Raw genomic sequence first — 72089 nt, 5'->3', positions numbered from 1 at the left:
TTTGGCAAACACAAAGCAGCACACGGACACTTATTTTTGTCTTGGACACGAAATTTGAATTGGAGAAAGGCCTGGTGCAGACTTAGTTTAGTTCAGATTTAGTCCTGGTTTAGTCCCAATTTAGTCCTGGCTTAGACCTGGTTTATCTCTGGTTTAGTCCTCCTTTAGACATGCTTTAATACTGCTTTAGTCCTGGTTTAGATCTGGTGCAGGTCTGGTTTAGTCCTGGTTTAGTCCTGGTTTAGACCTGGTTTAGTCCTGGTTTAGAGTCCTGGTTTAGTCCTGGTTTAGTCCTGGTTTAGTCCTAGTTTAGTCCTGGTTTAGACCTGGTTTAGTCCTGTTTTAGTCCTGGTTCAGGTCTGGTTTAGTCCTGGTTTAGACCTGGTTTTGTCCTGGTCTAGTCCTGGTTTAGTCCTGGTTTAGTTTAGTCCTGGTTTAGTCCTGGTTTAGTCCTGGTTTAGTTTAGTCCTGGTTTAGTCCTGGTTTAGTCTGGTTTAGTTTAGTCCTGGTTTAGTCCTGGTTTAGTCCTGGTTTAGTTAGTCCTGGTTTAGTCCTGGTTTAGTCCTACTTTAGTCCTGGTTTAGTTTACTGGTTTAGTCCTGGTTTAGTTTAGTCCTGGTTTAGTCCTGGTTTACTGGTTTAGTCCTGGTTTAGTCCTGGTTTAGTCCTGGTTTAGTCCTGGTTTAGTCCTGGTTTAGTCCTGGTTTACCTGGTTTAGTCCTCCTGGTTTAGTCCTGGTTTAGTCCTGGTTTAGGTTTAGTCCTGGTTTAGTTTCCTGGTTTAGTCCTGGTTTAGTCCTGGTTTACCTGGTTTAGTCCTGGTTTAGTCCTGGTTTAGTCCTGGTTTAGACCTGGTTTAGTCCTGGTTTAGTCCTGGTTTACCTGGTTTAGTCCTGGTTTAGTCCTGGTTTAGTCCTGGTTTTAGTCCTGGTTTAGTCCTAGACCTGGTTTAGTCCTGGTTTAGTCCTGGTTTAGTCCTGGTTTAGTTAGTCCTGGTTTAGTCCTGGTTTAGTCCTGGTTTAGTCCTTTAGTCCTGGTTTAGTCCTGGTTTAGTCCTGGTTTAGTCCTGGTTTAGTCCTGGTTTAGTCCTGGTTTAGTCCTGGTTTAGTCTAGTTTTAGTCCTGGTTTAGTCCTGCAGTTTAGTCCTGGTTTAGTCCTGGTCTTTAGTCCTGGTTTAGTCCTGGTTTCTGGTTTAGTCCTCCTGGTTTAGTCCTGGTTTAGTCCTGGTTTAGTCCTGGTTTAGTCCTGGTTTAGTCCTGGTTTAGTCCTGGTTTAGTCCTGGTTTAGTCCTGGTTTAGTCCTGGTTTAGTCCTGGTTTAGTCCTGGTTTAGTCCTGGTTTAGGTTTAGTCCTGGTTTAGTCCTGGTTTACCTGGTTTAGTCCTGGTTTAGTCCTGGTTTAGTCCTGGTTTAGTCCTGGTTTAGTCCTGGTTTAGTCCTGGTTTAGTCCTGGTTTAGTCCTGTTTAGTTAGTCCTGTTTAGTTTCCTGGTTTAGTCCTGGTTTAGTCCTGGTTTAGTCCTGGTTTAGTCCTGGTTTAGTCCTGGTTTAGTCCTGGTTTTAGTCCTGGTTTACTTTAGTCCTGGTTTAGTCCTGGTTTAGTCCTGGTTTACCTGGTTAGTCCTGGTTAGTCCTGGTTTAGTCCTGGTTTAGTTTAGTCCTGGTTTAGTCCTGGTTTAGTCCTTTTAGTCCTGGTTTAGACCTGGTTTACCTGGTTTAGTCCTGGTTTAGTCCTGGTTTAGTCCTGGTTTAGACCTGGTTTAGTCCTGGTTTAGTCCTGGTTTAGTCCTGGTTTAGTCCTGGTTTAGTCCTGGTTTAGTCCTGGTTTAGTCCTGGTTTAGTCCTGGTTTAGTCCATTCCTGGAGACTCTTTGCTGCTGATGCTGTGGGTTGAAGTCGAGGCCAAATGTAAAAAGTCCCAGTTTCCCAGAATGCCCCACTGCCCCTGCTCCGTCTGTCTCTTCTGCCTGAGCACCCATCCCGGATCTGACAGGCCCGGCACCTTAAGGCGACGCCAGAGGGGGGGTGCGGGGCGCAGAATCTCACAGGACGTCCCGCTGTACAACTACAAAACCTGTCACTTCTCACCATCTTCACACCCGATACCATTGGCCCGCCTGATTCCATGGAAACAGAAAGTTAAAGCCACATTTCAGAACATCCTCCATGGAGGTAGAGACGTTTTATGTCGTACTGTGAAAGATTATAGCCAAAGGAGCAGTATTTCCATGGAAACAAGCAGTGTAGTTTTCATTAAAAAAGTTACACAGTGGCTTTAAGTGCACATGACACTACTACAAGACTCACAGTTAAAACAATTAGAAAATCTTTCCTCTTTTTCCTAGTTTCAATTAAATTTTTAACCAGTTCTAAACCAGGACTGAACCAGGAACTGAAACCAGGTCTAAACCAGGTCTCAACCAGGATTAAACTTGAACAGGCCAAACCGGGACTAAATCAAGTCTAATCCAGGACTAAACTCGGACTAAACCAGGACTAAACTGGGTCTAACCCAGGACAAAACCAGGACTAAACCAGGTCTAAATCAGGACTAAACTAGGACTAAACCAGATCCAAACCAGGACTAAACTGGGTCTCAACCAGGATTAAACTTGAACAGGCCAAACTGGGACTAAATCAGGTCTAATCCAGGACTAAACTCGGACTAAACCAGGACTAAACTCGGACTAAACCAGGACTAAACTCGGACTAAACCAGGACTAAACCAGGTCTAAATCAGGACTAAACCAGGTCTAAATCAGGACTAAACCAGGTCTAAATCAGGACTAAACTAAAACCAGGTCTAAATCAGGACTAAACTGGGTCTCAACCAGGACTAAACCATGATTAAACTTGAAAAGGACCAAACCAGGACTAAATCAGGTCTAAGACAGGAGTAAATTATGTCTAAACCAGGTTTAAACTGCCTTCTCATTGATAACGTGTAGGTGGGATGAATGTGACCTGACCGTTCACACTGAGGTCACATGTCCAAAGATCAGATATGTATCAGTTTCAGGAGCACATATCCAAGTGTCCTGGGTCACATTTGAAAAAAATCTGATCTGTGACATTAAAAGATCAGATACAGGTCACATGGGGTGAAAAACAACAGATTTGGGCCACTTCAGTTTGAGTTTTGGAATTTTAGGTGAGTATTTTTGTAGTTTAATTCTCTACTTTTTTGCCACTTCACTGATATAAGTTGATGATCACTATTGACTCCAGGTGCTATCTTAACAAAAAAAAGAAAAAACTAAAAAGGAATCGTTATAAAAACATGAAAACGTACACACTCGGGCTGTATGTGCGCATGGGCCGAGTGCGTTTGTCGTGGACTCGTGGCCCGGGCTCATTTACCAGATCAGTAGCCACACAAAATGGCCCCTAAAGCTGTCCGTGTGTGTCCCTCTGACCGATGCAATATCTAAATAGCAGTTATTTCTGAATGAGGCTGGGAGTGTGAGAGCAGAGAGAGTGAGAGAGCGTGAGAGAGACGCTGATGGGGGAGACTTTCAATTTTCAGCCGCTCGTAAAATGAAGCGCGGACAGATCAGATCTAAGCCGGGGCTGCGTCAGCGCTGCACAGGGACGGTTCCACGCACTCGCACGGCCCCATCTCCATCCATGTTTACAGATGACAGACGCGAGTCGCAGTCGCCCCGGGGCGGACGGAGAGAAACGTGGCTGCAGTTCTGGGCCCTGACCACCGCCACTCAGAAAACTAAACCGGGACTAAACCAGGTCTAAAACAGGACTAAACTAGGACTAATCTAGGTCTAAATCAGGACTGAACCGAGTTTAAATGAAGACCAAACTAAGTCTATAAGCGGTCTAAACCAGGTCTAAACCAGGACTAAACCAGGACTAAAACAGGACTAAACCAGGACTAAACCAGGTCTAAACCAGGACTAAACCAGGTCTAAACCAGGTCTAAACCAGGACTAAACCAGGACTAAACCAGGACTAAACCAGGACTAAACCAGGTCTAAACCAGGTCTAAGCCAGGACTAAACTAGGTCTAATCCAGGACTAAACAAGATCTAAGCCAGGACTAAACCAGGACAAAACTATGTCTAAACCAGGACTAATCCAGGTTTAAACGAGGACTAAACCAGGTCTAAACCAGGTCTAAACCAGGACTAAACCAGGACTAAACCAGGTCTAAACCAGGACTAAACCAGGACTAAACCAGGACTAAACCAGGTCTAAACCAGGACTAAACCAGGGTCTAAACCAGGTCTAAACCAGGACTAAACCAGGTCTAAACCAGGACTAAACCAGGACTAAACCAGTCTAAACCAGGACTAAACCAGACTAAACCAGGTCTAAACCAGGTCTAAACCAGGACTAAACCAGGACTAAACCAGGACTAAACCAGGACTAAACCAGGACTAAACCAGGACTAAACCAGGTCTAAACCAGGTCTAACCAGACTAAAACCAGGACTAAACCAGGTCTAAACCAGGTTCTAAACCAGGACTAAACCAAGGTCTAAACCGGTCTAAACCAGGACTAAACCACCAGGTCTAAACCAGGTCTAAACCAGGACTAAACCACCAGGACTAAACAGGACTAAACCAGGACTAAACCAGGACTAAACCAGGTCTAAACCAGGACTAAACCAGGACTAAACCAGGTCTAAACCAGGTCTAAACCAGGACTAAACCAGGTCTAAACCAGGTCTAAACCAGGTCTAAACCAGGTCTAGCAGGAGCAGAGTGTCAGAGCAGTGGGAGGAGGCGGTGCAGAGTCTGAATGAGCCTGAGGACCTGATCTGAGATTAGTCACAGTTACAGAATGTGAATGTGTGTGGAGCCGTGACGTCAACACTCCATTCAACACAACACACACGAAGAAGAAGAAGAAGAAGAAGAAGACGAGGAGGAGAGGAGAGGAGGAAGAGGAGGAGGAGAGGAGGCACTGACGAGAGGAGGAGAGAGGAGAGGAGAAGAGGACACAACTTTTAAGAGAAGGAGGAGGAGGAGGAGGAGAGTGAAGTAGAGACGAGCATTCAACAGAGGGCAGAGGGAAGAGGAGGAGGAGAGGAAGAGAGAGGAGAGAGAGACAACACCGAAGTGAAGAGGAGGAGGAGGAGAGAGGGGGAAGGAGGGAAGGAGAGAGAGGACACAACGAAGTGAAGGAGAGGAAGAAGAGAGAAAGACGAGAGAAGAGTGAGAGGGAGACACGGCAGCATTGAGGAGGAGGAAGATGAGGGGAGAGAGAGAGAGAGAAGAAAAGAGATGGAGAGAGAAAGAGAGAGGGCTAGAGAAGGAGGGAGAGAGGAGGGGGGAGTGAAAAAAGGGAGAAAGAGAGAGGACTGCATCAGCTTCAAGGACTCAGGAGAAATGAGGAAGAGGAGAGAGAGAAGAAGAAGGGATAGAGAGAGAGAAGGTGAAGAAGAGAGGGAGGGATAAAGAGGAGGGACAGTGAAGAGAGAGAGAGAGAGAGAGAGAGAGAGAGAGGCTTCCTGTTCTAAACAAACAGCTCAAAACGGAACATTGAAAAGTCATTCACCCAGACCTCCTGTGGCCCCACTCTCCTCCTCCTCCTCCTCCCTCCATCCTCCTCCATCCTCCCTCCATCCTCCCTCCATCCTCCCTCCATCCTCACTCTCTCCTTCAAACTTTCACACCAAATACATCAGGCTCCAGTGTTAAACCAGGACTAAACCAGGACTAAAGTAGAACAAGACTAAACCAGGACTAAACCAGGACTTAAGTAGAACAGGACTAGACCCGAAAAGTTTTAAACCAGGACTAAACTAGAACAAAACTAAACCAGGACTAAACCAGGACTAAACCAGGTCTAAACCAGGTCTAAACCCGGTCTAAAGAGGGAGGTAACCAGGTCAACACCAGATTTAGACCAGGTCTGAAAAGGTTTAAAGCAAGACTAAACCAGGACTAAACTTTGTCCCTTCTGTGGCTCTGTGGTTTGTTTGTGGCTCTGTGGCTCTTCTGTCTGGGCTCTGTGGGTCTGTGGCGTCTGTGGCTGTCTGCTGTTGTGTCTGTGGGTCTGTGGCTCTGTGGCTCATCTGTGGCTCTGCGGCTCGTCTGTGGCTCTGTCTCTGTGGCTCTGTGGCTGTGTGCTGTGGCTGTGGCTCTCTGTGGCTCTGTGGCTGTGTGGCTCTGTGGCTGTGTGGCTCGTCTGTGGCTCTGTCTGTGTGGCTCTGTGTGTGTGCTCTCTGTGGCTCTGTGGCTTGTCTGGGTCTGTGGCTCTGTGGCTATCTGTGGCTCTGTGCTTGTCTGGGTCTGTTGCTCTGTGGCTGTGTGGTTCGTCTGTGGCTCTGTGGCTCGTCTGGCTCTGTGGCTTGTCTGGGTCTGTGGCTCTGTGGCTGTGTGGCTGTGTGTGGCTCTCTGGCTCTGTGCTGTCTGGTCTGTGGCTCTGTGGCTGTGTGGCTGTGTCTGTGGCTCTGTGGCTTGTGCTCTGTGGCTCTGTGGCGTCTGTGGCTCTGTGGCTGGTCTGTGGCTCGTGTGCGGCTCTGTGCTGTAGAGCGCAGACATAATCACATTAGCAGAGTCTGATTGTGGAGATGGGGATGGGGATAGAGAGTCTCCCTCTGACTCACTGGAGCCCAGTTATTAGACCTGCTCCCACAGAACAGAAGGAAACACAGCTCTAAATTAAAGACACATCATGTCACTTTTCAGGCTTGTGTTCGTGTAGATGTGTTTTGCTTCAGGTCCAGTTGTGTAATCATCAGCAAAATGACACTAAAGTTAAAGCTTTTTGTGTGTGTTCCTTTCTGGATGTTTTTATTGCACTGAAAACTGTATTCATCCTGTGAGCTCGCATCTCCACAAACCTGACTCTTATCTGCTTGTTTCCATTCTCTGTCTCCATGGGGAATGTTCCGAAGTATAGTTTTAACTTTCTACTTCCACAGAATCATGCATAAAGAACCTCCACCTTCTTCCACCTAAAGAAAGTTACACGGTGACGCTTTATTGTATGCTTATTGGTCGCTATGGAGACAAACAGATGACAACACCGTGCCAAGTCACAGGTCAGATCTGTGGAGAGGCAAGTGAACAATAACATACTCTAATTCTAACACATATTCCACCTCTAGAAAGTTACAGGATGCTGCTTTAACTTGTCTATCACCATGGAGACAGGACTAAACCAGGACTAAACTAGAATGGGCCCAAACCAGGTCTAAAGAGGGATTTAAATCAGGTCTAAACCAGATCTAAACCAGGCCTAAACCAGGACTCAATCGTGTCTAAACCAGGACTACAGGACTAAACCAGGTCTAAACCAGGAATGAACCAGGTCTAAAGAGGGATTTAACCAGGTCTAACCCAGATCTAAAATGGTCTAAACCAGATCTAAACCAGGACTAAACCAAGAGTAAACTAGGTCTAAACTAGGTCAAACCCAGCACAAAACCAGGTCAAGCTAGGACTGAACCGGGTCTAAACCAGGACTAAACCAGAACAGGACTAAACTGGGACTAAACCAGGTCTAAATCAGGACTGAACCAAGTCTAAAGAGGGATTTAACCAGGTCTAACCCAGACCTAAACCAGATCTAAACTAGAACAGGACTAAACCAGGACTAAACTGGGTCTAAACCAGGTCTAAACCAGGAATGAACCAGGTCTAAAGAGGGATTTAACCAGGTCTAACCTAGATTTAAAATGGCCTAAACCAGGACTAAACTAGAACAGGACTAAACCACAACTAAACTGGGACTAAACCAGGTCTAAATCAGGATTGAACCAAGTTTAAAGAGGGATTTAACCAGGTTTAAATCAGATCTAAACCAGGACTAAACTAAAACAGGATTAAACCAGGACCAAACCGAGACTAAACCAGGTTTAAATCAAGACTGAACCAAGTTTAAAGAGGGATTTAACCATGTCTAACCCAGATGTAAAATGGTCTAAACTAGGTCTAAACCAGATCTAACCCTGGATTAAACTAGAACAGGACTAAACCGGGACTAAACCAGGTCTAAATCAGGCCTGAATTGGGTCTAAAGAGGGATTTAACCAGGTCGACACCAGATTTATACCAGGTCCAGATCTAAACCGGGTCTAAAACGGTTTAAAGTGGATGATGCCACTGTGCCAAGTCAAGACAACCCCACCGTTTCGAAGTTTTTTTCTTCCACATATTTTTAAAAAGCTAAATTTAAGATCAATTTAAGACGATACTGTGGAACATTCTCCAAGGATCAGCCCTGCAGTTCTTCCCCTCTCGTTTTTCTCATTACTCCGTCCCGTCTCCACCTCCAGCGCCGCACCTGTCAGACCTATTGAAATGTTATGAGATGTTCCATGTTTGTGCAGGTAAATCGATGGAGCGGGTCAATAAAGCTCCACTGTGGGATTTTTAAGGACAGGTGTACGAGGCAAAGTTCACGTTCTCCCATTGTTCCCGGTATCGATCCTGTCTCCGCCGAGTCCCTGCAGCCTGTTTCCCCTCCGACATATTTGTACATACTGAGTGCGATTGAATCATCATTTCACTGTCAGGCTGGAAATGCATGAAAATAGAGGTGAAATAAAGGAGCCGTGCAGGAGTTTTTTCTGTCTTATCTGTTTATTTTAAAGGTGCATGGTGTAACTTTTTCGTTAGAGGTCTGTCATATTCAGCTGGTTGGTTTGGTCCCTGTTTAGTCCCAGTTTCATCCTGATTTAGTTTAGACATAGTTTTAGCTCTGGTATAGTCCCTGTTAAGTCCCAGTTTAGTTCTGGTTTAGTCCTGATTTGGACAAGGTTTAGTCCCGGGTGTTGAATCCTGGTGTAGTCCTAGTTAAGTCGCGATTCAGTCTTGGTTTAGACCCTATTCTAGACCTGTTTTAGTCCTGTTTTACTCCTGGATTAGTCCTAGTTGTTAAGTCCTGATGTAGTTCCTGTTTAGACTAGTTTTAGTCCTGGTTTGGACCTGTTTTGGTCCTGCTTCAGACCTGGTTTAGACTTAGTTTAGACTTGGTTTAGTCCAGTTTTAGTCCTAGTTTAGAGCTGTATTAGTCCTGGTTTAGTTCTGGTTTAAACCTGTTTTAGTCCTGGTTTAGACCTGTTTTAGACGTGGTTTAGTCCTGTTTCCGCCCTGTGTCATTCATTCAAAGTACCTGTAGTACTCTGTGTAGTTCTGTGTAGTACTCTGTGCAGTAGTCTGTGTAGTCCTGTGTAGTAGTCTGTGTAGTAGTCTGTGTAGTAGTCTGTGTAGTACTGTGTAGTAGTCTGTGTAGTAGTCTGTGTAGTAGTCTCTGTGTAGTACTCTGTGTAGTAGTCTGTGTAGTAGTCTGTGTAGTAGTCTGTGTAGTAGTCTGTGTAGTACTCTGTGTAGTAGTCTGTGTAGTAGTCTGTGTAGTGTGTAGTAGTCTGTGTAGTATGTAGTACTCTGTGTAGTAGTCTGTAGTAGTCTGTGTAGTAGTCTGTGTAGTAGTAGTAGTCTGTGTAGTAGTCTGTGTAGTAGTCTGTGTAGTAGTCTGTGTAGTACTCGTAGTGTGTAGTAGTCTGTGTAGTACTCTGTGTAGTAGTCTGTGTAGTAGTGTAGTGTGTAGTCTGTGTAGTCTGTGTAGTAGTCTGTGTAGTAGTCTGTGTAGTAGTCTGTGTAGTACTCTGTGTAGTAGTCTGTGTAGTAGTCTGTAGTAGTCTGTGTAGTAGTCTCTGTGTAGTAGTAGTCTGTGTAGTAGTAGTCTGTGTAGTAGTCTGTGTAGTAGTCTGTGTAGTAGTCTGTGTAGTACTCTGTGTAGTAGTAGTCTGTGTAGTAGTCTGTGTGTGTAGTAGTCTGTAGTAGTGTGTAGTAGTCTGTGTAGTAGTGTAGTAGTCTCTGTGTAGTAGTCTGTGTAGTAGTCTGTGTAGTAGTCTGTGTAGTCTGTGTAGTAGTCTGTGTAGTAGTCTGTGTAGTAGTCTGTGTAGTAGTCTGTGTAGTAGTCTGTGTCGTAGTCTGTGTAGTAGTCAGTAGTCTGTGTAGTAGTCTGTGTAGTAGTCTGTGTAGTAGTCTGTGTAGTAGTCTGTGTAGTACTCTGTGTAGTAGTCTGTGTAGTAGTCTGTGTAGTAGTCTGTGTAGTAGTCTCTGTGTAGTAGTCTGTGTAGTAGTCTGTGTAGTAGTCTGTGTAGTCTGTGTAGTAGTCTGTGTAGTAGTCTGTGTAGTAGTCTGTGTAGTAGTCTGTGTAGTAGTCTGTGTAGTACTCTGTGTAGTAGTCTGTGTAGTAGTCTGTGTAGTAGTCTGTGTAGTAGTCTGTGTAGTAGTCTGTGTAGTACTCTGTGTAGTAGTCTGTGTAGTAGTAGTCTGTAGTAGTCTGTGTGTAGTGTGTGTAGTCTGTGTGTAGTAGTAGTAGTCTGTAGTAGTCTGTGTAGTAGTCTGTGTAGTAGTAGTCTGTGTAGTAGTAGTCTGTGTAGTAGTCTGTGTAGTAGTCTGTGTAGTCTGTGTAGTAGTCTGTGTAGTAGTCTGTGTAGTAGTCTGTGTAGTAGTCTGTGTAGTAGTCTGTGTAGTAGTGTCTGTGTAGTAGTCTGTGTAGTAGTCGTAGTCTGTGTGTAGTCTGTGTAGTAGTCTGTGTAGTAGTCTGTGTAGTAGTCTGTGTAGTCTGTGTAGTAGTCTGTGTAGTAGTCTGTGTAGTAGTCTGTGTAGTCTGTGTAGTAGTCTGTGTAGTAGTGTGTAGTGTGTATAGTCTGTGTGTATAGTCTGTGTAGTCTGTAGTAGTCTGTGTAGTAGTCTGTGTAGTAGTCTGTGTAGTAGTCTGTGTATGTAGTAGTCTGTGTAGTAGTCTGTGTAGTACTCTGTGTGTAGTAGTCTGTGTAGTAGTCTGTAGTAGTCTGTGTAGTAGTCTGTGTAGTACTGTGTAGTAGTAGTCTGTGTAGTAGTCTGTGTAGTAGTCTGTGTAGTAGTCTGTGTAGTACTCTGTGTAGTCTGTGTAGTAGTCTGTAGTGTAGTAGTCTGTAGTCTGTGTAGTAGTCTGTGTGTAGTAGTCTGTGTAGTCTGTGTAGTACTCTGTGTAGTAGTCTGTAGTAGTGTAGTCTGTCTGTGTAGTAGTCTGTGTAGTAGTCTGTGTAGTAGTCTGTGTAGTAGTCTGTGTAGTAGTCTGTGTAGTAGTCTGTGTAGTAGTCTGTGTAGTAGTCTGTGTAGTAGTCTGTGTAGTAGTCTGTGTAGTAGTCTGTGTAGTAGTCTGTGTAGTACTCTGTAGTACTCTTGCTGTGTATTTTCCATAGTAACAGAGCGGTGAGTCAGGCGTGTGTTATTACGGCCTGTGATCTATGGGACAGATTGTGTGGAGGGAGTGAAGTGGAGGTGTGGAGCCTAAATATGAACACATGAACGCAGAGGATGAGTAAACGCAGTCTGCAGTCTGCACTGACTCACCGCAGTGTAAATGTCAAACAATATGGGACAGGATGAGAAATGTACACAAATATACGGAAGTGTACAGAAGTGACAGTGTACGGGACAGAAGGGCTCTCAAAAGTATCGAAAATCACACACGAATCGATACTAAAACTGGTATCAAAACTAGATCCTCGTTTAAGCAGGAATTGATACGAAAAAAGTCACATTCACAGAACAAATATAAGAGCAGACGGACGAGTATCTTACTGGAAGACACTTGGAAACATGCGGATGACGACTTACGATGTAGTTACTGGGGATGCAACGATATTCGATATAATAATGAATAAGGATGTAACAATAACCGAAATATGGTGATATATCGTCAAAGTTCTCGCAATAATAACATGGACCATCACAAAATATCGAATTACAAGTCTCCTTATTTACATTAAGAGTTATGGTGCAGCAAAAGGCGAGTTTCATTGTTGACAAAAGCGCGCGTTGCATGCTGGGAATTCTTTTGGTCAGCGGCAAGAAACACTAATTCAACATGACGGACGGAGCGAGAAAGCACGTAAAGGGTATTGATCCTGGTTATTTATCCACTCTAACGGCAGAGGACCCAAGACCATTTGACCAGAAATTGGTCATAAGCATCGACGGACGACAAATCAAACTTTTCAACCCCGACAAAAGGTGAAACCAAACCAAATTTCTGGTCAGAATCACCAACTACCTGGACAAATATTCACTTTGGTGATATCCACAATGACTTGGTGGAAACTCCTGGGCCATTCACAGCAGAAAAGATGAAAACCTCCAAGAGTCTCGATGTGTTGTTGAACTTGTTGGAGTCCACGGTTTGTTAGGATCTTCTACGTTTGCTCTGCGGATGTTTGAAAGCCGTTTAATTCACCGTTAGCGGTTCTTTTCACTCAGAATACGAAAAAGACATTTTTCCTTCTTCCGTGCTTCTATTTGTGCATCTGATAATGCAGCAGGAATTTACCATTATCGGGGATAAACGCGAGGTTACACACTGTGTTTGACGCTACCGTGTTTCTTGCCTTCGACCAAAATATTTCCCAGCATGCAACGCGGGCTTTTAATAACAATGACGTCAGCTGAAACTCGCCTATAGCTACAAAAAGACAGAGGGAACTACATAGACCATGATCCTTTGCTCCATTTCAGTGTAGACTACATGAAGAAATAACAGTTCTAACACTTTTAAGTCTTAGTTCTTTGGATTAAGTCTTGTCAAAACATTTTAAAAGGAAAAAGTAGAATATTAAGTTTTTTTAGCCTCCACAAAATATCGCAATAAATATCGTACGATGAGATGTATATCATGAAAATACTGTACAGAGAGATTTGGGCTACGTTCAGACTGCAGGGCTTAATGCTCCATTCAGATTTTTTTGTGAAATCCAATGTTGTTGCGAGGTCGTTCACATTTCCAATTAAATGTGACTTGTATGCGACTCCAGTGTGAATGTTAAATGGTCCGAAAGTGTCCCGCATGTGCACTGGAGACACGATGACGTCAACCACAGCGAGCGTCTCTGTGTTTACGGAAGTTATTCAAACATGGACGCAGCATCGAGCACCTGGAGATTTTAAAGTTCCTCTCGTACCGGAGCCAGAACATGAACAACTTACTTGTTTTAAAGAGGAGATTGAGAAGGAGAAGGACGAGGTTTTTGGCCGTGGTGTTTTGTGGGGCAGCGGCAGCGACGTTCGTTGAAAAGAACGTGTGGATGCGGAGACGGAGCCAAGAGTGGTGAGTGTTGATGTGCTTCACTTCAGTGACACGGAGTTCATTAACAATTTTCGCCTACTTCAGCGCAGAATAGTGACGTTTGTGGCTTGTTGATGACGTGTAGGTGGATGAACGCACTTTGACCGTCCATGTCAAAAGATCGGATATGTATCGGTTTTAGGATCTGTGTGTTTCAGACTGTCATTAAAAGATCAGATACAGGTCACATAGAAGCCAAAAAATCGGATTTGGGTCACTTCAGGCTGCAGTCTGAACGCAGCCTTGGATATCGTTACATTCCTAATCGTGAGTCTCCCCAACATATCGTCAGCTTTCCCACGATATCACAATAAATATCGTACCGTGAGTTTCATACCGTGGATACTTGGATATCGTTTCACCCCTAATAGCATTAATAATAATAATCATTCGATACAGGTGTTTGGTCCCTTCACGCTCTCCCTGTTGTCATTTATTTTGGTCCTAAAGTTAAACAGTTATCACGCGTCCTCCTCAGATGCAGCAGAAAACAGCTCCACAGGGACTTACAGATGAAATATTCTTACAAAGGTGGATTTTATGTTTCAGTCACTTTTTATTTTACGTTGAGAGACACAGGAATGACAAAGATATGAACTTTTAAATACGTTAGAATTCGCTTTTGGCTTTTTGGCTACACACACATGCAACACAACTCGAGATACGTGATCTATTCTCGGACTCTGTCTCTTAAGTTTGAGTCAGAAAACGGTCTGTTGAGACGTTTCTGTATCATGTAACATGGTTTGAGTGTCCAGAAAGAGGATGGGAGACTCACACTGTCACAGACTGTAGGAGGCAGTGTGGGAGGAGCTACGTACTGTCTCTGCTGGAGGAGGCAGAGCAGCGCCCAGTGAGACGACTCAGAAAGAAAAGAAATCATCAAATCAGCAGCAAATAAGAATTAAGTTCAGAATTAATTGATTTGTATTCGTAATTAAAGCTCTCATGTAAACGTGCAGTTGTTCTCATGTTGTTTCCTCATCACAAACAGAACTGGACTTGTGTTTTTTTTGTTTTTTTTGTTTGTTTCATTTGGTTCTCAAGTCTGCATTGCCCCAAAAATAAAAAAATAGTCTCTCAAAATAAATCAATCAATCCATAAATGCACTCTTTAAACCCTTCTTTTACCCAAGAAACTGTAAAAATGCAAAGAATTTCATCACAGTTTCAGATAAAATGTTAATTCAGGTAATCTTTAGACCTCCATATTACAGACGCAGGTCCAGACGCCTGCTGCTCCCTCCTCCTCTCCTCCTCCTCTCCTCCTCTCTCCTCCTCCTCTTCTCCTCTTCTCCTCCACGCTGGGATAAAAGTGTCTCTCATGTTCCCTTCTTCAGACCTCCCTCTCTCCTCCCTCTCCCTCTCCTGCCTCTCTCTGATTCCTCATTCCCTCTCTACTATCCTTCTCTCTCTCTGCTCATTTCTGCTCTCTCTCTCTCTCTCTCTCAGTCGCTCCCTCTTTCCTTCTCCGTTCCACACTGGGATAAAAGAGGCTCTCATGTTCCCTTCTTCAGACCACCTGACCTCTCTCCTCCTCTCCCCTGTGCGCTCTCTGTCTCTCTCTCTCCTCCTCTCTCTTGCGCACTCTCTCCTTCCTTTCTCTGCTCCTCTCTCTTGCACTCTCTCTCTCTCTCTCTCTCTTCTCTCTCTCTCTCTCTCTCTCTCTCTCTCTCTCTTCTCTCTCTCTCTCTCTCTTGCTCTTTCTCTCTCTCTTCTCTGCTCTCTCTCTCTCTTGCTCTTTCTCTCCTCTTCTCTCTCTCTCTCTTCTCTCTTGCTCTCTCTCTCTCTCTCTCTCTCTCTTCTCTCGCTCTCTCTCTCTCTCCTCTTCTCTCCTCTCTCTCGCTCCTCTCTCTTGCTCTTTCTCTCGCTCTCTCTCTCTGCTCCTCTCTTTTGCTCTTTCTCTCGCTCTCTCTCTCTCTCTCTCTCGCTCTCTCTCTCTCTCTTCTCTTTTGCTCTCTCTCTCTCTCTCTCTCTTTCTCTGCTCCTCTCTCTTGCTCTTTTCTCTCGCTCTCTCGCTCTCTCTCTTGCTCTTTCTATCCTCCCTCTCTCTGGTCCTCTCTCTTTCTCTCTATCTCCACTCCTCTTTCTTGCTCTCTCTCCACCCTCTCTCTGCTTCTCTCTTGCTCTCTCCTCCCTCTCTCTGCTGCCTCTCTATGCTCCTCTCTCCTCCCTCTCGGCTCTTCTCTTGCTCTTTCTCTCTCTCTTTCTCTCTGCTCCTCTCTCTCTCTCTGCTACACGCTCTACTCCTCTCTCTGTTCCTCTCTTGCTTTCTCTCTCTCTGCTCTCTTGCTCTCTTCTCTCTCTGCTCCTCTCTTGCTCTTTCTCTCTCCTCCCTCTCTCCACTCCTCTCTCTTGCTCCTCTCTCTGTGCTCTCTCTGCTCTCTCTCTCTTCTCTCTCCTCTCTCCACTCCTCTCTCTTGCTCCTCTCTCTCCTCTGTCTCTCTCTCCTCCTTCTCTAGGCTCCCTCTCTCTCTCTCTCTCTCTCTCTCCTGCCCCTCTCTCCAATCTCTCCACTCCTTCTTCTCTCTCCTGCCTCCCTCTCCCTCTCTTTCTTCTCCCTCTCCACTCTTCCTCCACTCCACGCTGGGATAAAAGCGTCTCTCATGTTCCCTTCCCCAGACCTCCCTCCCTCTCTGCTGCCCCTCCCTCTCTCTATTCCCTCTCTTCCTTCCCTCCCTCCCTTCCCTCCCCTCCCTCCGCTCTTCCTCTCCTCCACGCTGGGATAAAAGTGTCTCTCGTGCTCCCTTCTTCAGACCTCCCTCCCTCTCTCCCACTCAGCCCAATTAATAAAGTGAGTGTAGCCTGCAGATTCCATGTGGGGCGGCCATATTGTGAACATTTAATCTGCATTTAACCAAACGGATTTCCAGCTAAACGCCTTTCACCGCCGCGTTCCACGCTTTCAGGACTCGGGCTTCAAACGCGGAGCCAGAACTCAAAACGTAACAGTTCTTCCCGCAAAGAGGATGGTCCTGTTATCGTCCGACCCTCTCCTCTTCATCCTCTGCTCCAGTTGTGTTTGGTTTCTCTCTGTTCGCGTGTTTGTTTGCGATGAATAAAACGCTGCAGATGAAAAGGCGGAGTAGTACGGGCCCTTTAATGTCGCGACGTCGAGCGAACGGGCTGAAATGTCTTATACTAATAGGCCGGGCGAACGCTGGAGCGAAAGAACGCAGCCCAGAGCCGTTTGTGTGAGGTGAAGAGCTTTCAGTACGTTCATAACGTAGAGAGAGAGAGAGAGAGAGGAGAGAGGGAGAGGAGAGAGAGAGGAGAGAGGGTGAGAGAGAGGAGAGAGGGTGAGAGAGGGTGAGAGGAGAGAGGGTGAGAGAGAGAGAGAGAGAGAGAGAGGAGAGGGTGAGAGAGAGAGAGAGAGAGGAGAGAGGGTGAGAGAGAGAGAGAGGGTGAGAGGAGAGAGGGTGAGAGGAGAGAGAGAGGGTGAGAGGGAGAGAGAGAGAGAGAGGTGAGAGAGAGGAGGAGAGGGAGAGAGGTGAGAGAGAGAGGTGAGAGAGGGTGAGAGGAGAGAGAGTGAGAGAGGGTGAGAGAGAGAGAGAGGGTAGAGAGGAGTGAGAGAGAGGTGAGAGAGAGAGAGAAGAGAGGGTGAGAGGAGAGAGGTGAGAGAGGTGAGAGAGAGGGTGAGAGAGAGAGGTGGAGAGGAGAGAGGTGAGAGAGAGAGGAGAGGAGAGAGAGAGGAGAGAGGGTGAGAGGAGAGAGAGAGAGAGGTGAGAGGAGAGAGAGAGGTGAGAGAGAGAGGGTGAGAGAGAGAGAGAGGGAGAGAGGTGAGGAGAGAGGGTGAGAGGAGAGAGGGCGAGAGAGAGGTGAGAGGAGAGAGGGTGAGAGGAAGAGAGGGTGAGAGAGGAGAGAGAGAGAGGAGAGAGGGGAGAGTTGAAGAGGGTGAGAGAAGAGAGGAGGTGAGAGAAGAGAAAAGAGGGTGAGAGAAGAGAGGGTGAGAGAAGAGAGAGGGTGAGAGAAGAGAGGGTGAGAGGAGAGAGAAGAGAGGGTGAGAGTATGAAGGGTGAGAGAAGAGAGGAGGTGAGAGAAGAGAAAAGAGGGTGAGAGAAGAGAGGAGAGAGGGTGAGAGGAGGTGAGAGAAGATAAGAGAGGATCAGAGGAGAAAGGGTGAGAGGAGGATACGAGAGGGTGAGAGAGGGTGAGAGAAGATAAGAGAGCGTGAGAGAGGGTGAGAGGAGAATATGAGAGGGTGAGAGAGAGAAGGTGAGAGGCTGAAAGAGTGTGAGAGGAGGATATGAGGGTGAGAGAAAGTGAAAGAAAAAAGGGTGAGAGAGGGTGGGGTGAGAGGAGTGACAGAGAGAGAGAAGGGGGGTGAGAGAAGATGAAGAGAAGGTGAGAGAGTGAGAAGGATACAAAAGGGTGAGAGAAGATGTGAGAGGTTGAGAGAGGGTGAGAGGAGGATAGGAGGGTGAGAGAGGGAGTGACAAAGTGTGAGGAGGAGAGAGGTTGAGAAAGGCGGTGAGAAAAAGAGAGAGTGAGAGAGAGTGAAAGAGTGATGAGAGGAAAGAGGATGAGATGGTGAGAGAGGGTGACAGAGGGTGAGAGGGTGAGAGGAGGTGGAGGCTGCAGCTGTGTTGCTTTCGGCTGTTTGTGGAGCGGCTCCTGACTCAGAGTTTGTGTTTGGCCTTTCCTTTCCTCCGCTCTGCTCCGGTGGGAAAAACCAGGCCCCAGGTCAGACGACGCTCCCGCTAAGATCTCTCTATTAGACAAAGACGGGCCATCTGACTTCTGCGGGGCATTAACGCTCACGCAAAACAAATTCAAATCTCCATCTTCACTTTTACGGTTCGGAAAATGTTATATTCTCCTAAAACAACACATGAGCACGTTTTATAAGTTTCATTTTAGTTCCTCTGAGTCTGAGAAGTAAAAAAAAATCTCCATGGAAACAAGCAGATGCCAGATCCTGTTCCACAAAAGTTCCTTAGTGCACCTTTACAGTGACCTACATTCTGAATCTTGTTTGTTTTTTCCTCGGCCTCCTTTTTTGCATGTGGGTTTAAGTGATGTAACATTTGCACCGTTGCCATGGCGATGTGCAGTACTAAAGATTTACAGTGATACAGCAGATTATCACTTTTGTATTTACACTTTTTGCACGAAGGAATAAAAAAATGTAATTGTGATGTTTTGCTGTGGTTAAATGAAACACTAAATCACCTTTTTTGTTACCGTAGTGTTTTGGCGTTTTTTGCGTGAACTAGTTGAAAGCCAGAACAAAAAGAACGTTTGGTGAATTTTATCAAGTGGAAAGTCGTTATTACCATTCTTCCTACGGGATTTGGCGCGTTACATACGTCACGACCAAATAGCAGCGATTGGTTAAATAAATAAAGTACTCGTCTACCGTCGAGCGAATGAATCCTAATGCTGAGAGGTCAGACGGTTTAAACAAAGTGAAACCGGCTCATGAATCAGGCTAAATATTTGCAGCTTCGTGTTCAAAAACTGTCAAAAACTGAGTGCGCGCTGCCTCCAGAGGCCTCTGCAGTTTCAAGTACTATGTGACATCACGCAGCACTGCCTTTATTACAGCCTGGTGTTTCTGATGCAAACACACGAGTGACCACTCAGCTCCCGAAAGACAAAAAGATGTCTCATAAACAGTGTTGGGGAGTAACAGATTACATGTACCAGAGTTACATAATCAGAGTACTAATTATGAGTAACTGTATTCAGTTACAGTTACTGTTTCAGTGAGTGGTAATTGGATTACAGTTACTTTGCTGAAATAAATGGATTACACAGAGTATTTTGCTGTTTTGGGCTATATCCCCAGGTCGAAACTAGATCTAAACCAGGTCTAAACCAGGACTAAAACCAGGTCTAAACTAGATCTAAACCAGGTCTAAAACAGGACTAAACCAGGTCTAAACCAGGACTGAAACCAGGTCTAAACTAGATCTAAACTAGATCTAAACCAGGTCTAAAACCAGGACTAAACCAGGACTAAACCAGGTCTAAACCAGGTCTAAACCAGGTCTAAACCAGGATTAAAACCAGGTCTAAACTAGATCTAAACTAGATCTAAACCAGGTCTAAAACAGGACTAAACCAGGTCTAAACCAGGACTAAAACCAGGACTAAACCAGGTCTAAACGAGGTCTAAACCAGGTCTAAAACCAGGTCTAAACTAGATCTAAACTAGATCTAAACCAGGTCTAAAACAGGACTAAACCAGGTCTAAACCAGGACTAAAACCAGGACTAAACCAGGACTAAACCAGGTCTAAAACAGTGTCTCCTCCTCTTTTATCAATAATATTTTTAATTTGATTCAGTAAAGTCTGGGCTTTTTATTTTCTTTTAGCAGATAAACATCTTATGTTACGATTTTCTCGTCTTTGCTTCTCGACAGCAAATCAAGTAATCCAAAGTATTCAGATTACATTACTCACTTTAAGTAATTTAATGGATTAAGTTACAAACTACATTTTGGTGTGTGTAATCTGTAATCTGTAGGGGAATACATTTTAAAAGTCACCTTCCCAACACTGCTCATAGAACATAATGCATTTTTGCGAGACCAAACTGGCCGTGTTCAGCTGACGGCATCGACAGCTTTTATAAAGGTCGGATTTTGTAGGGATTCTTTTGTATTTTTACAATATGAACTTGATAATAACTACACATTATTTAGCCTTAATTTAGCATGAACAAAGACTTAATTAATAATGAACAAAGACTTAATTAATAATGATTCACGCTTAGTAACTACTTAATTACTACCTTAATTATCACTTGCACTTAATTTGCCTGTGCTGTAAATAGTTACTCATCATTATTTCATACTTAATTACTCATGGACTAACCATTTGAGCATTTATTAATCATTAGTAAACTATGAGAGAATGATTTACTAATAATGTAATGCAATGATCATTCAGGCAGCTGTTATCTGTTAGTTAAATCTTTTTGAGAGCTTTTCTAAAGTGAAGACTAATTATGCTTTATTAAGCATTTACTAAGCGTGAATCATTATTAATTAAGTCTTTGTTCATGCTTTATTAAGGCTAAATAATGTGTAGTTATTATAAAGTGTTACCGAACTTTTTTAAATTTTTTTTTGAATTTTTTAAATTGTTAAAGCACCTAAAAGTCAACTTTGTTATGCAGCACCACAGACTGTATATAAAAAGTGGACTAAAGCTCGTAATGCTCACGGTTACAGGAGTGAATCTGGAGCCAGACTCGATTTTTTTGACGGACAAAATAGTGAAAAAATAATTTGGGATCATGTGTCGCGGGTTAATACGAACATTATACGACCAACATGACAAGGCCACAGCAGCAGTTACAGAGAGAGGAACGACAAGATCCCAATGTAAGTCAACTGGAGCCAGAGTTAGAAGGAGCCGGAAGAACCTCCTGGAGAACTTCCTTTTAGTGCGTTAGTTATGTCCACTCATATGTACGATCTATGTGCTGGACGTACACTGTGCCATATTTTCGATCGTTTCACTCAGCCCCAGCTCAAACTGTACGACCAAATCGCAGGGTTTAAAAGTTCACAGCTCACACGATATGCGATATGATATCCGACGCTTGGATGCGAGAGGCGACTGGATTTCAAACAGGTTTGACATTCTTGCACACCTACGACTTCCGACTGGGAGCTGATCATGAGGTATTAATCAGTTCTTGCACAGCACACGATTAAGCCAAAAGTCAAAAACTGTTGCACAAGTAAAAAAAACGGCTCAAAACGGGCCAAAAATGGCACAGTGTCCGTCCCGCTTTAGACTTTTAGACGCTCTGAGCCCGCTGTAGAAATTTTGAGGCATAAGCAGTATTCAGGAAGTAATGTGGAAGTAAAATCTTTTTTGGCGATCTTGAATTCATCTTTCTTTACTTCTCCATACTTCCCAAGTCTTTTTAAAGTGTGAGGGGAGTTTAGGTGTTTAGACCCACATTAATCGTGCATCTCTACCTAAGAACGAGGTCATTCAAATTTGAAGTTTTAATTTAAGCTCAATTTAGCAACAGAAATCCTTAGGTTTTGCAGGTTTAACATAGAGTAGGATCGTCAAAAATATCAAAAACCAGATACTAATCGGTAGAAAAACTAGTCTCGAAACTTGACACTCATTTGAGCAGGTATCAATACTAAAAAAGTCACATTCACAAGACAGAAATGAACCTTTCCTGAAGCTTTGGAATGATCTTGAGCTGTATCAGAACAAGTATAAAAGTATCGGTATCGAATAGGGATTTAACGATATCCAAATCTCTCTGTAGGATATTTTCATGATTTTTTAGAGGCGATCAAAACTGTGAATACGCTACTTTCTCCTCTTAAAACGCCTTGACAAGACTTAATCCAGAGAAATAAGATGTAAAAGTGCTTAGAACAGCGATTTCTTCATGTAGTCTGCGCTGAACCGGAGCAAAGGATCATGGTCTATGTAGTTTAGCGCAGCGTTCCAGAGGTGGTCCGTAGTCTGGTTCAGCTCCAGCACTGACTGACAGCGCTCTAACCCACAGAGGGATAAACAGAGGTGCTGACAAACGCGATAAGACCCCTCCACACACCTCCGACACGGACGCCGGTGATGGACGTCGCCACGGAAACCACTGACGGGCGTCGCCAGGGAAACGGGTCGCCGAGATGGAGACGGGCTGAGAGGAAAGACGACAACGAGGACGATTTTCTGCCAGGGTGACTGCTGCTGTGTTTAAGACTCTCCCTCACAAATTCCATCTGTTTTAAAGGTGCAAAGGGGAACTTTTCAGGTGGGGAGTCCACCAACTGCTTGTCTCTATAGAAATGTGACTGCTGCTTTGCCAAAAAGTTCCACAGTATGGTACAAGCCTATCTCCATGGGGACAAACTTACCCACTCACAGCAATAATACAAATGTTTTCCACTGCATTTTTTCACTTATAAATGATTTAATACAAGATAGACACAGACTTTTATTTTGAAATATGTGTTTTTATTTTAAGAAGTGTGAAAAATAAGCGAGATTTGGTAAACTCAAATTCACAGAGGCCAAAATTTAAAACTGGACCTAAGTCGTGGGCCAAACTAAATATTTAAAACTTTCAACAACATCTGCATGTTTTCTCTTCTTTCCAGATATGTAATGTTAAACCTTTTTTTATTTAAATAAATGTTCAATAATAGTTTTGCTTAAACATTGAATCCAGAACAAGCAAAATATAAAATAATAACATAATTTTAAATAAATAATGTCTCTATAGTCTATCTGTAGCCGGCGGGCAGCTCTAGTACATATTTGATATGATCTCACGGGCCAAAACTAGAGTAATTATATCACGGGCCAAATTTGGCCCCTGGGCCTGAGTTTGACATGTCTGCACCAGACTGTTGGTGTGAATGTCTGTGTTGATAGAATCATTTTTGAAATACAATTAACCTTCTGGACTGTCCCTTTAACTCTCCAGAGAGTAAAAGTGAGAAAAATGACTTCAAAGTTTCTGTTTAGTCCAGACAAAAGATATAAGACTTAAGTCTCCCAAAATCTGACAACTTGTTGCTATAATGAAGAAATATTTGTATGAGAAAAATACTGAGCTCAGAATTGACCTTTGACTCTTATTTGTCACTTCCTGTACTCTATACTAAGTGAAAGGCAGTGAGGCAGGACTATCATCTGCAGAAGTGTCCCCGGTGTTGGTGGTGACGTGTCGTGTATCACATGTTGTTACTTCCTGTAGGCGTGGACAGCCTGGTGGAGCTGCCAGGTCAGTCTGGATGACCACAGACGACTGAAGACGACTTGCAGCAGCAGCCGAATCATGTCAGTGAGATAAATACACTTCACTGTATTGTTTTTTTTTTTGTTTTTGTTTTTAAAAACAAGAAGTTGAAGTCAGAATCAGAGTTTAGTTCACTGTAAAGCTGGAACCTAACCTCTCAGTGAGGACAGTACAAAAGATCTGACAAGAACAACTACAATCAAAACTTTGTCTCATTCTCAGTTTATGTTCAGGCCTCAGGTGAAAACACAGAACCTCCAGAGTTCCCTCCCTGAGCCGCAGAGGCTGCACTAGCACTGACTCATGACTGGCTGCAGGAGCTGAGGTTCAGGTAGAGACCAGTCAGATCAGAGAGAGACATTTTAGGTTTAAACACACTGGATTTCAGTGTTGGAACTGGCAACCCAAATGAGAAAGTCATGTGACGCTCATTCTGCTTTCTGATTGGATAATCGTCCTGAGAACCAAAACACTAAGGAACAGGCTCTATTTAGGCTCTGCTGGTGATAGGAACTCTGACAAAATCTTTTCTTCATCTAGATGTCATTGTAATACTTTCTTTTTTTCTTTTAATAAATTGCCTATTACTTTGTGTATTATAATGTTTAACTTTATTTTAAAAAAACAGTTACAGATCAGATCTAGAGTCGTGTAGGGACAAAGACCAAGTCGGTTTATGAAAGTTAAACTGAAAATCTTGCAGACAGTTGTTTTTTTTTTTTAGTTTTTTTTAAGTGTGTCGTTCTAAATAGACTTTTCTTCTTCTCTTGAACATTAAGCAGAATCTCATCCGTGAAAAATGACAAAATACAATTATATTTGCTGTTTTGATTTCCTGGTGTAAATGACTCTGTGTCCTACATCTGTTCTCACCACATCACCATCACACACCTCTGTCACTCCTCCTCCTCATCCCTCGCTCCTACACCTTCCTCTCCTCCTCATCCCTCGCTCTTACACCCTCATCTCCTTGTTTCCTCATCTCCTTTCCTCACCTTGTTTCTTTATTCCCTGATTTTCACTCCTTGTTTCTTGGTCTCTTTGTTTGTTTTCTTGTCTCCTTGTTTCTTTTCCTTGTTTCCTTCTCTTCTTCTCTAAAACTTCCTTATTTCCTTTCCTTTTTTCCTTCCCTCCTTCTATTCCTTGTCTCATTGTCTCCTTGTTTCCTTCCCTCCTTCTTTCCTTTGCTCGTTTCCTTCTCTCCTCCTATTTCTTGTCTCCTTGTTTCCTTGTTTCCATGTTTCATTCCCTCCTTTTCTCCTTTTCTTGTCTCTTTCTTTGTCTTCCTGGTTTTATCTACTTGTTTCCTTCCCTCCTACTCTCCTTGTTTCCTTCCCTCCTACTCTCCTAGTTTCTTTTCCTTGTTCCCTTGTCTCCTTGTTTCATGTACCTGTGTTTCCTTCTCTTTTTTTGTCTCCTTATTTCCTTTCCTTGTCTCCTTGTCTAATTGTTTCCTTCCCACCTTCTATCCCTTGTTTCTTTGTTTCCTTCTCTCTTTCTATTTCTTGTTTCCTTTCCTTGTCTCCTTTTTCATTGTTCCCTTCCCTCCTTCTATTCCTTGTTTCGCTGTTTTCTTGTTTCCTTTCCTTGTTTCCTTTCCTCCCTCACTCCTTGTTTCCTCTCCTTGTCTCCTTCAATCCATGTTTCCTTCCCTCCTTCTATTCCTTGTTTCCTTCCCTCCCTCTCTCCTTGTCTCCTTCTTTCCATATTTCCTTCCCTCCTTCTATTCCTTGTTTTCTTTCCTTGTTTCCTTCCTTCCTATCGCCTTGTTTCCTTGTCTCCTTCTCTCCATGTTTCCTTCCCTCCTTCTATTCCTTGTTTCCTTCCCTTCCTATCTCCTTGTTTCCTCTCCTTGTCTCCTTCTTTCCATGTTTCCTTCCCTCCTTCTATTCCTTGTTTCCATCCCTTCCTCTCTCCTTGCTTCCTCTCCTTGTCTCCTTTCCATGTTTCCTTCCATCCTTCTATTTCTTGTTTCCTTTCATTGTTTCCTTCCCTTCCTATCTCCTTGTTTCCTTGTCTCCTTCTCTCCATGTTTCCTTCCCTCCTTCTATTCCTTGTTTCCTTCCCTCCTTCTTTGCTTCCTTCCCTCTCTCTCTCCTTGTCTCCCTCTTTCCTTCCCTCCTTGTCTCCTCGTCTCCTCGTCCCTGTGTGTCCTGTGGCAGTAGTGTGAGTTTGTCACACACACACACACACACACACACATGTCGAGTGTGTGATGAAGTGGCGTTCACAGTTCGTGTGCAGGAGTCTGTGGAGACTGTGGTGCGTTCAGGAAACTGGGACAAAACAGAATTACAGCTCTTAGTGAAAAGCCCTGCACCTGATTCTTCCCCCGCAAACTGTATTTGAGTACTTCTCCAGGTCAAAGTATATGTGCCGCGTGCGCCCTCGGCATCCAATCAGAAACCCTTTTATTGTCCAATAATCAGGAAGTGTGCGGTCAGCATTAGGGGTGTATCGATATCCAAGTCTCACGATACGATATCATCACGGTATGAATCTCACAGTACGATATTTATTGCGATATTTTATGGAGGCTAAAACTGTTGATATGAAACTTTTTCCTCTTAAAGTTCCTTGACAAGACTTAATCCAAAGAACTAAAGGGCCGTTCACACCAAAGCGTCAAAGTGTTCAGTTTCTATGTAAAGTCGATGTGGACGCGTGACTAGAGCGTCCTGCGTTTTTGCGGCGCGTCTTCGGCGTCAGCGCGGCGTGAATCTGGCATCAATGCGGCGCGTCTTGAGCATTTTCGCGTCAACGCTCTAGACGCGCGTCCAAGGTGTCAGCGTCAAGAAGTTGAAAATGCTGAACTTTTCGCGTCAGACGCGCCGCGTCAACCAATCAGAGACGAGTATCCAGAGACGCAGCTACGTTATTATCAGGAAGAAAAACCAGAGAACCAGAGCGAGAACCACAAACACGAACGGAGAATAAATATATACACCACAATCACCGAGACGACCGCGAGGACTACACCAGGACCAGACAGGGACTAAACCAGGACTAGACCAGGACTAAACAAGGACTAGACCGAGACTAGACCGGTATTAGACCAGGACTAGACCGGGACTGATCCAGTGTCATTAGTGGAGTATAAATATATATACGCCCCAGTCGTCGACCCGATCTCTTCCGTTGATGTTTTTTGTCATAAAAACTCTCTCTCAGTCTGGTCTGACATTGTTTCGGGAAAAGACCGGGACCGGGCTCTTGTTTCCAGGGCAACGGACGCGTGTCAAGTATTTTTGTCCCGTTCGTCCACGGCGTCAAAGACATGAGCGTCGGGGGCGTCTAAACTCAAATGTAAAGGCTCCAAATAGAGGCGTCACGGCGTTTTTTGACGCTTTGTGAAGTTTGTGAACGGCCCTTAAGACTTAAAAGTGTTAGAACTGTTATTTCTTCATGTAGTCTGCACTGAAACGAAGCAAGGGATCATGGTCTATGTAGTTCTCTGTCTTTTTTTTTAGCTATTGCTGCACCATAACTCTTAATTTAAGCAAAGAGACTTGTAATTCGATATATTGTGATGGTCCACGATATTATTGTGAGAACTTTGACGATACGATATCACGATATTTCAGTTATTGTTACATCATTAATCAGCATGCTAGTTGTTGTTGCTTTACCCTGGCCTCTGAAAGTTGTGAAAAGTTATAAACTTATCAAGGTGAATAATTAGGACGCTCTGAGGATTTGTTTACATGATGACGACGTCTGAACAGAAGGTGCTTCTTCACTTTTTATTTTTGCGTTTTGGGCAGTGTAGACAGAATCTCTGCGGCGGAGTGTATTCAACTGTTCCACTCTGGACACGGGGGTCAGAATGTTTCAGGTTTTTAAGCCCCAAAAACACTGTCACCGTCTAAACGAAAGGAACTTCTGTTCAAATATTTTGTCGTTTTTAGAGAGGAGAGAGAATGGAAAGAGGGACGGAAAGAGAGAAGGCAGAGAGGAGAGAAGAGGAGAGAGAAAGAAAAGAGAGATGGAAAGAGAGAGGAAAGAGAGGAGAGAGAAAGAAAGAAAAGAGAGAAAGAAAAGAGGGACAGAAAGAGAGAGGACAGAGAGGAGAGGAGAGAGAAAGAAAAGAGGGATGGAAAGAGAGAGAGAAAGAAATCAGGGATGGAAAGAGAGAAAGAAATGAGGGATGGAAAGAGAGAGAGAAAGAAAAGAGGGATGGAAAGAGAGAGAGAAAGAAAAGAGGGATGGAAAGAGAGAGAGAAAGAAAAGAGGGATGGAAAGAGAGAGAGAAAGAAAAGAGATGGAAAGAGAGAGAGAAAGAAAAGAGAGATGGAAAGAGAGAGAGACAGAAAAGAGGGATGGAAAGAGAGAGAGAAAGAAAAGAGGGATGGAAGAGAGAGAGACAGAAAGAGGGGAGAAGAGAGAGAAAGAAAAGAGGGATGGAAAGAGAGAGAGACAGAAAAGAGGGATGGAAAGAGAGAGAGAAGAAAAGAGGGATGGAAAGAGAGAGAGAAAGAAAAGAGGGATGGAAAGAGAGAGAGACAGAAGATGAGAGAAGAGAAGAGAGAAAGAAAAGAGGGATGGAAAGAGAGAGAGACAGAAAAGAGGGATGGAAAGAGAGAGAGACAGAAAAGAGGGATGGAAAGAGAGAGACAGAAAAGAGGGATGGAAAGAGAAGAGAAAGAAAAGAGGGATGGAAAGAGAGAGGACAGAAGATGAGAGAAGAGAAGAGAGAAAGAAAAGAGGGATGGAAAGAGAGAGACAGAAAAGAGGGATGGAAAGAGAGAGGACAGAGAGGAGAAGAGAGAGACAGAAAAGAGGGATGGAAAGAGAGAGAGAGACAGAAAAGAGGGATGGAAAGAGGAGAAGAGGGGGTGGAGAGAAGAGATAGTTGAAGAAATGGGTCAAAACATGAATGGTTTGTCAGATTCTGTTTTAGGTTAAATTGCAGCTTTAAAGTCAAACTGCGGAACATTCTCCCCTGACATAGATCAGTTTTGTGCCACACTGTGTTATGTCCAAGACAAAGTCAAAACGTCTCCATGGAAACCGTTTCAGTGCTGTTAAAACGCCCATAATGAACTCTACATGACTTTATTCCTGTCTTATTATTTTACAGAAATGTTCCACGGTGGAGCTTTAATCAAAGAGAATCTTCTTGTAAATGAGTTTTAAACATGTCTGCCTCCACACCTCCTCCCCGTCTCTCTCTTTCTCTCTCTTTCTCTCTCTCTTCTCCCACGCTGATGCGAAATGGAGGCTGTGTAGTCGAGACCTGGGGTTGCCATAGTAACGGCGCAGCATCAGCACCCGCGTCTCCATCGACTCCATCAGCATCATCCGAGCGTGCCCATCATCACATCAACTCACAGAGAGAACTCAGACGGACGAGGAGAGAGAGGGAGAGACGAAGGAGGGGAGGAGGAGAGAGAAGAGAGAGGAGAGGAGAGAAGAGAAGAGAGAGAGAGAAGAGAGAGAGGAGAGGAGGAGAGAAGAGAGGAGAGAGAGAGAGAGAGAGAGAGAGGAGAGAGAGAGAGAGGAGAGAGAGAGAGGAGGAGAGGAGAGAGAGAGAGAAGAGAAGAGAAGAGAAGAGAGGAGAGAGAGAGAGGAGAGAGGAGAGAAGGAGAGAGAGGAGAGAGGAGAGGAGGAGAGACGAAGGAGGGGAGGAGAGAGAGAAGAGAGGAGAGACGAAGGAGAGAGAGGAGGAGAGAGAAGAGAGGAGAGAGAGAGAGAGAGGAGAGGAGAGAAGAGAGGAGAGACGAAGGAGGGGAGGAGGAGAGAGAAGAGAGGAGAGAGAAGAGAGGAGGAGAGGAGAGAGAGAAGAGAAGACGAAGGAAGAGGAGGAGGAGAGAGGAGAGAAGAGAAGAGAGAGAAGAGAGGAGAGACGAAGGAGGGGAGGAGGAGAGAGAAGAGAGGAGAGAGGAGAGAAAGGAGAGAGAGGAGAGAGGAGGAGATAGGAGAGAGGAGAGAGATGAGGAGAGAGAAGAGAGGAGAGATGAGGAGCAGAGAAGAGAGGAGGAGAGAGGAGAGAGAAGTGGAGGAGAGAGGAGAGAAAGGAGAGAGAGAGAGAGAGAAGGAGAGAGAAGAGAGATGAGGAAGAGAGAAGAGAGGAGGAGAGAAGAGAGGAGGAGAGAGAAGAGAGAGGAGGGAGGAGAGGAGGAGAGAGGAGAGAAAGGAGGGAGGAGAGGAGGAGAGAGGAGAGAAAGGAGAGGAGGAGAGAGAAGAGGAAAGAGGAGAGAGGAGGAGAGAGGGGAGAGAGAGATAGAGGAGGAGGGAGAAGAGAGACGAGGAAGAGAGAGGAGGAAAGGGTAGAAGAAAGAAGAGGGAGAGAGGAAGAAGAGCAGGGAAGAGAGAACTGAGAGAGAGGAGGAGGAGAAGGAGAGAAGAGAAGGGAGGAGAGGGAGAGGAGAGAGGAAGAGAGAAGAGGAGAGGAAAAAGGAGGAGAGAGGAGGTGAGAAGAGAGAGGAGGAGAGGAGAGAGAGAGAGAGGAGAGGAGAGAGAGAGAGAAGAGGAGAGGAAAAAGGAGAAGAGAGGAGGTGAGAAGAGAGAGGAGGAGAGGAGAGAGAGAGAGGAGGGGAGAGGAAGAGAGAGAGAGAGGAGGAGAGAGAGAGAGAGAGAGAGGAGAGAGAGAGAGGGGAGAGGAGAGAAGAGAGGAGGAGGAGGAGAGAGATAAGGAGGAGAGAGGAGAGGAGGAGAGAGGACAGGAGGGGAGAAGAGAGGAGGGGAGAAGAGAGGAGGAGAGAGATGAGGAGGAGAGAGAAGAGGAGGAGAGAAGAGAGAGAGGAGGAGAGAGGAGAGGGGAGAGAGAAGAGGAGAGAGGAGGAGAGGGTAGTAGAAAGAAGAGGGAGAGAGGAAGAAGAGCAGGGAAGAGAGAACTGAGAGAGAGGAGGAGGAGAAGGGAAAGAAGAGAAGGGAGGAGAGGGAGAGGAGAGAGGAGAGAGAAGAGAGGAGGAGAAAGGAGGAAAGAGGAGAGGAGGAGAGCGGAAGAAGAAGAACAGAGAAGAGAGAAGGAGAGAGAAGGAGAGAGAAAGAAGAGGAGCAAGGGAGAGAGAGGAGGAGAAGAGGGAGGGAGAGAGAGAGAGAGAAGAGGAGAGAGAGACGTAGATAGATAAGATAGATAGATAGATAGATAGATAGATAGATAGATGGATAGATGGATGGATGGATGGATAGAACCCTACAGAATTATACTGTTTACTGAGGCAAAACTTCAAATCCAACTAAAAAACTAGCAGAATCTGCAAATAAAAAGGAGTGAAATCCACACACAGGTCAGTCGTGTCGTGTCGTTCTGCGTCATGGAAACAATTAAAATGGTAATGAGATCTGGAGCGTCAAAGAGACTGACCCACGAGTGACACTTCCACACGTGTTTCCAGAGGGACGACGAGCTGTCTGAACACAAACACAAACACACCACACAGCAGCTCTACAAACACACCGTCCACACTGGCTCTTTGTGTGAAATGTTCCGGAGGAGGGCATTAAAGGTCGTACGGAGGATTCTTTTTTAGTTTCAAATTGTCAATGAAAGTTTAAAATACCATTACAGAGACACAGCAGCCTTGTAATTATGAAAAAAAAGAATGAAAATCTATCAACTGTGGACATAGTGAGGCCACATGAACATCAGCCAATAGAAAACGAGGCTGCCTCATTTTCTATTGGCTGTTAGGTCGGCAATCAAACTCCCTACGTTTCTAGTGTAACTGACTCACGGGGGATTACGTGGTTTATGCAGCGGTTCTTAGAGGCTTTTTCAAACTGTCGCTTCCACGTAATTCGCACAGTTTGTTGCGACGACGGACGAGAATCCACGACCGGTTCGCCGCAAAAGAAAGTCCATTTTTGAGGTCGCCGAAAGGAGAAGAGAAGGAGAAAAGGAGCGAAACCAAACGGAGGTGATTCTTGGAGATTCCTTCCAGCGACGGCGCGACTGAAGCAGACAAAAGGTCTAAAAACGGACATGTCGGTCGCTATATTATTTCTAGACAGGTCACTTTAATTCTGAACGCGCACTGGCTGTAAAAAAGGACTGTCGCTGTATTTCTCTTCCCTTAAAAAAATCCTCTATACAAACTTTAAGACCAAGTGTACATACAAACCAGTCCAGAACGTCTATGTTGATTTATTTAAGGTCCTGTATGACACAAAACGCTCTCTTGTGAGTTTTAAGTCAGGTTCTAAAGTTGTTACTTCAGCAAAAACAGACCCGGAGTTGTGTTTTTGTTTCATTCGCACATCTCCAAAGCTCAAAACGCTCTGTTCCACCTCGTGATGTCATCGAATTGTAGTTTTCAAGTTAACATCTACCTTTTACCTTTTGTTCAGTACAGATTTAGGTTTCAGATTTGTAGTTTTAGGGCTGAAATGATCCAAATGATTCTAGTGAAGATGAGTGGAGTTTAAAAACACAATGGAGCACTTCTTGTATTACAGCATGACATCACAAGTTGGAACAGAGTGTTTTCAGTTGGAGAGATGAACTCAGCCTAAATATGCAAAGTTTTTTGTGTGTTAAACGTGTGTGAATGCAACGAAACACAACTTCAGGTGTATTCAGGTCTATTTGTGATCAGGAAACATTAATATCAGTTTTTCTTCTTTTTGAGAAATGAGCTTTTCTGTTGTTTACAGTGTTTATGTAGTCGGGCTGTAACAGTAAACAAAAAACACACTACAGATCACTGTCAACCAGAACTGAACTAGGACTAAAACAGGACTGAAACAGGTCTAAACCAGGTCTAAACCAGGACTAAACCAACTAAACCAGGACTAAACCAGGTCTAAAACCAGGACTAAACCAGGTCTAAACCAGGACTAAACCAGGTCTAAACCAGGACTAAACCAGGTCTAAACCAGGTCTAAACCAGGACTAAACCAGGACTAAACCAGGTCTAAACCAGGACTAAACCAGGTCTAAAACAGTTCTAAAACTGAACTGAACCAGGTCAAAACCAGGACTAAACCAGGACTAAAGCAGGTCTAAAACAGGACTAAAGCAGGTCTAAAACAGGACTAAACCAGGTCTAAACCAGGTCTAAAACAGGACAAAAGCAAGTCTAAACCAGGACTAAACCAGGTCTAAAACAGGACTAAACCAGGACTAAGCCAGGTCTAAAACAGTTCTAAAACAGGTCTAAACCTGAACTGAACCAGGTCAAAACCAGGACTAAAGCAGGTTTAAACAAGGACTAAACCAGGTCTAAAACAGGTCTAAATCAGGTCTAAACCAGGACTAAACCAGAACTGAACCAGGTCTAAACCAGGACTAAAGCAGGTCTAAACCAGGACTAAACCAGGACTAAAGCAGGTCTAAACCAGGACTAAACCAGGTTTAAACCAGGTCTAAACCAGGTCTAAACTTGGACTTGAGAGCAAGAAAGAGAACCCCAGAACCCGTGGAGTAGAGTGTCCACAAAGCACGATCGAGCGACGGCTGAGCTTTGTCCTGGTTCTTTTCTGGTTAAGTCCTGGTTCAGTCTGGTTCAGTTCTGGTTCAGTCCTGGTTCAGTCCTGGTACTGCAGATGTCTTGAATCTGTGCAGGTTGTCTTTATCACTGTCAGTAGCTCCGGTTTGACATTTAAGTTATAGCTCTGTTATATTTAGTGTTTTTTTTATATTTCACGTCAGGAGAAGTGGGTGGACGGCGTACCCTCACGTACCCTCACGTACCCTCACGTACCCTCACGTACCCTCACGTACCCTCACGTACCCTCACGTACCCTCACGTACCCTCACGTACCCTCACGTACCCTCACGTACCCTCACGTACCCTCACGTACCCTCACGTACCCTCACGTACCCTCACGTACCCTCACGTACCCTCACGTACCCTCACGTACCCTCACGTACCCTCACGTACCACGTCCACTGGGAACACGCCAACTCCACACAGAAACCTTCAGCAAACCGGGAGCTGAACCAGGAACCTTCTCGCTGTGAGTCGAGAGCGCTTGTTACTCACACGCATAGCGACGCCAAATGAAAATAAGCTTGTAAAACCAACGCGGCCGCTGTAATCACGAAGGCTTTGAAGAGTTGAATGAAACTGAACAGAATCTCAAACAGTCGTATTTCTGGGTTAAAAATCAGCATGAGCCCAGAGCCGCTCAGAGACTTCAACCCAACTACAACCGACTCCTGGATTTTCTCCAACGTTTTAACAGAGAAAAACACGTCATATTTGTGAACACTAGAACAACATTTCCTTTCTTAAAAGCTCTGGACCTGATTTGACTGTCTTAAAAACATGAAAAAGAGAAATAGTTTGTTTTAAAAGCTTGGCAGTGGTTCAGAGTTGATGGTTTTTAAAGCTCTTTTAGCAACTTTCAGAGACCAGAGCTGAGTTTTGTTGTCATTAGGGATGGGCATGATTAATCGATTAATCGATAATTGATCATTAAGAATTTCATCGATTACGTTCATTTTAATCGACAAACTGTTGTGTGTAGTCGTGACCAAACAGGTGTGTACATGTGTCTCTGCATCAGAAGGAGCGAGACACAAACAGTGGGTCAGTCTGTAACGTACCGAAGCACAAATGTGTATTTAACGATGATTTGTACAAGAAATTCCACACTTTCCTGTTGCGTTCGGGACAAGTGTGAGTCCATGTGCACAGTGTATAAAGCAGCACATATGTTTCGGTGTCCAGTGGGAAAAAGTTTTACCAGGTGAGAGTCGCTCAATGTCGATGACGAGTCCCCACCTCCCTCCCCCCGTACGGTGTCCTGGTTTTGACAAACGCAAATCTGGTCACACTAACCTGTATTCACCTGAGTCGTGTCTTTTAATCCAACAGAAATTGAACCACATCAGCGACACAAGAGCTGTAGTTTTATCTTCTTAGTTTATGCAAATTAGCGATGTGGTTTTAAGTTTTGTTTCTGTGAGAGTTGCACAAAACTGAATTAAACACATTATAATGTCAAACGGGCTGTTGTGGCTCTAGAGTCGTTTACGGTTTATATGTCGTAAAGTTGAATGTATTTATGCAGATTAGTAGTGCAGATAGTAATAATAATGATGATCATTTTAATATAAAAACGTTAATGATTAATCGATAATCGATCGTTAATTCTTCCGACGATCGATTAAGAAAATTTCATCCAACGCCCATCCCTAGTTGTCATAGTAAGATACTCAATACTATGAAACAAAAAAACGCACACCAATGTTCTTGAAGAAGCACAAACACAAGGAGTAAATGCACTTCCTGACTTCCCAAAAACACTTCAGTAACATGGAGACACAACAAAGCTGACTATTTTTTCTGTGGCAACACCGGACGTCAAAGCCTGATCTCATGGCTGATCTCAGAAGCTAAGCAAGGACGGTGCTCTGTCGAAATGAGCTACCAGCAGTCTAAATCGACAGTGACGTCTATCGATTCACATCTACCCGTCGAAACAAGTGTCCTTACATTTTTCCATTTACAGTTGTATAGATCCATTAAAGCAAACTTCTTCAGTTTTACAATAGATTTCTTTGGATTAGAAACAATGGGTTTGATGCTGTTTGCGCACGGTGATCACACTTTATTAAACCAGGCTGGTGCCACCCAGTGCCTCCGCTCAATTTCTCTCCAGCGACTAGTTCAGGAATCAAAATACACTAGACGGTTCACAAAAACCCTGGAAGTGTGAGTTCGGGCAGCAGCCAATCAGCGAAGAGTCATTCATTCTGTGTTGACAACGATTCCCGAGATCGAGGATTTAAAGCCGAAACAAAGAGAATGTTTGGTGAATTTTATCAAGGGGAAAGACGTTATTGTCCTTCTTCCTACGGGATTTGAGAAAAGCTTAATATAGCAGTTAACCCCGTTAGTGGTACATTAAATATATCGTTTAATGTGATGATACAGTATTGGTATCGGGGTCTACTGTATCAATATATATCACCAAGAGTATTTCTTGGTATATTTTGTTACAGAGCTACAATTTTGTTGCTTGTTTAGAGGAAAGAAACTCGTTTTTGTGACACATTTGACATTTTTTCTGTTTTGATGATTAAAATGTTTGTGTTTCATATGAACTTTGCACAAGAAGAGGTTTAACAAAGACTTTTAGTATCACAATCATCATTTAGCCTGTATTTTTTATTAAATTGTATCGAATCGATTTGAAATATATCGTATTGAATCATATCGAATCATAAGCTCACTGTATCGAGATATGTATTGTATCGGCAACTTCTGAATGATATCCAGCCCTAGTCACAACCAAATAGCAGCAACTGTTTAAACTTTAAAAAGTACCCGCCTACCATCAAGTGAACGAATCCTAATGCTGCGAGGTCAGACTTTCTACTAAGTGAAACCATCTGATGAATCAGGCTATCAATTTATACCTTTGTTATCTCAAATTTCAACTCATTTATATGAATAAGCGTAGTTCATTTTGTCGTATTCTGCTCAAATAGGGCTCGATTAAAGGGAGCACATATCGACATCTAATAATGCTCCCACTGTAGAATCACCATTATTCACTCATTTATATGAATGTGGGTAGAGGTAGCTCATTTCGACAGACCTATATCTTCTATCAAATAAGGCTTCCACTATATAAAAGAAAGAAATGACTGTAAACACTTAAATATTTATATTAAATAGCGTTAAATATATAAACTTGAACTCAAATATCAAAGGTCACAGTGTGAATTTCCGATCATAATAATAATCATCATCATCATCATATAGATCATATAGTGATTTTTTTTATACAATGCTTTTCTAAACAAAGTTACAACATTTTCTACACATGGAAACAAAATAAAATATGATGAAATGAAAATGATGACAATAAAATCAAAGGTTAAATCCAAATTATTCTAACAACCAACTCTTCTCTCAGGATCAGGATTTTGCTTTGTTGTCGCTCCACATACAAAATGTTCGCTGCAAACTCGGGATGATTTCTTAGGCAGCCAAAAGTTTCCTTTTTCATCCTTCCTGTGTGTAGTGCCTCAATTCCGTTGGGAAGAGAAACAGTTTGAACGGAGGTTTGCAGTCACACACATCTGATTCTCTTTTGCATTTATGGAGTTCGCAAACTTCCAAAGCCCATTTCTTGAGCCGTTTTCCACTGTTACGACATCCAACAGCCACACATTTACAATGCCCGAATCCCAAAACTAAAATATGACAATATCAGAACCAGAAACAAAAGTGATATGGTTCAAAAGACTTGGAAAAGATGATCGATTTTGCCTACACCTCTACGGGAGTAAAACAAATTTTGCTTAAATACTTAAAGGTTGTATAGAGGATTTTTTACTGTTGAAGTGACCAGTCTAGAAATAATTTAGCGAGTGACGCGTCAATTTTTAGAGCCTTCGTCTGCTTCAGTCATGCCATTGCTGAAAGAAATCTCCAAGAATCACCTCAGTTTGGTTTTGCTCCTTTTCTCCTTCTTTTTCTTTCAGCGACCTCAAAAACGGACTTTCTTTTGCGGCGAACCGGTGGATTCTCGTCCACGATCGCAACAAACTGCGAACTGTGCGAACTGCGAGGAAGCTACAGTTTGAAAAAGCCTCTAAGAATCGCTGCATAAACCACGTAATCCCTGCAACTAGAAACGTAGGGAGTTTGATTGACAACCTAACAGCCAATAGAAGATGAGGGAGCCTCGTTTTCTATTGGCTGATGTTTATCTGGTCTCAACACGTCCACAGTTGACAAATTTTCATTCTTTTTTTTTTTTGGTCATCATAATTACAAGGCTGCAGCATCTCTGTAATGGTATTTTAAACTTTCACTGACAATTTGAAACTAAAAAACAAAAAAACTCCATACAACCTTTAATAAAAAAATCAGGTGCTGGCCCTTTAAGAATCAAATGGCATGTCCGTGTATATTTGTCCGTGCATGTATTTGAACCTGGCTGCCCTTTACTTTAGAGACAAAAGTACAATAGGGTTGAGCTAAACACAGAAACCCTGAGTCAACATTTTCACATGTGTGAGTGCAGGGAGCAAACATGCAAAGGATCATGGGAAACACAAGAGAAATGCCTGTCTCCGGGGTCATTTGTAACTGCTGTATGTGGACTCAGTCTGAACTCCTCTCCTGGGACGATCCTGAGACAGTCCCTTTAGTTTAGATCTACTGCGTCCACAAACATAAAGACACACAGAGAATCCAGACCTGCTCTAGAACTGTGTCTGAGGAAGTGAAGAGAACATCCAGAAAAATCTGAACGTTTATCTACCTTATTTAAAACTTTAATTTTTATATTAAATCAGCTTTTTGGGGGGATTCTACCGTGTTATAATGTTGTTTTCTCTTCCTCTTCTAATGCTTTTCTTCATGGAGATGTTATTGCTTTGTCTAGAATGTTCCACAGTATGGCATTAAACCATTCTATCTTCATGGAAACCAAACCAGACCAAGTTACAGGTCAGATCTGTGGAGAGGCGACCCCGCTCACAGTCAGAATGCCTGTTTTTCTAGGTATTTTTGAGCTGTAAAACCACCTGTAATTGAATAAATATAAGGTAGAGGTGTTTAATGTCGTACTGTGGAACATTCCAGGCAATGACGTCTCCATAGAAACAAGCAGGTGACGGATCCCCAACCATAAAGTTACACAGTGCACCTTTAAGGAAAATGCTCAATACCTGATTTCAAAAGCACAGTGATGTAAAAAACACACTTTTTATATGACAGAATGTTATTTTTAACATTAAGTAACACACACTAAACTAAACCTGGAAAACTAAACCTGGAACTAAAATTGGACTAAAACCAAGACTAGAATCAGGTCCAACTACGGCTGTCAAAGCGCGTCTGACTCCGTGCGGCGCGGAGTTCTACTTGGTCCTTTTTGCCTGCGGTCACCAGACAGTCTAGCGGGCACAGCCTGGGTTAGTCCTGGGTTAGTCCTGGGTTAGTCCTGGGTTAGTCCTGGGTTAGTCCTGGGTTAGTCCTGGGTTAGTCAGTCCTGAGTTAGTCCTGGGTTAGTCCTGGGTTAGTTAGTTAGTCCTGGGTTAGTCCTGGAGTTAGTCCTGAGTTAGTCCTGAGTTAGTCCTGGGTTAGTCCTGGGTTAGTCCTGGGTTAGTCCTGAGTTAGTCCTGGGTTAGTCCTGGTTAGTCCTGGGTTAGTCCTGTTAGTTAGTCCTGGTTAGTTAGTCCTAGTTAGTTAGTCCTGGGTTAGTCCTGGGTTAGTCCTGAGTTAGTCCTGGTTAGTTAGTCCTGGGTTAGTCCTGTTAGTTAGTCCTGGTTAGTCCTGGGTTAGTTAGTCCTAGTTAGTCTAGTTAGTCCTGGAGTTAGTCCTGGAGTTAGTCCTGGGTTAGTCCTGGTTAGTCCTGAGTTAGTCCTGGGTTAGTCCTGGGTTAGTCCTGTTAGGGTTAGTCCTGAGTTAGTCCTGGGTTAGTCCTGGGTTAGTCCTGGGTTAGTCCTGAGTTAGTCCTGAGTTAGTCCTGAGTTAGTCCTGGTTAGTCCTGGGTTAGTCCTGGGTTAGTCCTGGGTTAGTCCTGGGTTAGTCCTGGGTTAGTCCTGGGTTAGTCCTGAGTTAGTCCTGGGTTAGTCCTGGGTTAGTCCTGGGTTAGTCCTGAGTTAGTCCTGGGTTAGTCCTGGGTTAGTCCTGGGTTAGTCCTGGGTTATCACGGGCACAGGTGATATTGAGTGGAATGTTAACGTGTCTGGGTGCGTGTGGGTCTCTAAAAATGGACCTGTGCAGGACTCTGGGTCGGGTCACACTGGTCTCGTGCGGTGAACCTCTTAGCACCGCAGTGATTCATTTTTGCGGTTATTGCGACAGCCCTAGGTCCAACCAAGCGACTGGACCAATGTGTTCGCCACTTTTCTCAGCACTGACACCTGTTCAGATAAGGATAGTTTTGACAGTAGTGTCTGGGTAATCTGTGTTATGAGGTTCTTTTTTTAGACCAAGAGTTTGTTTTTTCGCTCTTCCTCAGACTGGTCACGTGATGTTGCTGTGACGTGTCCGCTCAGCTGATTTATACAGCAACATCACGTGACTCTGAGGAACACCAAACTGACAGGTATGAAAACAAACTCTTGGTCTGACAAAAGAACCTGATAATATAAATTACCAGAAGACCAAATGAACTTCACTGGACTATCCAGGTAATCTGTTATTTTTTGGTTTTGTTTGGCCTTCTTTCTCCTCTGCATTTGAACCTTTCTGCAATATCAATGGGACAATCTGTCATGGAGTTTAAAGGTCCTATGTTACGCAAAAGGACTCTTGTGAACTTCAGTGGCAGTTCTCAAGTTAACAGCTACTTTTTATATTAAGTTCAGTAAAGATTGGCAATTCCAGATCTGAAATGACACGGATGATTCTAGTGAAGGTGTGTGAAGTAAGAAAGTAAGTTTAAGTTTTCACAGTACGATATTATCACAATATGCAGCTCATGGTACGATATTTATTGTGATATTTTAAAGACGCTGATATAATTGTAGATGGGACTTTTTTTTTTTTTGCTTTTAAAATAAACTGACAAGATTTTGGTGTGAATTATTACTGTCATGTTTTTTATTTGAATTCTTGGGATTATATTTCTTCATATTGTCTGCACTGAAATGAATCATGGGATGTGTAATTCCCTGTTTACAAGCTGTTATAAAACCATGCATTTAAACAAAGGAACTTGTAATTCGATAAACTGTGACAGCCCACGATATTACTGAGACTTTTGACGATACGATAACAAGATATTTCGGTTATTGTCACGAAATATCGCAATATCAAACCAATACTGCTACAGTCACCTCAAAACTGTTCCTAAACATCTACATCTACTTGTATTTACTCTTCCTCTTTCTTCTCGGCATATCTCCATCAATATTCATGTTTATACAGTGGTTAACCCTGGTCACAACTAAAAAAATGATACCTTTTCCTTTTAAAAATCCTTGACACGCCTTTGGTACTGTATTACTGTCTCAATCCAAAGAATTAAGCTAAAAAAAAAACGATTATTTCTTCATACTAATGGAGCAAAGGATCATGGTCTATGTAGTTGACTCTGTTTTTTAGCTGCTGCTGCAAGCTGATTCAGTACATTGCGACGGCCCACGATATTACTGCGAGAACTTTATCTGCTTCTACACCACTGACCCGAAGAAAACTCCCCCCGGACGGAAGAGGACCCACGGGTGCTGTGGTCACTCAAGCTACACTGCTATTATTACCTCATTGCATACACTAATACTAAAAATACATACAGTAGGGAGAGGAAGTACTGCAAACCCACGTTCGTCTTAACAGTGTCTGGAAAATGCTTGTATTCTGTATTATTAGATCAGCCTCTCACCTTTTGTGCATAAATTAAACGTTATTTGCATATTGGTTTATCTCTCATGGAGTAAATGTGGGATTTCGTTAAAAAAATCAAGCAGATAAAAACAAGTAGCTGAAAGTGTATGAAACAAATCTGGTTGTATAGTAATTTTTCAGACAAAGGAGTAAGAAAAGTGCAAAAAGTAACTGGTGCGTGCAGTATATTCAAATCACACAATTCAGGGAGAGGAAAACAACGACTAATAAACTGGACAAACTACTCAAACCTGTAATGTTCTGAATTAAATGTCAGTTAAACATTTCATATAGATATATAGATCATCCTACAATCAAAATTCATGCAATCAAAATCTAGATGAAAATACCGTACTTTTTAGACGACAAGTCACGTTTTTTCACATGGTTTGGTTATTTCCTGCAACTTACATATTAAAATTTTCAGACTGACTGCGGCAAGAGGCTCTAGTCTTGTTTGCCAGTATTTTGCTGCTCCTATTACTGCACATGCCTACAGAAAGAGCCTCTGTTCTGTCTGTATCATGTCAGTCAATTACCATCACCATTATTTCTGTACCACTGAAAATTTAACATTTAAACAAACTAATAAAAATGACTGAGAAGACTGAACACAAATGCCTCCAAAAAGAAAATCCTATTTTACAGATTACAGGCTGCAAGTAATGAAATATGCAGCCAAAAACAGTAATTGAGCAGCAGAAAGAAAGTTTGGAGTGAGAGAGAAACTTGTGACAGTGGGAGGATGAACCATGAAACTTTTCTGGAAGTCACTGGATGGACAAAGCCTGGACAAAGACAGTGACACCGAAACCATCCTGTTGGATTCAGAAAGGCTGGAATAATTCTGACTGGAACTGATGCTGAGTCTGACGACAGCGACACAGAAGATTGATTGATTGATTGATTTATATAGCACCTTTCAAGATGCCCAAAGCACTTTACAGTTCATTATTCAGTCACTCCACACTCAGTGGTGGTAAACTACTATTGCAGCCACAGCTGCCCTGGGGCAGACTGACGGAAGCGACGCTGCCAGTCTGCGCCATCGGCCCCTCCGACCACCACCATCACTCACGCACACACCACTTTCATACTAGGCAATGTGGGTGAAGTGTCTTGCCTAAGGACACAACGACAGTTTTTTGCCACTGGCGCCCCAGAGGAGGAGGCGGTGCTCCATTTACCTCTGGAGGTCACAGAGTTGCTCAGAAGTGACACTGAGGATGAAGAATTGAATGGATTTAGTGATTTGGAGTGAGATGGAGAGTTTGTTAAACTTGTTCTGTTGTTTGTTAAATTTATCTGAAGAACTGTTCATATGTGACATTAACAGTCTGTTGTTCTCTGTTCTATTGTTATTACTAGAACTTGACTTTCAAGATGAAATGTCGGTTCCTGGTGTCTGATTTTATAAAACAAATTTCCCCCAAAAAGTGCAGCTTATAGTCTGATGCAGCTTATATATGTTTTTTCTTCTTCATTATGCATTGTTTGGCTGGTGCGACTTATAATAAATAAATAAAAAATACGGTAATATTCCAAAAATGTATGTTATGAAAAAAGTTTGAAAAAATTTTGAAATTTTGGTTGCTCCTTTGTTTAGCAGAAAAGAACTAATCTAATTGGACATGGTTTAGGCTCTGTACAGCTGCATGGTGTGTCCTTATAAGACCCAGTATTAGACTCCAGACTTCTTCATAAAACGTCTTCCTCACATGATTGGATTTTGGGTTATGGATCTGTGCAGCTGCATGGTGCACCCTACACACATGACTGTACTTTGATTCAGACACATTAAACAGATTTTGAGTAATGATTTGGTCTGGACAGCTGCACGGTTTGTCCTCCTCAGACCCCGTTATGTTTGGTCTGGACGACTGCATGATTCATCCTCGCCACATTAAGCAGAGTTTGGGCTACGCTCTGGACGACTGCATGGTTCATCCTCCTCAGACCATTATTTGGTCTGGACAGCTGCATGGTTCGTCCTTTTCAGACCTTGGGTTATATCTTGGTCTGGATAGCTGTATGGTCTGTCCTCATGAGTGCAGTTTGGATTAGCCTCTGGTCTGTACAGCTGCATGGTCTGTCCTCGAGAGTGGATGCTGTATTATTGTAAGGTCTGCCTCCTCACATTAAGCCCACTTTGGTTTAGACTCTGGTCTGTACAGCTGCATGATTTGTCCTCAAGAGTGGGCATTGTATTACTCTATGGTCTGGACGGCTGCATGGTTCATCCTCATGAGTGGACATTGGATTAGCCTCTGGTCGGGGTAGCTGCATGCTCGTGATCTTAGCCTAGATTTAGGCTATGGACTACAGGAGGGGTCTTCAACGTTTTTCAGGCCAAGGACCCCCAACCTGATGGAGAGCTGGAGCAGAGACCCCCTACTATATATATGGCATACAGTTGTGTTTTATATTAAGTTGGGCCTATCTAATCTGTTACTGTACATTCAATAGTACTGAAACTAGCTCCAATCTCCAGTTTAAGCCTCAGCTCGTTCCATGATAGAAATAAGTCTCTGACCAAAGCTCGGCCTGAAGTTTAAGATACAGTTTGTGTGCGCTTGCGATGATTCTGAGAAGGCCAGAGCAATGGAGCAACAAACGAAAAATGGGCTCAAAGTGTGGCTGAGGAAAGACGGAAAAAACAGGCGCGGGCAGAGAGGAGGCTGGCTGCGGAGTGATGAAGTTGCCTCACCTCTTCCCGGTGCGCGGTTGTACTCCGCATGTAGCTGTAACAGAACTCTCCACATGTAGCCGAGAAGAAACGATCAAATCTGGGCCGACGTGTTTGCAGTTTGACAGGGAGCGAGAGACGAGGGAAGAGAGAGACAGATGCGAAGGCCAGAACCCACTGAAAACCAGCTCATCCTCATCCTTCAAAAATGAAAAAAAAAAAAAATATATATATATATAAAAAAAAAGTAATCAACCAAAGATTTGGCGACCCTCCAGTTAAAGACCTCTCGACAACAGGTTAAGCTCCGGCCTGTACAGCTGCATGGTCTGTCCTCATGAGTGGACTTTAGTTTAGGCTCTGGTCTGTACAGCTGCATGGTCTGTCCTCATGAGTGGACTTTAGTTTAGGCTCTGGTCTGTACAGCTGCATGGTCTGTCCTCATGAGTGGACTTTGGTTTAGGCTCTGGTCTGTACAGCTGCATGGTCTGTCCTCATGAGTGGACTTTAGTTTAGGCTCTGGTCTGTACAGCTGCATGGTCTGTCCTCATGAGTGTTTAGGCTCTGGTCTGTGACTTATGCTGCAGTCTGTACAGCAGCATGGTCTGTCCTCATGAGTGGACTTTAGTTTAGGTTCTAGTCTGTACAGCTGCATGGTCTGTCCTCATGAGTGGACTTTAGTTTAGGTTCTCGTCTGTACAGCTGCATGGTCTGTCCTTATGAGTGGGCTTTGGTTTAGGCTTTGGTCTGTACAGCTGCATGGTCTGTCCTCATGAGTGGATTTTTGTTTAGGCTCTGGTCTGTACAGCTGCATGGTCTGTCCTCATGAGTGAACTTTGGTTTAGGCTCTAGTCTGTACAGCTGCATGGTCTGTCCTCATGAGTGGACTTCAGCCTCTGGTCTGTACAGCTGCATGGTCTGTCCTCATGAGTGGACTTCAGCCTCTGGTCTGTACAGCTGCATGGTCTGTCCTCATGAGTGGACTTCAGCCTCTGGTCTGTACAGCTGCATGGTCTGTCCTCATGAGTGGACTGCAGCCTCTGGTCTGGACGGTTCTGTGATTTCCACAGAAAATGTGTTAGGCAAGGTGGAGCTGGCGAAAGTGAGAAAGGGGGGGTACACAGAAATTCGTGACGGCTGTGCGACAACTGTAGTTTTGCAAGGATTCAGGTGGTACGCAGGGCCACGTGACTTAACTATAATGCGCTGCGGGAAACACTGCGGGTGCATGGTGTGTCCTCTTATTAGCAGACTTCGGTTCAGGCTCTACTCTAGCTGTATGTCGCCTCATACCTTCAGTTATGATTTGGTCTGTACAGCTGCATGGTTTGCCCTCATGAGTGGACTTTAGCCTCTGGTCTGGACGGCCGCATGGTCTGTCCTCATGAGTGGCCTTCACCCTTTGGTCTGGACGGCCGCGTGGTGCATGCGAGGACCAGGCTGCCTCCGTCACTCAGCGCTCACTCACTCATTATCTGTGGGCCACTGCCTCATGACTCACGTTTATCAATTGGACACGACGGATATTGTCTCGCTCTGAGCCTCAGCCCGCGTTAGCGTCAGGAGGCCTCCAGTGTCAGTGTGTGGAGTTACAGAGCAAACAGGCAACGCCATAAGGACCAAGGCATGTGTAGTAATACTGTATATACATAGGCTCTGGAAAGGTCATATACATGGGTTTAAGAGGGTTTAGAATCAGTGTTATCACCATACTAAAATTTCAAACTCAATGTCAATACTAGAGAATAGACTCGATACTCAATACTGATTCTGAACCCACAAAGACAATAAAAACACTCTTTCTTTAGACAACAGAATGTGATTTTCAACATTAAATGATAGTACTTTCTTGGGGTATTAACTGATGGGGTACTAACTGCTGACACCTTACTTATTTAGATCACCCTCTCAGCTTTTATTGTTTTGAAAATGCTATATTCACTGAAAACTATTTATCTGGCATGTTTAACAAGTTTCACTCTTATTTTTGAAACTCTGAGATTCCCCTCCCTTTGCTCTGTGGGCTAAGTCACTTTCCCTCCAGAGCACCATCACAAAACAATCAATGTGAGTCCCACTAAAGCTAGGATCTCCAAACTTTTTCCTCCTGTGAGCTACTTTTTCTAAAAAAAAAAAAAAAAAAAAAAAAAAAGCCAGAGCAACTAATTTTAGAGGGCGCCAGAAATTTTGTGAAGAGTCACTGTAAGCCAAAGATGAGGTTCATTTAGATGTCTATAAAACATAACCCATTATCCAGTTATCAGTGCACAAAATTATACATTTAGAACAGAAATAGGCATTTAATCAATCAAATATGAGTGATTTAGCGCAATATGTATAATTCAGAAATTCTTTGGCGAGCTACTTGTAAAGGGGTGGAGAGCTACTACCGCTTGCACCCGGCACTAATCAAACTACTGCACATTGCATCAGGTTTGTGAGGCGCCACAAGTCCGTGGTGCTACACGTCTGTACTCTTTCCATGTCTGTTGTGTGTTGCACGTGCACTGCTGCTTTGTGTTCAGAGCTTGTTTCTGTTAGATTTGAAACATGAAAAGACTCGGCTCTAAAGGCGATGATCAACACGCTCTTCAGCCAATTACATATTTTTATATTTTATATTTTATTCAAAGTCGTCGATTACATCAACAAATCGTTGCAGCTCTACCCCTGACTAGGGCTGCGTATCATTAAGAAGTTGCGATACGATACATACCTCGATACCTAGGCCACGATACGATGCATCTCGATATCTGTATCTCGATACAGTGATCTTACGATTCAATACGATTCAGTACAATATATTTCAGTTCAATTTGATACAGTTCAATAAAAAATAAAGACTAAATGATGGCTGTGATACTGAAAGTCTTTGTTGAACCATTACTTGTGCAAATTTAATATAAAAGACAAACATTTTTATCATCAAAACAGTGAAAATGTCAAATGTGTCGCATAAACGAGTTTCCTTCCACTAAACAAGCAACAAAACTGTAACTCAAAAAAATACTCTTTGCGATATATCAACACAGCAGCCCACAGTATCGATGCTATATCAACACATTAGTGATACGATATATCGATTAGGGATGTAACAATAACAGAAATATCGTGATATCATATCATCAAAGTTCTCACAATAATATCATGGACCATCACAATATATCGAGTCACAAGTCTCTGCTTAAATTAAGACAGAGGGAACTACATAGACCATGATCCTTTGCTCCATTTCAGCGCAGACTACATGAAGAAATAACAGTTCTAACACTTTTACGTCTTAGTTCTTTGGATTAAGTCTTGTCAAGGCATTTTACGAGGAAAAAGTAACATATTAACAGTTTTACCTGTTTAGCCTCCACAAAATATCGCAGTAAATATCGTACTGTGACATGTATATTCATCGTTCAGAGAGATTAGGATATTGTTACATCCCTAATCCTGAGCCTCCCCACTATACCGTGAGCTTTCCCACGATATCGCAATAAATATCGTACCGTGAGGTTCATTCCATGACAATATCGTATCGTGGGACTTGGATATCGTTACACCCCGAATATCGACATATTTCAACATTTTTGCACACCCCTACCCCTGACCTCTCTCTCCAATCACCTCTCCCTCCCCTGACCCCTCCTCTCACCCCTGACCCCCCTCCCCTCACCCCTCCCACCTGACCCCTCCCACCCCTCAGCCCTCCCTCCCGTCACGTTAAAGCCGCTGGGAGGGGCCGCAGCAGCCGCCTCAGAACAGATAAGCACAAATGAAACGAGTGGTTGTGGGTAGATAACATAAGATCTCAGTGGAATAGGCTTAATAAATAATGCATGCATATGAAGGCTGCCAAAAGAGCGTTAAAACTCCCCTATGGACATTTAAATACACAACAGCTCCTGGAATAAAAGACTTGGAACACTATTTTTATGTGGAAAACTCAGTAATTAGTGTTAAAGAGGATTCAAACACAGACTAATGGAAGTGTATGTAATTTAGTCATTTAAGTTTCCCATTGTGAATTAATGGGAGTCCATGGTAGTGTTCATTAACGGGCCCATATTACGCTATTTTTTTAATCTTTGTTATAATGTCGTTTCCTCATCAAAAACAGACCTGGACTTGTGTTTTTAAACTCCATGCACCTTCAGTAGATTCATTCGGATTGTCAGTCTCGACTGAACTAAAGGTAAAAGTACCCGTTCACTTGAAAACTACCACTTCATGACATTGCAAAGTGGAACTCAAACATGTGTGAATGAAACAAAACACAACTTGATTGATTGATCAAATTGATTCGATATTAGGGATGGGCATGATTAATCGATAATTGATCATTAAGAATTTCATCGATTACGTAAATTTTAATCGACAAACCGAATGTAGGTTGTTGTGTGTAGTGTGACCAAACAGGTGTGTACATGTGTCTCTGCACTCAGAAGGAGCGAGACACAAACAGTGGGTCAGTCTGTAACGTACCGAAGCACAAATGTGTATTTAACGATGATTTGTACAAGAAATTCCACACTTTCTGTTGCGTTCGGGACAAGTGTGAGTCCATGTGCACAGTGTGTATAAAGCAGCACATAGTGTCCAGTGGGAAAAAGTTTTACCAGGTGAGAGTCGCTCAATGTCGATGACGAGTCCCTCCCCCCGTACGGTGTCCTGGTTTTGACAAACGCAAATCTGGTCACACTAACCTGTATTCACCTGAGTCATGTCTTTTAATCCGACAGAAATTGAACCACATCAGCGACACAAGAGCTGTAGTTTTATCTTCGCTTAGTTTATGCAAATTAGCGATGCAGGTTTTAAGTTTTGTTTCTGTGAGAGTTGCACAAAACTGAATTAAACACATTATAATGTCAAACGGGCTGATGTGGCTCTAGAGTCGTTACGGTTTATATGTCGTAAAGTTGAATTTATTTATGCAGATTAGTAGTGCAGATAGTAATAATAATGATGATCATTTTAATATAAAAACGTTAATGATTAATCGATAATCGATCGTTAATTCTTCCGACGAAGAGAAGAAAATTTCATCGAATGCCCGTCCGTAATCGATACAGTTCAATAAAAAATAGTGGCTAAAATGATGTTTGCCCAAAGAACACTTGAGAAACACAATTTCAATTCTTCATATGTTTTGTATGAAGAATTGACAATTAACTTAATTTGAAGTTGAAAAATGACGGCTGTGATACTAAAAGTCTTTGTTAAACCACTTCTTGAGCAAAGTGAATATGAAACACATTTTAATCATTAAAACAGTGAAATGATCAACATTGACATTGACATTTTAATGATGACATCTCTGTATCCATATAACAATGGAACGGCAACTGTCCCATTAACAAAGAAATCACTCCAGTCCTGAATCTGAAAACGACTCATTACGAAACGATCCCAACGCCACCGATTAAAACAGATTAAGTCATTTTGCACCATGTTGTTCCACTGTGGTCATTTCAACTGACACCCCACATTCAAAATCCCAAGAAGAAGAAGAAGAAGAAGAAGAAGAAAGCGCCCAGGGAGGAAAAACACCCGCCGCCGTTCTCCGCTCTGGGACGTGAGCCTCGGGGAAATCTCACGGTCCCTAATTATGCCAGAGCGGAGGTTTGAGCGGAGGTTTGAGCGGAGGTTTGAGCGTTCATTTGGCGTCATTAGCTCTGGTGCTTTTTCTCTCTACGGCGCAGTAATGAATGTCGGGGCAGAGACGGCGCCCCCCGGAGGCAGACGCGGGAGGATAACGCGCTCAGACCAATCGCGGATGAGAATGTGCGCGCAGACGAGGGGGAAACGGCCGGGGCGAGATCTTGAGTTAAGTTCAAACTGCAGGGCATCAAAGGAAAAGACGTTATTGTCCTTCTTCCTACGGGATTTGGTGAAAGCGTAATATACCAGTTAACCCCGTTAGCGGCGCATTACATACGTCAAGACCAAATAGCAGCGATTGGTTAAACAAAAAAAAGTACCTGCCGACCATCGAGAGAATGGATCCTAATGCTGCGAGGTCAGAAGTGAAACCGGCTGATGAATCAGGCCACTAATGCTCAAAGCCTCAGAGCAATTTGATTTTCTCTCAATATGATGTTAAAAAAAAATATTTTAATTTTAAGCAATAATCATAAGAAAAATCATAATAATTATATGTAATGAATGTAAACAAAAATGTAATTGTACGAGCAAAAAAATAAAACTACTGTCAGTTGTGTTTAATGTAGCAGGCGACCGAACTAATACCAATCCACCATAATTCAAATAAATCGAGAAGTGAGCAGTGTTGGGAAGGTGACTTTTAAAATGTAATCCCCTACAGATTACAGATTACATACACCAAAATGTAGTTTGTAACATAATCCATTAAATTACTTAAAGTGAGTAATGTAATCTGAATACTTTGGATTACTTGATTTGCTGTAGAGAAGCAAAGACCAGGATATCGTAATATAAGATGTTTTGTCTGATAAAAGAAAATAAAAATCCCAGACTTTAATAAACCAAATTAAAACAAATTTTTAGACCTGGTTTAGACCTGGTTTTAGACCTGGTTAGACCTTTAGACCTGGTTTAGACCTGGTTTAGACCTGGTTTAGTTTAGACCTGGTTTAGACCTGGTTTTAAACCTGGTTTAGACCTGGTTTACCTGGTTTAGACCTGGTTTAGACCTGGTTTAGTCCTGGTTTAGACCTGGTTTTAGTCCTGGTTTAGACCTGGTTTAGTTTTAGTCCTGGTTTAGACTGTTTAGACCTGGTTAGACCTGGTTTTAGTCCTGGTTTAGACCTGGTTTAGACTGGTTTAGTCCTGGTTTAGACCTGGTTTAGACCTGGTTTAGACCTGGTTTTAGACCTGGTTTAGACCTGGTTTAGACCTGGTTTTAGTCCTGGTTTAGACCTGTTTAGTTTAGACCTGGTTTTAGTCCTGGTTTAGACCTGGTTTAGACCTGGTTTAGATTTAGTTTAGACCTGGTTTAGACCTGGTTTTAGTCCTGATTTAGACCTGGTTTAGTTTAGACCTGGTTTAGACCTGGTTTAGACCTGGTTTTAGTCCTGGTTTAGACCTGGTTTAGTCCTGGTTTAGACCTGGTTTAGACCTGATTTTAGTCCTGGTTTAGACCTGGCGTGGACCTGGTTTAAACCTGATGTGGGCCTAGTTTTAGACCTGACCTGGTTTAGACCTGGTTTAGACCTGGTTTAGTGTCCGGCAATGAGTGGAATTACCAAAAATAAAAAAAAAGGGATATAGCCCAAAATATAAAAAACTGAAAAATCCCGCCGTGTAACCCATTTACTTCAACAAAGTAACTGTAATCCAATTACCACTCATTGAAATAGTAACTGTAACTAAATACAGTTACTCATAACTTGTACTCTGATTACGTAACTCCAGTACATGTAATCTGTTACTCCCCAACACTGGATGTGAGTGTCTGAAGAACAATGGGGAAAAACAGACAATAAATATATCAATAAAAACAAAAACAAAACAAACGGTGCATTATATTATTATTATATTATATATTATATTATTATATATTATATATATATATTATTATATTATATTATTATTATATTATATTATTATTATAGTGAGGGCCCCAAACCTAGGTCCCCCAAATCTCTCACTTCATCACTGCATGTAGGTGGATGAATGTGACCTGGTCGTTCACACTGAAGTCACATGTCAAAAGATCAGATATGGATCAGTTTCAGGAGCACAGATCCAAGTGTCCTGGGTCACATTTGAAAAAACTGTATCTGTGTGGTTCAGACTCATTAAAAGATCAGACACAGGAACATAGGGGCAAAAAAATCAGATTTAGGTCACTTTAGGCCAGAAGTGGAACCAAGTCCTTGTTTTGCAAGTCTCAAGTAAGTCTCAAGTCCGAGTCAAGTCCCAAGTCAAATACAGACAAGTCCAAGTCAAGTCCAAGTCATCTGCTTTGAGCTTCAAGTCATTAAACCAAAATACCAAATATTGCTTAGATTTTTTAAAAGTTATAGGAATTTTAAGATAAATTGTACTTAAAACATCAGAGTATATTTATATATGAGTATTTACAGAGTATATATAAGAGTTGTAGATATTAATTTAGTTATTTTTTCCTTTTTAAATGTCTTGACAAGATCTTTGTGTGAATCAATATGGTCCAAAAAAGAAAGAATTCCGATTTAAAAGTGCTTCTCAAGTCTTCAGTTTTCAGTCAAGTCACAGGCCTCAAGTCCGAGTCAAGTCCAAAGTCTTTGTCCATTTTATCAAGTCAAGTCTCAAGTCCTAAAAAAGTGACTCAAGTCTGACTCAAGTTTAATTCACGACTTGCTTCAGGCTGCAGTCTGAACGTAGCCTGTGTTACTTTTCAGTTGCGTGTTCGTCACCTGTTTGTTTCCATGGATACGTCATTGCTTTGCCTGGAATGTTCCGCAGTATGACATTAAACAGCTCTACTTTACATTTATTCCATTACAGATGTTTTTACATCTCAAAAATACCTAGAAAATCAGGTATTGTGACTGTGAGTCGGGTCACCCCTCCACAGATCTGACCTGTAACTTGGTCTGGTTTCGTCTCCACTGAGATAGAAACATTTAATACCAGACTGTGGAACATTCCAGTCAAATGCTTTTCTCTCTATCCATGGCGAAAAGCATCGGATGTTCCCTCCACCAAAAAAAGTTACACAATGCAGCTTTAAATTTCAAAAATGTAAAAATGAAATAAAAAATTGTGAGAGTTGCCAAATATCGTACACTAGAGATGCGCGGATGGGCTATTTTTTCATCCGCAAGCGCGACACAAAACTCGTCATCCGCCCGAAGGTTTTCAAAACCGCACCCGCCGCCATCCGCCGATTGATTTTAGATTTTAGAACAATCATACAGCAAACAAACTAAGGAGCCTCGATAAAAATGCAAACTCTATAGCTCATTCATTCCAAAATTCGCTCAGCGTGTATGTTCACATTCTTAATTGTCCGTAACAACCCCAAACTTACCTGGTTTTCTTGCGCAGCTAATTAATTGACAACGTTTTCCGACTAGGCTATTTTTGAACCTTCTTGCCTTCGTGTTGGATGTTGTTACATTCTGAACATTCTGCCATTGCCCGATGTTATTTCAAAGTCCTAGCCTCACTCCATCGGTCTTTCTTTAAGTTTTAAATACCCCGAGTGGCAGTCTACGCTATAATGTCTGCGTGTTTTAAAATATAACTGATATCGAAACAAAACAGACAGATCATCTCATCCAGATGAACCTTTATTGAAATCAGGCAATGCCCTCTTTATATTCCAATTGAAATAGACAAGAAAAAATATGCATAACTAAATAAATATGTCCCTATAGCCACTTATGTGTTGGCAAACAGCTGAAATAAATTAGAAATAATAAAATAAACTGCATATAATATGTGCCTCGTAAACCTTAGGCATCAATAACCCGACACAACCTGAACCTTCAGAACATAAAAACGAGGTCAAATGGGCTAATTAAGGATATGACGTACACTTCATACTACAAGCATAGACAATGACACTCGTCTTTTCAGATGTACGTAACAACACTAACAATAACTTTTTTTTTTTTTTTTTTTTTTAGTAGTTAAACCGCCATCCGCGGATACCGTGGTTGTAACTGCAATCCACGCATCTCTATCGTACACTGAAAATCTGACCTTTTGTTTTTGTTCTAAATTCAAGATTATTTGGTTAAACAATAATGCAAAACAATACAGTATAATGCATTCGTTTTAAAATCGTTGCCATGGTGATGAAGAAAGCGAAACAAATCAATTTAATATAATATAATCCTATCATTTGAGCGGGAAATATAACGCGAAACTCAAACCGGTGAATAAAACTTGAAGTCACACACACTTTCACACGAAGCAGAGTGGGAGGAGTGTCTTGCCTAAGGACACAACAACAGATTTCACAACTTGCAGAAGCCAGAGCGAAGTTATATAATGATATGAAGACAAGAGGCCTACACAGTGGACTTATTTTGACCTCGAGAGCTGCTTATACAAAAAAGAAAAAAAAAAAAAAAAAAAAGTCAGGTCCAGGGCCTTTAAAATCTGTTTTTGTTTCACTTCAATTATTTAATGACACTTTTCCCAACCCTAAAACACTGCACGCCTCTTTTGTTCAGCTGCTTTACGCGCACAGGTGAACTCTCTCTCTCTTTCTCTCTGTCTCTGCCTCTCTCTCTATCTATTCATCTCTCTCTTCTCTCTCCCTCCCTACCCCCTTTATTCTCTTTCTCCCTCTCTGTCTCTTTCCTTTCCCATCTTTCTTTCTTTCTTTGCATCTACCCCTCTGTCTGTCCCTCTCTTTCTCTCTCTCTCTCTCTCTCTATTTATTCATTCTCTATCTCTTGCTTTCTCTCTCCCTCCCTACCCCTTTTCCTTCTCTCTTTCTCCCTCTCCATCTCTTTCTCTCTCTCCTCCCTACCCCTTCTATCTCTCTTTCTCCCTCTCTGTCTATTTACCACTCTCACTCCTTCTCGCTCCCTCCTCTCTCTGTCCTTCCATCTACCCCATCTCTCTCTCCCCTCTCTACCCCTTCTCTATCTCTCTTTCTCCCTCTCTGTCTCTTTCCCTCCCTCTCCCTCTCTCCCTGTCTGCCTCTCTCTATTCATTCTCTATCTCTCTCAATTTCTCTCTCCCTCCCTACCCCTTTTCCCTCTCTCTTTACCACTCTGTCTCTTTCTCTCTCTCCCTCTCTTTCCTCCTCTTCTCTCTCTTCTCTCTCTCTCTCTCTGTGTCTCAGGTGTTTGAAGATGAGGAGGCTGCAGTCGGACATTTCCTGACGACAGAACAAAGCTCTCCTCTGAAGCCTCTCCCCGTGGCTCTCCTCTTCCTCTTCCTCCTCTTCCTCTTCCTCCTCGTGGTCCAGCTGCTGCAGCCCGAGCTTCAGGTCACGGCACAAAGGAAACAGAAGCGAGAACACGAAGCTGACGAAACCCGACGCACGTTAAAGGAGCCGTCTGGACCTGAGCTCTTACAGTCTAGAAAAGTCTAGACCTGAGTTACAGAGAGTGAAGCTGCAGACGGACGACACTGTGACACACTGACACACACGGGGTCACAGATCGGCACAGATATTGCAAAATGTGATGGATCAGATATCGGTTCAAATTAAGCATATATTTGAAGTTTGAACTTTGACACACTGGTAATTCAATTTAATGTGTGGATACTTGGATGACCAGGCGTCCTTTATTTCCCATGTCCTCCTTTTGGGACGAAAAAAAAAACAAAAAAAACGCTTGGGATTTTGTGTGGGACACATTTGTAACAGTAAATTCAACCATTTAGGGCTGAACAATTTTAAGAAAAAAATGGAACTGTGATTTTTCTGGCAGATATTGCTATTTTGATTTCATCCATGATTTTTGTAGTGCGCATGAACATTTGCAAACATCACAGAAACTTACATCATACCAGAGTCCTGAATCTGTGTATCATTCGTTCATTTGTTTTTCGATATAAAATCAAAAATTTAAAAAAACTTAAAAAAAACTTTTCTTCATTATTTGTCTCCAAAATCAAAATGTAAAAACAGATAAAAATTTGTATTTTCAGTTTTCGATTTTGTGTTTAAATAACTAATGGAAAAAATGGATAACAGCCGTTTCCTGTTTCCGAAACTGCAATGTCAGACTTTTGTGCCGCATACGGACTGAACCAGGACTAAACTTTGAATGAAAGTGGTGTGTGTGTGAGTGATGGTGGTGGTCGGAGGGACCATTGGCGCCGATTGGCATGGCAGCCGCACTTCTGTCAGTCTGCCCCAGGGCAGCTGTGGCTACAACAGTAGCTTACCATCACCAGGTATAGAGTGAATGAATAATGCTGAATAATGCTCTGTAAAGTGTCTTTGTGACAAAAAAAATGTCTGTGAAAAAGTGCTATTTAAATAAAGACTTACTTACTTACTAAACCAGGACAAACCAGGACTAAACCAGGACAAAACCAGGGCTGGGATCAGATAGGAACCAGACCGGGACTGAGACTGGGACCAGACCAGGACTGAAAACAGTTTAGTCCTGGTTCAGTTCATATGAGGTGCAAAAGTCTAGTATTGTAGTTTAAGTCACGAAAATGGTCTTTATTCATTTTTTCCTTTATTCATTTAAACACAAAATCAAAAACTGAAAAAAACGAATCGTTATAGTTGTTTTTTCATTTTCTTATTTTTGGTTTTATATTGACAAACGAATGAACGAATGATACACGGATTGTCCTGCACTGATGATTTGATGCTGGACCATTTGCGCACATTTGTTTACATTTTACAGAAATGAAACTTAAAACCACATGGTTCATTTGCATAAACTGTAAGTGCTGAAAAAAACAGCTCACTCCTCGTGCGCTGATGTGGTTCAGCTTCTGTCGGACTAAAGGACACGACTCAGTGGAATATGAGTGTTGTTTCTGCGACAGAGGATGTGCTGCTGATGGTGAGTCTGTTCTGTGTTTCTGTCGCGTTGGAGATTGAACGCCAGGTTTAAATCCTTGCCTTCTATTACTTCACAGCACATAAACCTCGACGAAAATCCAGAAATCAAAAACAACGGCGACAAGGCGACGGCGGCAGTGTGTGTTGAGTTAATACAGAACTATTCACTCTTAAAATTGGGCTTTAGGAGCACTGCAAAAAACGGCTTTGACGCTTCCAAAATCATGTTGTGTGAGATCAGGATTTTCGTTCCAAAAGGTAAATCGTTCAACCCTAGTTCCCCATTTGTTTCTTTGAATTTCAATTATGAATGAAAAAACAATCAAATGGGAAAACAGTTTGTTATTAATCCGTGTATCATTCGTTCATTCGTTTTTCAATATAAAACCAAAAATAAGAAAATGAAAAAACAACTGTTTTCTTCACTATTTGTCTCCAAAACCAAAATGAAAAAACGGATAACGATTAGTTTTTTCAGTTTTTGATTTTGTGTTTAAATGAAGAATGGAAAAAAACGGATAACGGCCGTTTCCCGTTTAATGTGACTTCTGTGACTGTGATGCCGGACTTTTGCACCGGGTACGGACTGAACCAGGACTGATCCAGGTCCGGGACCAGACCGGGACCAGACCGGGACCAGAGCGGGACTGAGACCGGGACAGACCTGGACCAGACCGGGACCAGAGTGGGACCAGAGTGGGACCAGGGCGGACTCCAAGCTTTGACTCCGAGCCTCCGCAGGGTCCGAGCCTCAGCTTCGAGCTCCGGCCCTGCCGTGGGCTCTGAGCCTCCGGTCTGGTCCTGGTCTGGTCCTGGTCTTGTCTCGGTCTCAGGCTCGTTCTGGTCCCGGTCTGGTCCCAGTCTCAGTAGTGCTCTGGTCCCGGTCTGGTCCCGGACCTGGTCCATTTGAACCAAAAGCTCTTAGTTCGGTTTGTTTTCGTTGGTGTGAAAGCGTCAGTTGGAGGCTTTGCACCACCTCGGAACCAGCCGTGGTTCTGGAGCAGCCCGTCCGGACCTGTAGTCCACAGAATATTCTCACTTTCACCAGCGCGCAGACGATGACACGGAACCGCTCGGACCGCTGGTCTCGGTCTCATTTCCGCTCTGGTCCCGGTCTGGTCTCGGTCTGGTCCCGGACCTGGTACGCGGTGCAAAAGTTCGGCATCGCAGTCACTGAAGTCACGTAAACGGGAAACGGTCGTTATCCATTTTTTCCATTCTTCATTTAAACACAAAATCAAAAACTAATCGTTATCCGTGTTTTAAATTTTGGTTTTGGAGGCAAATAACGAAGAAAACTGTTGTTTTTTTGTTTTCTTATTTTTTGGTTTTATATTGAAAAACGAATGAACAAATGATACATGGATTGTTATTACATGATTCTGCTTTAGTGTCAAACAAAAAAACTAGATTTCAACCTCAGTTTCCAGTATTTAATTTAATGTCAATCAATCTTGGTGCCTGTTTCAGTTTTAATATTTTATTCTCTTTACTGGACAAACATGTCTCTTCTTTTACAGCAATGCATTGACTTTTGTATCTTAGAAAATCATTGCTTAACTCCATGACGAGAAACAGAAAGCAGATAAACTCTTCTTAGTTGAGTTGACGCTGAATTCACAGGTGGAGAGAATAAAATATCAAAACTAAAAGAGGCACAATGACTGTTTTCTGAAATAAACTTTAAATTTAAATTAAATATTGTAAATAGAGGATGAAATCTGTTTTTTTGTTTGACACTAAAGTGGAATAATATAATAACAAACCATTTTCACAGTTTATTGTTTTTTGTTCTTAATTGAAATTCAAAAGGACGAATGGTACGTGGACCGATTACAAAGTACAAACATCATCGTATTTATTCAACCTGAACCCTGTGTCCTCCATTTTGATCATTTAATCTGTCCGTCTGATCATTTGAATATGATTGACAGGTCTGATACATCATGTGGTGACAGACGTTCGTGAAAGGAAAGACTCTCTTGTTTTGGGTTAAAAAGCTGAAAATCACGTGTGAAGTTTCAGTTTGGGCCCAGAGGCGACATCATCACTGAACAGCACCGAGTCACACAGGCCCCGCCCTCCTCCTCCTCCTCCTCCTCTTCCTCCTCTTCCTCCTCTTTCTCTCTCTCTCCTCTCTCTCCTCTTTCTTCTCTCCCTCTCTCTCCTCTCTCTCCTCTCTTCCTCTCTCCTTCTCTCTCTCCTCTCTCCTCCTCTCCTCTCTCTCTTCTCTTTCTCTCTCCTCTTTCTCCCTCTCTCCTCCCTCTCTCTCCTCTTCTTTCTCTCCTCTCTTCTCTCACCTCTCCCTCTCTCTCCTCCTCTTTCTTTCCTCTCTTCTCTCCCTCTCCTCTCTCCTCCTCTTTCTCTCCTCTCTTCTCTCCCTCTCTCTCCTCCTCTTTCTCTCCTCTCTTCTCTCACCTCTTCCTCTCTCCTCCTCCTCTTTCTCTCCTCTCTTCTCTCCCTCTCTCCTCCTCCTCTTCTCTCTCCTCTCTCTCTCTCCTCTCTCTCCTCCTCTCCTCTTCTCTCTCTCCTCTTCTCTCCTCTCTCCTCCTCCTCTTTCTCTCCTCTCTTCTCTCCCTCTCTCTCTCTCCTCCTCTCTCTTCTCTCCTTCTCTCTCTCTTCTCTCCCTCTCTCTCTCCTCTTCTCTCCTCTCTTCTCTCTCCTCTCCCTCTCTCTCTTTCTCTCCTCTCCTCTCTCACCTCTCTCTCCTCTCTCTCCTCTCTTCTCTCACCTCTCCCTCTCCTCCTCTCTCCTCTCCTCTCTTCACTCACCTCTCCCTCTCTCCTCCTCCTCCCTCTCCCTTCTCTTCCCTCTGCTCTCCCTCTCGTCCCCCCTCTCCTCTCCCTCCTTCCTCCCCTTCCTCTCTCGATCTCCTCCCTCTCCTCTCTCATAACTCCTCTCCTCCCTCTCTCCCCTCCGTCTCCCTCTTCTCTCCCTCCCCTCCTCTCCCTCTCTCTCTCCTCTCTCCTCCTCCCTTCTCTCCGTCCTCCCTCTCTCCTTCCTCTCTCCTCTCTCTCTTCTGTGTGGACGGTGCAGAGCTCAGCAGACTTGGTGTCCATCCGTCTCTGCCTGTGCTCCAGATGAAGAGATGTGCCGTGCTCCGATTATCGCCCATCCAGGTCATCCATAACACCCCCGTCCCCGTCCCGAGCACGCTACAAACACACGTCTACTCTCCCTCTCTCCTCCCTCTCTCCTCCACTCTCTCCTCCTCTCCACCTCCTCCTCTCCTCGGCTTCCTTCCTCCTCTTCTCTCTCTTCTGCTTCTCCTGCCTCCTTCTCCCGCCTCTCTGTCACCCTCCTCCTCTGCCTTCTCCTCTCCTCTCCTCCCTCTCTCTCTCCATCACCCTCCTCCTCTGCCTCTCCTCCTCCTCCTCTCCTCCCTCTCTCTCTCCATCACCCTCCTCCTCTGCCTCTCCTTCCTCCTCTCCTCCCTCTCTCTCTCCATCACCCTCCTCCTCTGCCTCTCCTTCCTCCTCTCCTCCCTCTCTCTCTCTCACCCTCCTCCTCTCCTCCTCTCCTCCCTCTCTCTCTCCATCACCCTCCTCCTCTGCCTCTCCTTCCTCCTCTCCTCCCTCTCTCTCTCCGTCACCCTCCTCCTCTGCCTCTCCTTCCTTCCTCTCCTCCCTCTCTCTCTCCATCACCCTCCTCCTCTGCCTCTCCTTCCTCCTCTTCTCCTCCCGCTGTCCTCTTCTCTTCCCTCCTCCTCCTCTCATTCTCCATTCCTGTTCTGCCTCCTCTTCTCCTTCCTTTCTCCAACTCTCCCTCCTTCCTCTTCTCCCTCCTTCTCTCCTTCCACCTCCCCACGCTCCTTCTCTCTCTCCTCTCTCACCTCTCACCTCTTCCTCTCCCTCCTCCTGTCTCTCCCTCCTCCTGTCTCTCCCTCCTTCTCTCCCTCTTCTTCCTCCTCTCCCTCTTCCTCTCCTCTCTCTCTCTCTCTCTGTGCGTGCAGATAGAGGCAGTAGATTTCGGTTGTAGAGTTTAAACACACACCTGTTTGTGTGATGTTGTGTTTTAATACACAGATGGACTCTTGTGGGACACTGGGGGAGCAGGGGGGGGACTTTAATGCACTTTACAACACAAAACTCTCAAATGATAAATATAGAAAAGAAGGGATTAGGGCTGGAGGTGGGAGATTGGACACCACATTTCACAAATAATAAGAACACAGCTTTAACTTGGATCTAAACTAGAAGCTCTGATCTTTTGAACAGACGTCCTGAACTGAGCCCTGATGAAGACCAGGTTGGTTGAAACATGTTGGCTTTGGCCATGTAAATAAAGGCCTTTTAACTATACTTTTCCTGGTGTGATTTGTACTTCTTTTAGTGCCTGGAGTCCGTTGTGTTGTAGTTATACGCCTGAGGTGTCCGAGGGAGAAGTATTTGTCTGAACTCGTCTCACAGGACTCCAGTCGTGTTTCCAGACTCTACTCTCATCTAGTCTTGTGGAAATTGTACCTCATCCCAGAGGGGGGACCGAGTCGTTGACTTGCAAGTCCCAAGTAAGTTTCAAGTCTTTGACCTCAAGTCCGAGTCAAGTCCCAAGCCAAATACAGGCAAGTCCAAGGTGAGTCTCGAGTCACTGGCCCATAAGTCCAAGTCAAGTGCTTTGAGTTCCAAGTCATTTCACCCAAAGTATCAAATATAGCTCAGATTTTTGCAATTTATATGAATTTTAAACTAAATTGAACTTAAAAAGTCATGGTATATTTATATATGAGTATTTATAGAGTATATAAGAGTAGTAGAAATGTTAATTTTTCCTTTTTAAATGTCTTGACAGGATCTTAGAGAGAATCATACTATCAGAACAGAAAGAATTCAGATTTTAAAGTGCTTCCCATGTTGAATATTTAGTTTAAAAAGGTTTAGAAAAAATGGTTAATTCATTTGTTATTAATGTTTTTGTTCTTTAAAACCAGAAAAGGATTATTTTCCTTCAGTTGTAGCACCAGATATTTCACCCATAGATGGCGCTGGTTCTCTATTCCAAAGGATGTTGTTTTTTGAAACCCTCAGCTTATGAAGACTGTGCTCACATCACAGGCCTCAGGTCCGAGTCAAGTCCCAAGTCAGTGACCTTCAAGTCCAAGTCGAGTCCCAAGTCTTTGTCCATTTCATCAACTCAAGTCTCAAGTCCTAAAAATAGTGACTCAAGTCTGACTCGAGTCCAAGTCACGACCTGCAAGTCCCCAAAAATGAAAATGTACAGATCTTGTACTCTTTAAAAAATGAGAAGTCTTTGCTCTGACTTAGTTTAAAATCGATTCAAACTGTAATCGGCCCGTGTGTGCAAAAAACAATAGTGTTGTTATTTTTTGTCCTTATCGTCCAGCTCGAAAACAAAAGTGAATTTTTTCCCCACAAAACTTCATAAAATGTTGCCTTTATTCAGCTTCAAACGCCTGTTGTCAGTTAAAAAGACTTTAAACCTTAAATAAAAGATTCATACGACATGTTTGAGCAGCCAATCAAATAACAACAAACGACAAATAATGACAGGTTTCAACTTTTGTGAATTTCTATTTCCGTTACTTCTATCAAAACCAGTCTTCTGTAGAGTTCGACACTATAGGTCCCGGTTTCTCAAATGACGACATCAAATTGTAAAACGTAAACACGACATATCTGCATTTTGTCTTCCCAGCGACGCTTATCTCTCTGTCTGTCTGCGCTTCAATCATTTTTACTCCCCGTGTCCAAACATCTGTGCGCGTGTACTCTGTGATGGCGGCATAAACCCCGCCCACGCCGCCGGCCTCTGCGGCGCCGTGACGGGACGTTAACTTGTATTGTCTGTGTTTATTACGGTGCTTACCCATAATCCCTCAGTGCATGTCGTTTGGCCGGAGCGGCGGGCGCTGCAGCGATCACTCACGGCCCGCGCGTCCCCACTTAAGTCCACTGCCAACAGAAACGAGCGAGACGAGGACTGCCCCGCGCTTTATGTGCCCCGCTTTAATGTTGAATAAAGACGACGGGAATTAGCGGCGCCGTTAGCAATTAGCATTAGCGATTAGCGTTAGCGTTAGCAAGCTGGGGCTATATTTTTTGCTGGTCCGTAGTTTCCGTTTGGACAGTTTCTTTGCACTTTTCTGAGATTTTATTGGCGATACGGTAAGATTTAAGACACTAAAGGTCGATTCAAAGGTGCACTGTGTAACTTTATCTCTTTCCCTCCCTCCATCTCTCTCTCTCTTCATCTTCTACTCTCTTTCTGTCTCTCCTCCTCTCAGTTTCCCATTTCCTCCTCTCTCCCTTCTTCTCTCTACCCCCGATCTCTCTCGCTCCATCTCGCTCTCTCTTTCTGTCTCTCCTCCCTCCCTCTCTCTCCCCTCTTTTGGTCTCTCTCTTCACTTCCTCTTGCTTTCTCGCTACTCCCCCACTCTCCGTCTCGCTTTCTCTTTCTGTCTCTCTTCCTCTCAGTCTTCCCCCTTTCTCTGTCTCTGCAGTCTCTCTTCTCTCCTCTCTCTTCCCTTCCTCTCACTCTTTTTCTCTTTACCCCCCGATCTTTCTCTCCATCTCACTGTCTCTTTCTGTCTCTCCTCCTCTCAGTCTCCCCTCGCTCTCTTTCTCTCTCTGCCCTACCCCTTCTCTTCTCTCTTGGTCTCTCTCTTCCCTTCCTCTCACTCTTTTTCTCTTAACCCCCCACCAATCTCTCTCTCTTTCCATCCATCTCGCTCTCTCTTTCTGTCTCTCCTCCTCTCAGTCTCCCCTCGCTCTATCTCTTTGCCTCCCCCCTCTGTCAGTCTCTACATCCCCTCTCTCTATCTCTCTCTTCTCCTCTCAGTCTCCCCTCTCTCTCCCTCCCTCTTTCTTTCTCTCTCTCGCTCTCTATCTTCCCCTCTCTTGGTCTCTCTCTTCTCTTCCCTTCCCTTCACTCTTTTTCTCTCTAACCCCCATCTCTCTCTCTCCATCTTGCTCTTCTTTCTGTCTCTCTCTCCTCTCCCCCCCCCCCTCTCTCTTATCTCTTTCTCTCAGTCTCTTTCTTCCCTTCCTCTCACTCTCTTTCCCCATCTTTCTCTCTCCATCTCGCTTTCTCTTTCTGCCTCTCCTCCTTTCAGTCTCCCCTCTCTCTCTCTGCCCCCCTTCCCTTCTCTCTTCACTCTCTCTCTCTCTACCTCCCTTCTCTCTTTCTCTCTCTGTCTCTCCTCCTCTCAGTCTCCCTCTCTCGGTCTCTCTCTTCCCTTCCTCTCACTCTCTTTCTCTAACTCCAGATCACGGTAAAGAAGCAGCATGTAACCTGACATCTACTGTATCATTAGGGGTGTGCAAAAATATCGAAACATCCACATATCGTATCGTTTCATGTGATGATAAAGTATCGATTTTGTGGGCTGCTGTATCGATACATCACCAAGAGTATTGTTGGGTATATTTTACGCAATTATTTGGTCAAAGCACTACAGTTTTGCTGCTTGTTTAGTTAAGGGAAACTTTTTAATGCAACACACATTTTCACTGTTTTGAGGATTAAAATGTTTATGTTTCATATGAAGTTTACACAAGAAGTGGTTCAACAAAGTCTTCTAGTATCACAGCCATGATTTAGTCTTTTTTTTTTTTTTTTTATTAAACTGTATCAAATCGATTTGAAATATATCGCATTGAACCAAAAGTGCATTGTATGGAGATATGTATCGTACCGTGGTCTATGTATCGAGGTATCTGCAAATTCTATCAAGAAAACAAAACTGGTGAAAGAAGGAGGTAGTGTAGTCGCCGTAAACATCATCGGGACTCTTGGTAAAAAGCAGCTCTTGGTAAAAAGGAAGTTGAATTTTTTTTTCATTGGTACTAAAAATGACTTTGTGACACTAGGGTTGGGCAGTGATACAGTATTACGGTATCCCGCGGTGTCATAACATAGCAACGGTATCAGTTTCATTACCGTCATTAAAAATAATCTGGAGCGCATAAGGACCTGATATAATATTATAATTTATTGATACCTACATTTGTTTGAATTGTGTGGTTGTATTTCTAATTTAATACTATCATGATTTAAAACTAATAATGGCTATAATGTTTCTTTTAACGGTGTGGGGAGATGACGTATCGTTCCGTTGTCACATGACGCTCATAAAGGAGACCAAGACAAGACGGCAAGTCGGCCGCAAGCCAGTTGGTCCCAGAAAAAAAAAAATATATATATATATACTAGTACTTCTGCAGTTTGGCAGCATTTTGGGTTTAGGCCACATTTGTTTATGTTTTACAGAAATGGAACTTAAAATCACTTGGTTCATTTGCATAAACTATAAAGTGCTGATAAAAACAGTTCTTTCTTTGTGCACTGATGCGGTTCAGCTTTTGTCGGACTAAAGCTGCGTTCAGACTGCAGCCTGAAGTGACCCAAATCCGATTTTTTGGCTTCTATGTTCCTGTATCTGATCTTTTAATGACAGTCTGAATGACACAGAACCGATTTTTTCAAATGTGACCCAGGACACTTGGATATGTGCTCCTGAAACCGATACATATCTGATCTTTTGACATGTGACTTCAGTGTGAACGGCCAAAGCCCATGAACCCGACCTACACGTTATCAACAAGCCACAAACGTCACTATTCTGCGCTGAAGTCGGCAAAAATTGTTAATGAACTCCTGTGTCACTGAAGTGAAGCACATCACCACTCACCACTCTTGGCTCCGTCTCCACATCCACACGTTCCTTTCAACGGACGTCACTGCCGCTGCCCCACAAAACACCACGACCAAAAACCTCGTCCTTCTCCTTCTCAATCTCCTCTTTAAAACAAGTAAGTTGTTCATGTTCTGGCTCCGGTACGAGAGGAACTTTAAAATCTCCAGGTGCTCAATGCTGCGTCCATGTTTGGACAACTTCTGTAAACACAGAGACGCTCGCTGCGGTTGACGTCGTCGTGTCTCCAGTGCACATGCGGGACACTTTCGGGCCATTTAACGTTCACACAGGGGATCACATACAAGTCGCATTTAATTGGAAATGTGAACGACCTCGCAAAAACATCGGATTTCACAAAAAAATCGTAATTGATTGTTAAGCCCTGCAGTCTGAACGAAGCCTTAAAGACACGACTCAGTGGAATAGGAGTGTTCTTTCTGTGACAGAGGATGTGCAGCTGATGGTGAGTCTGTTCAGAGTTTGTATCGCGTTGGAGATGGTTCATGTGAAACTTTTCTGAGATTATAAGTCTGCAGGTCATACACATAGATCGTGGCTTCACGGTGTGGCTTCGTCGTTTACCAAAGTCGTACTAAAACATTTTGGTCATATGGCAATACCGTACACCCCGGTAAAATCCTGTGAAGGTTTAACACTGCGAATCCTACATGTATACCAATTAAAAAAATAAAAGTGGAGAACAAAACCGAGCCTTGAATACAGCAGAATAAAACACGCACCAATCACTCCAAACACAACTTCCACAGGGGAAATGCGAGGGGAAACAACTCTAGCGTGGTTAAAAGCTCTGAAAAGTCGATTTTGCATAATAGGTCGGCTTTAAAATACACATACATAGATTTAGTGTTTTTCATGTTATTCCCCGTAAATTGCGATATTGATCTAAAAGAGCTTAAAGGGCCCGGGCCTGCTTTTATTCCCCGTGTATCTGAGCGGCGTTTATGTTCTCCCAGTTCAGATAAATGTTCTATAAGCAGCTCTTGAGGTTAAAGAAGTCCGCTGCGTACTCCCTGCATCCAATAAAGGTTAATCAGGAAGTGCATTATTAGCATGATAGTTGTTGTTAGTTGCACCGTCACAGCAAAACTCCACCATGGTCTCTGAAAGTTGTGAAAAATGCTTATAAACTCATCTTGGTGAATACTTATGATGCTCTGAATGGATTTTCAAGGATTTTAGGGGATTTTTTTTAAATTTTAGTATCCAATTAAACAATAAAAAAAGAAAAAATAGAGTAAAAATCTGAGTTTGTCGTCATATTTTGGTGGGCGTACACTTTGGCTGCGTGTTCTTCAGAGCTGCGTTGCCTCTTTAAGTTCAAGTGTCACTCTGCATCCATGTCATTAAAGAGTCATAGTTAACCTTTCCCTCTTTGCCCTCACGTACACACACACACACACACACACACACACACACACACACACACACACACAAACACACACACACACAACACATCATACACACGACTGCACATATTGGGTTTCCATGCTTCTTGTTGACATTACATTGACTTACATTCAATCCCTAACCTTAACCATAATCACTACTCGGAGAACCTCAAGGTGATGGCACAGTGGTTGAGTGGCTAGTACCCATGCCTCACAGCAAGAAGGTTCCAGGGTTCGATCCCCAGGTCGCGTGTGGAGTTTGGCTGTTTCTCCCTGTGTCTAGATGGGTTTCCTCTGGGTACTCTACTCTGGTTTCCCCCCATCAACCCAAAACATGCCACACAGGTCTTCATGAAGAATAGCTCAAAGCTGAAACGAAAGTCAATTAATCCAATCAATCAGTGAACCTGCCCGGGGACGACAGGTGGAAATGAGCACTAGCACTACAGCCTGGTACAATACATCTCTCCTGTTAATGTTAATGTAAATTGTGCACTGTCCCTGTCTCAATACATAAATAAACTATGAACCGAAACCAGGGGTCGGCAACCCACGGCTCCCTGTGACTTTGGAAAATAAATAATGAGTATGAATTGCAATTAGGGTTGTGGTGATAACCGCAAAAATAAATCACCGCGCTACTAAAAGACCCATCGTAGTGCATGTTGGGTGACTGCGATTACCGGTATCACCACATACCTGTGTTGAGCCGCTGTACCGCACCGCAGGAGAAAGTCCCTAACTGCAATGTATTTTTAAATGTGATTCTACATGTGAAGATAATGGTAATTTTGTAAGATTCAAATAAAACATGTTTAATATTTATACATTTTTGATTTGCTGCGGGTGGATAATTTAAGTTTGGATCTTTATTTCCTACGAGGAGGACTCAAATATACATTGAGTAATAATGTATTTAATGTAGATTTGCGCACATTTGTTTACATTTTACAGAAACAAAACTTAAAACCACATGGTTCGTTTGCATAAACTGTAAGCGCTGATAAAAACAGCTCGCTCCTTGTGCCCTGATACGTCATTTTCTGTCAGACTCAGGGACACTACCGGTCAAATGTTTTAGAACACCCTAATTTTTCCAGTTATTTATTGCAATTTAAGTCGTGCAAGTCCAATGAAGCGCTTTAAATGATACAAAGGTAAAATACTGAACTGCCAGAGGTTATAAAAAAATGGTAAAAGATACAAAACACAAGTCCAAGCTCTGCCAAAACTACCTCAGGGAAAAAAGAACATGGAGTGTCCAGCACAGTGTCCAGACTTAAACCCCATGGAGCTGGTTTGGGATGAACTGGACAGAAGAGTGAAGCAACCTACAAGTGCCACACATTTATGGGAACTTCTGTAACAGACTCGGGAAGAACTTTCTGAAGAATATTTGATTTCTATTGTAAAAAGAACGAGCCACGAGTGTGTTCAGCTGTTATATCTACCAAAGGTGGACACTTTCATCAATCAAAAGTTTAGAATATGTTTTAGTCAACAGTAAACAGTGTGAGGTTCTAAAACTTTTTAACCGGTAGCGTATGTGTTCTTTCTATGACAGAGGGGTGTTCTGCTGATGGTGAGTCTGTTCTGTGTGTATATATGAATAGACAAATATTCTCTGTAGCATTTCATTGATTTCATAAATGCAACACACTATAGTCTTTTACACAGAACATACAGGTCAAAATGATATGCTGACCCCAGTCCTAACCCCAAACTTTAACTTATTTTAACCAAATTTGAAGTTTAAAGGAGGCATATCGTGTAAAATCACCTTTTATAAGCTGTCAGTCATGTTATACCAGTGTTACTTCAGCGTTAACTTACTCAGAGTTGTATTTACATTGATTCAGGCGTGTTTGATTAATCAGTTATTGCTTTGCCTGTAACATATGAGAGCTCTGAAAAGTTCAATTTCACTTACCCCCTATCCCCACCCACATCCCCTCTACTTACAACTCTACAACGGCAAAATGAGCCAGAGCGTCCCATCACAGCAGCAGGTGAAGACCCCCCCCGGCCTTATACCTGCCCCCCCACCCCATCCGGTTTTGGTGGTTACCGAGGCAACGTGCCGTGTCCCCGAATCCGTTCTGCTGCCACCACATTCCCCAGACAACAGAGGCGAGCGTCCACGGCCTCCGAGCCAGAAAATCACATCACACTCGCAGAATCAATCACGCACTTGTTTTTTTTTTTTTTTTTTTACTCCTCTGCTCGCTCCCTTTTCTCTCCTTCTTTCCCTTTTTTCTCTCTCTCACTCTCTCTTTCCTCTTTTTCCATCGTCCTCTTTTAGCCCTCTCCTCTGCTTCTCTCTCCCTTCTCTTTCTCTCTTTCTCCCTCTCTCTCTCTCTCTCCATCTTCCTCTTTACCTTTCTCTGTCTGTCCCCCGTCCCACTCCCTCCCTCCCTCCCACTTCCCTTCTCTCCTTTCCTCCCTCCTCCCACCCTCTTCCCTGTCTCCCTCTCTCTCTCTCTCTTCCTTCCCTCCCTTCCTCTCTCCCTCTCGCTTCCCTATTTCTCTCCAACTTCATCTCTCTCTCCCTTTCTCTCTCTTCCCTGCCTCTCCCCCTTTGTTTCCATCTCCCTCCCTCCCTCCCTCCCTCCCTCTGTCTCTTCCTCTTTCTTTATTGCCCTCCCTCTCTCTCCCCTCTCTCCCTTTCTTTCTCTCGCTTCCCTGCCTCCTTCTTTCCCTTCTTCCCTACCTCTCTTCATCTTTCCCTCCCTCCCTTCATCTCTCTCTCTCCCCCTCTTCCTCTCTCTTCCCTCCCTCCCTATCCCTCCCTCCTTCTCTTCCCTCTCTCATTCTCTCTTCCCTCCCCCTCTCTCTCCCTCTTTCTTTGTCTCTCTTTCCTCCCTCTCTCCCTCTTTCCCTTTCTCTTTCTCTCTCTCCCTCCTTCTGTCTCAGCCTCCCTCTCCCCATCGCTCTTTCTCTCTCTCTTTCCCCCTCTCCCTCTCTCTTTCTCCCTATCTCCCTGCGTCCCCCCCTCCTTCGTTCCTGAAGCGTGCACACACACACACACACACACACACACACAGACAGACAGACAGAGGTGTGTGTGTGAACCTGGTTCACTTTAAACATTTGGACACAAACAAAGTTCCATAAAAGGAAAAGGAGCGACGCCTAAACCAGGATCCACACTTGGACCAGGACGCGGGGGATTAAAGCGCTCGTGTTACACTCCTCTCTCGTCTGTGTTGTCATCATGTTGTTTCCTCATTCAAGTATCGAGTCTGTTCTTTAGTATCGAATCGTTATCGGAGCAGATCCACAGTGAACGAGAGCGCTGTGGTCTTCTCTTCTTCTTCCTCTTCTCCGTGTCAGTGATGGATGGGTCAGGGGCTCCGAACACATTTCCATAAGAACAGTGGAGCTGAATTTAACCTTAAGGTCAGTGGGTCAAAACCAGGGCTAATGCATTTGACCCAGACCAATAAAAGAGGAATAAAGCCGCATTGGAGCCCAGAATTGAACAAAATCGAATCCGACTTCTCCTTCCACCTTCACACGACCGGAGAAACACGTGGGCTTTGAGGGAGCTGAACGTTGTTAGGACGGGGTGAGATTCTTCCACTAAAATCTGAATTCAAGGGCTGTCAAAAGTATCGAAAATCAGATACTAATCGATATTCAAGACTAGTATCGAAACTAGATGCTCAGAGCAGCTACTAAAGATACTAAAGAATTCACATTCACAGGACACGAGTAAACCTTTCCTGGAGAGCTTTATTTATGTATGTATTTATTGATTTGTAAAGGGACGTCACATACTAATGAAAACTGAAAATGTAAACATGTAAAGATTACAGCACAGCGTGGATCATTTCGATCTTCAGTCCTTCGGTTATTGTTAAATCATCTACAGGACCGGGAAAAGTACAGAGACAATCACACAGGTCCCCACAGTGTCCTCCCATTTCACAGGCCAATGGTCAAATATGTCACCATGTTTAACAGAATTATATTTTTTATATTAAAGGCTTGTTGGTTTAACTCTTTAACTCTTGCCTTCGAACTCCAAATGAACAGTCTGAATGTGCGGGTGTTAAATACATGGTGCCCCAAAAATGTGACATCATTTTGCAGGTCAATAATTTTGGAAATTCTTGTAGAAATAACCTCACATTTTCACATACTGTATAGAAACTAGGGATGGGCATGATTAGTTGATTAATCCATAATTGATCATTAAGAATTTCATCGATTACGTTAATTTTCATCGACAAACTGAATGTAGTTTGTTGTTGTAGTGTGACCAAACAGGTCTGTACATGTGTCTCTGCATCAGAAGGAGCGAGACACAAACAGTGGGTCAGTCTGTAACGTACCAAAGCACAAATGTGTATTTAACGATGAAAATTCCACACTTTCCGTTGCGTTCGGGACAAGTGTGAGTCCATGTGCACAGTGTATAAAGCAGCACATATGTTTCAGTGTCCAGTGGGAAAAAGTTTTACCAGGTGAGAGTCGCTCAATGTCGATGACGAGTCCCCACCTCCCTCCCCCCGTACGGTGTCCTGGTTTTGACAAACGCAAATCTGGTCACACTAACCTGTATTCACCTGAGTCATGTCTTTTAATCCAACAGAAATTGAACCACATCAGTGACACAAGAGCTGTAGTTTTATCTTCACTTAGTTTATGCAAATTAGCGATGCGGTTTTAAGTTTTGTTTCTGTGAGAGTTGCGCAAAACTGAATTAAACACATTATAATGTCAAACGGGCTGATGTGGCTCTAGAGTCGTTACGGTTTATATGTCGTAAAGTTGAATTTATTTATGCAGATTAGTAATGCAGATAGTAATAATAATGATGATCATTTTAATATAAAAACGTTAATGATTAATCGATAATCAATCGTTAATTCTTCTGACGATCGATTAAGAAAATTTTATCAAATGCTCATCCGTAATAGAAACGGATTGAGATTTCATACTTAATGTTTTATTTTCGTTGTGTTTTCAGGTTGAGTCGTTCACTCCCAAAGAGAAGTCATTTTGTGTCTTGGAATTGTTTCACACACACACCCAAGACTGTGCAGCTTCAATGCAACATTTGGAAAAAAATCACCAACTGGCAAACAAATTTGGACATGTTACCAAAAATGTAAAGAGTTCGGCGGCTTATGCAGGACTAAAGGATCTGGTACATCAACATCAACATCAGAAGAGATGGTCGAGCAAGTTTGTCAAAAACTCTTGTGAAGCCCCAAGAAGTCTGTAAAGAGAACAAGTTTAGAAACCCAGATTCCTCGAATCAAGGTTTGGTCTACCAGATCCTCTAGTCCTGCATAAGAAACCTTCATCTTTAAATTTTTGGTACCAAGTCCAAATTTGTTTGCCAGTTGTTGAAGTTTTTTCCAAATGTTGCATTGAAGCAGCACAGTCTTGGGTGAGTGTGAGTGAGCAGACTCCTAGAAACAAAATGACTTCTCTTTGGGAGTGAACAGCTCAACCTGAAACCAGAACAAAAATAAAACATTAAATATAAAATCTTGATCTGTTTCTATACAATCTGTGAAAATTTGAGGTTATTTCAACAAGAATTGATGAAATGATGTCAAATTTTTGGGACACCCTGTACATAATAGGGATGGGCATTCGATGAAATTTTCTTAATCGATCATCGGAAGAATTAAAGATCGATCATCGATTAATCATTAACATTTTTATATTAAAATGATCATCATTATTATTACTATCTGCACTACTAATCTGCATAAATAAATTCAACTTTACGACATATAAACCGTAACGACTCTAGAGCCACATCAGCCCGTTTGACATTATAATGTGTTTAATTCAGTTTTGCGCAACTCTCACAGAAACAAAACTTAAAACCACATCGCTAATTTGCATAAACTAAGCGAAGATAAAACTACAGCTCTTGTGTCACTGATATGGTTCAACTTCTGTTGGATTAAAAGACATGACTCAGGTGAATACAGGTTAGTGTGACCAGATTTGTGTTTGTCAAAACCAGGACAGCGTACGGGGGGAGGGAGGTGGGGACTCGTCATCGACATTGAGCGACTCTCACCTGGTAAAAACTTTTTCCCACTGGACACAGAAACATATGTGCTGCTTTATACACTGTGCACATGGACTCACACTTGTCCCGAACGCAACGGAAAGTGTGGAATTTCTTGTACAAATCATCGTTAAATACACATTTGTGCTTCGGTACGTTACAGACTGACCCACTGTTTGTGTCTCGCTCCTTCTGATGCAGAGACACATGTACACACCTGTTTGGTCACACTACACACAACAACCTACATTCGGTTTGTCAATTAAAATTAACGTAATCGGTGAAATTCTTAATGATCAATTATCGATTAATCGATTAATCATGTCCATCCCTATCACATAACACTCACACATTCAACACATACAGTTAATTTCAGACAGTTTATCTGGAGTTCGAAGTCAAGAGTTCAAGAGTTAAACCAACAAACCCTTAATATAAAACATGTAATTTGGTTAAACATGGCAACATATTTGACCTTTGCACGACGAGTGTTTTAAAGCTTTAGAAAGTGCTGTGAGTGTTGAAATCTCTCGTACATGAGCTGCTCTGTGTTCATGTTTGACCTGCTCGATAAGCAAAACAGTGTCCAAAAGCACTTTTCCTAAACGCCTCTAGAGCTGCTCTCGTTGTGCGATTTGAAGTTTTTTCACAAACGTCTTTAGCGGCAGTGGGGCAAGATTATTAAAAACCGTGTATACCAAAATTAAATCTGCATATTTGATTGTGTTGTCCCAATTAAGAAATGTGTAAATGTGTATGTCAAGTTTTCTGCAATAGTGATAATTAG

The sequence above is a fragment of the Boleophthalmus pectinirostris genome, unplaced genomic scaffold (assembly GCF_026225935.1).
Source record: "Boleophthalmus pectinirostris isolate CB_2022bp ecotype Guang Dong unplaced genomic scaffold, ASM2622593v1 HiC_scaffold_17, whole genome shotgun sequence".
NCBI lineage: Eukaryota > Metazoa > Chordata > Actinopteri > Gobiiformes > Gobiidae > Boleophthalmus > Boleophthalmus pectinirostris.
The sequence above is the reverse complement of the archived record's forward strand: the minus strand, read 5'-3'. Positions refer to the sequence as shown.